At 36.5% G+C, this 72,089-nt stretch overlaps 1 pseudogene; it reads right to left on the bottom strand.

Moving 5' to 3' along the window:
- Positions 1-20,417: 20,417 nt before the first annotated feature.
- On the bottom strand, positions 20,418-60,010 carry LOC144372533 (broad substrate specificity ATP-binding cassette transporter ABCG2-like; annotated as a pseudogene).
- Between the last annotated feature and the right edge of the window lie 12,079 nt (positions 60,011-72,089).

Below are 72,089 nucleotides of genomic sequence, written 5' to 3' on the forward strand. Positions count from 1 at the left end.
ATTTTCTTCTTATGATTTGACTAAGCCTTCATCTCAAAACTTATAATGTAGTTTTCCTGGTTATTATGTTAATGTCAATGTGAATAAATTTTTCCTGTTTTTTATACAGTTCTACCTATGCCTTCCTCATTGTGTACATGCTTTCATATTATGTACACGTACACCTTACGCTCACACTAGGCCAACCAGAATAAGTAAAACAGTCAAAAGTACAATACCTACACTTTTAAAAAATTGATTTTATTTTTTAAATAGATGACAGTGGAATACATTACAATTCTTATTACACATATAGAGCACATCTTTTCATACCTCTGTATATAAAGTATGTTCACACCAATTCATGTCTTTATACATGTACTTTGTGTAATGATGTCCATCACATTCCACCATCCTTGCTAATCTCCTACCCCCTCTCTTCTCCTCCCAAACCTCTGCCCTATCTAGAGTTCCTCTATTCCTCCCATGCTCCTCTTTACTATCCCACTATGAGTCAGTCACCTTATATCAGAGAAAACTTTCAGCATTAGTTTTTTGGGATTGACTAACTTCACTTAGTATTATCTTCTCCTACCCCATCCATTTATCTGCAAATACCATGCTTTTATTCTCTTTTATTGCTGAATAATATTCCATTGTTCATATATGCCACAATTTTATTCATTTCTACTTTTAAAATATGAATTTAATAAGAATATATACTACTGTCTTTATCTCCATTTTATTATACAATTTTCTTTGTAGTTAGATACATATATATATATATATATATATATATATTTTATATTTGGACATTCTTTTTTTTTTTTTATTGGTTGTTCACAACATTACAAAGCTCTTGACATATCATACTTCGAACAATAGTTTCAAGTGAGTTATGAACTCCCATTTTTACCCCAAATACAGATTGCAGAATCACATAGGTTACACATTCACATTTTTACATAATGCCATACTAGTGACTGATGTATTCTGCTACCTTACAGTAGATGGGATAGAAAGAAAAGATGGGGGGGAGGGGGATAGTAGAGGATAGGAAAGGTAGCAGAATATTTGGACATTCTTGAGATTGAATTCAGTGACGCTCTACCAGGGTGCTTTATTTTCAAGACAGCTCTTGCTATTGATCTTTCCATTTTCTTTTTTTTTAATTTTTATTATTGGTTGTTCAAAACATTACATAGTTCTTGACATATCATATTTCACACATTTGATTCAAGTGGGTTATGAACTCCTATTTTTACTCCCTATACAGATTGCAGAATCACATTGGTTACACATCCAATTTTTTACATATTGCCATACTAATATCTGATGTGTTCTGCTGCCTTTCCTATCCTCTACTATCCCTCCTCCCCTCCCCTCCCCTCCCATCTTCTCTCTCTACCCTATCTACTGTAATTCATTTCTCCCCCTTGTTTTTTTCCCTTTCCCCTCACTTCCTCATATGTAATTTTGTATAACAATGAGGGTCTCCTTCCATTTCTATGCAATTTCCCTTCTTTCTCCATTTCCTTCTCACCTCTCCTCCCTGTAGTATAGTTTGAAATTTGGTATCCCTATACCGCCTGATTCACACTTCCTGCTTAGAGTTGCTTTTGCTATTCTGGGTCTTTTATTTTTCCATATGAATTTCATGATTGCTTTATCTATTTCTACAAGAAATACCATTGGGATTTTGACTGGAATTGCATTAAACCTATAGAGAACTTTTGGTAATATCGCCATTTTGATGATGTTAGTTCTGCCTATCCAAGAACAGGGTATATTTTTCCATCTTCTAAGATCTTCTTGTATTTCTCTCTTTAGGATTCTGTAGTTTTCATTGTATAAATATTTCACCTCTTTTGTTAGGTTGATTCCCAAGTATTTTTTTTTTTTTTGAGAATATTGTGAATGGGGTGTTTTTCCTCATTTCCATTTCAGAAGTTTGTTGCTGATATACAGGAATGGCTTTGATTTATGCGTGTTGATTTTATATCCTGCCACTTTGCTGAATTCATTTATTAGTTCTAGTAGTTTCTTTGTAGACCCTTTTGGGTCTTCTAGGTATAGAATCATGGCTTCCAAAAATAGTGATAATTTAAGTTCTTCTTTTCCTATTTTTATGCCTTTAATTTTTTTCATCTGTCTAATTGATCTGGCTAGTATTTCAAGGCCTAAATTTAATAGAATTGGTGATATAGGGCATCCCTGTCTTGTTCCAGATTTTAGAGAGAATGCCTTCAATTTTTCTCCATTTAGAATAATGCTAGTCTGAGGCTTAGCATAGATAGCTTTTACAATGTTGAGGTAATTTCCTGTTATCCCTAGTTTTTCTAGTGTTTTGAACATAAAGGGATACTGTACTTTGGTGAATGCTTTTACTGTGTCTATCAAGATGATCATATGGTTTTTATGTTTAAGTTTATTGATGTGGTGAATAACATTTATTGAATTCCGTATATTGAAGCATCCTTGCATCCCAGGGATGAATCCTACTTGTTCATGGTGCATAATTTTTTTGATGTGTTTTTGTATCCAATTCGCCAGAATTTCATTGAGGATTTTTACATCTAGGTTCATTAGAGATATTGGTCTGTAGTTTTCTTTCTTTGAGGTATCTTTGTCTGGTTTCAGAATCAGGGTGATGTTGGCCTCATAGAATGAATTTGGAAGAGCTCCCTCTTTTTCTATTTCCTGAAATAACTTGAAAAGTATTGGTATTAATTCTTCTTTAAAGGTTTTGTAAAACTCCGCTGTATACCCATCCGGTCCTGGGCTTTTCTTGGTTGGTAGTCTTTTGATGGCTTCTTCAATTTCATCCATTGATATTGGTCTGTTCAAATTGTGTGTATCCTCCTGACTCAGTCTGTTCAAATCATATGACTTAAGAAATTTATCCATGTCTTCACTATCTTCTATTTTATTGGAATATAGGGTTTCAAAATAATTTCTAATTGTCTTCTGTATTTCTGTAGCATCTGTTGTGATATTGACTTTTTCAACCTGTATGTTAGTAATTTGAGTTCTCTCTCTTCTTCTCTTCATTAGCATGGCTAAATGTCTGTCGATCTTATTTATTTTTTCGAAGAACGAACTTTTAGTTTTTTTAATTTTTTCAATAGTTTCTTTTGTTTCCATTTAGTTTATTTCTGCTCTGATTTTAATTATTTCTTGCCTTCTGCTACATTTGCTGTTGTTTTGCTCTTCCTTTTCTAGGGCTTTGAGATGAAGTGTGAGTTCATTTATTTGTTGTTTTTTTCTTTTTTGGAGGAATGACCTCTAGGCGATGATTTTCCGTCTTAAAACTGCTTTCATTGTGTCCCATAGATTCTGATATGTTGTGTCTGTATTTTCATTTATCTCTAAGAATTTTTTTGATTTTCTCATTTGTGTCTTCTGTAATTCATTGATCACTCAGTAACATATTGTTCATTTTCCATGTGATGTAGGATTTTTCCTTCCTTCTTTTATCATTGATTTCCAGTTTCATTCCATTATGATCAGATAAAATGCATGGTATTATCTCCACCCCTTTATATTTACTGAGGGTAACCCTATGGCATAATATATTGTCTATTATTGAGAAGGATCCATGTGCTGCTGTGAAAAATGTATATCCACTTGATGATGGTTGATATATTCTATATATGTCAGTTAAGTCTAGGATATTGATTGTAATATTGAGTTCTATAGTTTCTTTATTCAACTTTTGTTTGGAGGATCTGTCCAATGGTGAGAGAGGTGTGTGGAAGTAACCCATAATTATTGTGTCGTGGTCTGTTTGATTCTTGAACTTGAGGAGAATTTGTTTTATGAAAGTTCCAGCACCATTATTTGGTGCATAAATATTGATAATTGTTATGTCTTGTTGGTGAATGGTTCCTTTTAACAGTATATAATGTCCTTCTTTATCCCTTTTGATTAACTTAGTTTTGAAGTCGATTTTATTTGATATGAGGATGGCCACCCCTGCTTGCTTAAGCGGACCATGTGTGTGGTATATTTTTTCCCAAACTTTCACCTTCAGCTTGTGTATTTCTTTTCCAATAAGATGTGTCTCCTGGAGGCAGCATATTGTTGGATTTGTTTTTTTTTCCATGTTACCAGCCTATGTCGCTTTATTGGAGAGTTTAAGCCATTAAGGTTTAGAGTTACTATTGATGTATGGTTTGTACTTCCAGCCATGTTTGATTATTTATCTTTTTTTAATTTAGTTTGTTTCTCCATTATTAGCTTTCCCCCACCCTCTGTCTTTACTGAGGCACTTCCCACTGATGGTTTTGGTTTTTGTTTTTCATTTCTTCCTCATGTAGTGTTTTGCACAAGATGCTTTGCAATGCTGGTTTTCTGGCTACAAATTCTTTTATCTTTTGTTTATCATGAAAGATTTTTATTTTGTTGTTGTACCTGAAGCTTAATTTTGCTGGATACAGAATTCTTGGTTGGCATCCATTGTCTTTCAGTGTTTGAAATATGTTGTTCCAGGATCTTCTTGCTTTCAGCATCTATGATAAAAAAATCTGTTATTAACCTTATTGGTTTACCCCTGAATGTAGTCTGCCTCCTTTCTCTTGTAGTTTTTAATATTTTTCTCTTTGTTCTGTGTATTGGCTATCTTCATAACAATGTGCCTTGGCATTGGTGTACTGTGATTTTGTATGCTCAGTATCCTTTATGCATCTACAATTTGTACATCCGTTTTTTTTTTATTTCTGGAAAGTTTTCTGTAATTATTTCATTCAGCAGATTACTCATTCCCTTGGTTTGAATCTCTATACATTCTTCTATCCTGATGACTCTTAAGTTTGGTTTTTTTATGTTATCCCATATCTCTTGGATGTTTTTCTTGTGATTTTTTACCAGCCTTTCTGAGTTGGCTAGACTCTTTTCAAGATGATATATTTTGTCTTCATTATCTGACATTCTGGCTTCTACTTTCTCCACTCTGTTAGTGATACTCTCATTAGAGTTTTTAATTTTGTTTATAGTTTCCTTAATTTATAGAATTATGGTTTGATTTTTTTATAATCTCTATCTCCTGATAAAGATGCTTAACTTCTTCTTTTATCTGTTTATGTAATTCATTTTCAATGTGTTCTTTCACTGTTTGAATTTGCTGTCTCATATCCTCTTTAAGGTTCCATTCCATCTGTCTAAGGTATTCCTTGAGTTCTTTATTTGACTATTTTTCTGATGACTCTAGGTCCTCCTGAATATTTAGGCTGTCTTGCATTGTTTGTACTCCTTTTCTTCCTTGCTTTTTCATGCTGCTCATGTTACTTCTTCTTCTGTTTGACTGCTGAGTTACTGTTTACTCCTATAAATTTATTTGGTTTTGTGTATCTCTGGGGTCTCTCTTCTGTGATGGGAGACTATGTCTACAGATAATGCATTTTGTTGCACTTTAAAGCAGATTCTTTGTTTCTTTAATTGTGTACAGATTCTGATGGCATATACCGGTCTGTGGTTTGGTTTTGGAACTTATATTTAGGTCGAATGATGTGATGGTATTGAGGTTGGTATCTTTTGGCAACCTTGAAACGTTGCTCTATTGATGAGGGATATTAACAGGAGAATGTTCTGGCGTATTTGGGGGTAGTTAGGGACTTGGTAGCACTATATAAGGCCTCAGAACATTTACCTATACATATTTAGTAAATTACACATAAACAGTGTCATGATGCTTGGGAGGAAAGGTATTAGATGGGGAGGGAAGGAGTCACCAAAGAGAATGACAGTAAACAGGTAGAATTCAAGGAAAGGGGAATAAGGAAATTGATAAGAAATGAAAAGACAAAAGAAAAAATAGAAAAGAAAAAATGTAAAAATAATTTAAAAAATAAAAATTAAAAATTAAAAATTAAAAAATAAATTAGAAAAATTAAAAAACAAATAATTAAAAAATTAAAAACCAATTAAAATTTTAAAAATGCAATCTTAGAGTTCAATTAACCTCTCTTCCAGCAGGTGGAGCTGTGCCCACTGGGCCAAACTTCTCTCAATATGCAGGAACCAATCACTGTGAAGCAGCTCCTCCTCCCTGACTGGGCGAGTCTCCAATCCTGAGTGCCTAGAACCTTTTCTTGTGTCTAGTCACTTCCCCAATTTTCCTCTAGCCAGGCCCCACTCACTGGTGATGCTCACCACAATACTGGCTACACGTCAGGTCTGCTGCTCGGAGCCCTATTTTCTTGAATGGCTGGGCACACTCTCCCTGCTTGCCATTCCCTCAGACCCTAAGGTTGTGGAGCCTGGGGCTGAAAACCTCCGGTAGCCATGCCCCGGATAGGTGGTGCAAGAGACCTCAGTTGTCAGCACTGGTGGGAGCAGTAGCCAGAGGTCCTGCACTGCCGCGCTGGTCCAGGTTCCCTGGGTCTAACTATCACGCTCATGGGAGAGCTGGGAGGGACCCTGGAGGTTTCCCTGCCTTGTGGAGAGGGAGGGCTAGGGGGTTACCCGCCTGTTTCAATGAAATTATCTCCTCTGCCACATTCTGGTGACATAAGTTCTCTGCCATGGTGGTATCCCATGCGAATGGCAACTGTTCGTTTCCTTTGCTGGGTGTCCGATGCAATGGGTGAGTCCTGACCAGCTCTCCCAAGCCCCATCTCAATCCTGTAGCCACTGCCTATGAAAGTTTGGTTGGTATTAACCTCCGCAGTTTCAGGAGTAACTGACAAGTTGATTCAGAAGGAGCGTTTAGTGCAGAGTCACAGCGGTTTGTCTGCTTGAGTTCAGCCGGTAGGGGCTCGGTGTGTGTTCTGAGAGGCGCAAACCGTTTGTTCCATATCTACATCAACTTTGCATTGCCTAGTGATCCTGAGCAAACAGCATTTAGACGGTTTAAGACTCCCTATGCCCACGCAGCTGAAGAGGTCAGAGACTTGATCTCTCCACGCCCGCCACCATGTTGGATTCTCCCAAAGTGACTTCTTATGTTAGTGACTTTTAATGTCAACTGAAAGCAAAAACCTAAAATAAAGTGAATCCAGATTTCCCTCAGGTTCACAGAAACTTGCATGATCATCATGTTTCTGTACATCCAATATCAACTCTGTTTTTCTTTTCTTTTGGAGTTCCACTTTAACCAACTGGCTCATGCACATTTTAAGACCCAGAATCAGTTAAAACATCATTTCATTTTTTGAAAAAAAACCTTTGTGCATTCTCAAGTTTGTGTTTCTTTTTTTTCAAATTGAATTTTATCAATTTTTTAATTGATTTTTTTTTAGGTACATGACAGCAGAATGCATTACAAATTTTATTACACATATAGAGCACAATTTTTTTATATCTGTGTATATAAAGTGTGTTCATGCCAATTCATGTTTTATCATGTACTTTGTTTTTATTTATTATTTTTTTGCATTACAATTTTTATTACACATATATACCACAATTTTTTATATATCTGTTTGTATATAAAGTGGATTGACACTAATTCGTGTCTTCATACATGTACTTTGGATAATAACATCCATCCACATTCCACCATCCTTCCTAATCCCCTGCCTCCTCCCTACCCCTCCCACTCCTCTGCTCTATCTAGAATTCATCTATTCCTTCCATACTTCCCCTCCCTATTCCACTATGAGTTAGCCTCTTTATATCAGAGAAAATATTTGGCATTTTTGGGGGGGGACTGGTTAACTTCACTTAGTATTATCTTCTCCAGTGCCATCCATTTACCTGCAAATGTCATGGTTTTATTCTTTTTTATTGCTGAGTAATATTCCATTGTGTATTAATGCCACTTTTTTTTTTATCCTTTCATCCACTAAAGAGCATCTAGGTTGGCTCCACAGTTTAGCTATTGTAAATTGTGCTGCTATAAACATTGATGTGGCTGTGTCCCTGTAGTATGCTGTTTTTAAGTCCTTTGGGTATGGTCCAAGGGAGGGGTCGCTGGATCAAATAGTGGTTCCGTTCCCAGATTTCCAAGGAATCTCCATACTGCTTTTCATAGTGGCTGCACCAATCTGCAATCCCACCAGCAATGTGTGAGTGTACCTTTTTCCCCACATCCTCACCAACACTTATTATTCTTTGTCTTTATAATAGCTGCCATTCTGACTGGAGTGAGATGATAGATTAGTTTTGATTTACGTTTCTCTGATTGTTAGAGATGACGAGCATTTTTTTTTTCATATATTTGTTGATTGATTGTGTATCCTCTTCTCAGAGTGTCTGTTCAGGTCCTTGGCTGTTGGGGTTTTTAGCCCCCATCTTCTCTTGATCAGCAGGAGAAGCCAGAAAAGCACTCCCCGACCAGGATGAGCCAAGAAAGGTAAAGGTTGACTGGCTGCCCACCCCAGCCCTCCCTCCCGGGAGGACAATCAGATGTGCCAGGGAGAACAGTCAAAGCAGGATCTTGCTTAATAAGGAAGTACATACAGCTTATAGCACAGAAGCCAATCAGAATAAAGGTCAGAGGGGTGGAGCAAGTTGACGTGTACACCCACCCCATAGTCTGTAAGGGAAGGCACGCTGTTCACGAGGGTGGAAGAATCCTAGACCTATCCTGAGGTGGCCACTGTCACTGCCCACAGAACCACCTCCTGGCTGATAGCCAGGAGCTGTCCCAGCCACGTGTGCAGCCTCAAGACCAGGAAGCAGGCATCCACGCCCTACATTTGGCCCATTTGTTGATTAGGTTATTTATTTTTTTGTTGCTTAGCTTTTTGAGTTCTTTATATACCCTAGAGATTAGTGCTCTATCTGATGTGTGAGAGGTAAAAATTTGCTTCCAGGATGTAAGCTCTCTGTTCACCTCACAAATTATTTCTTTTGCTGAAAAGAAACTTTTTGGTTCACTTCCATCCCATTTATTGATTCTTGGTTTTAATTCTTGCACTGTAGAAGTTTTATTAAGGAAGTCGGAGCCTAATCCCACATGATGAAGATTAGGGCCTACTTTTTTTTCCTGTTAGATGCAGAGTCTCTGGTTTAATTCCAGAAAGAGGTGAAAGATCTATACAATGAAAAATATAGAACCCTAAGGAGAGAAATCAAAGAAGACCTTAGAAGATGGAAATATCTACCTTGCTCTTGGATAGGCAGAATTATTATTATCAAAATGACCATATTACCAAAAGCACTATACAGATTTAATGCAATTCCAATCAAAATCCCAATGGCATTCCTCATAGAAATAAGAAAAGCAATCATGAAATTCATCTGGAAAATTAAGAGACCCAGAATAGCTAAAACAATCCTTAGCAGGAAGAGCAAAGCAGGTGTCATCACTATACCAGACCTTAAACTATTGTACACAGCAATTGTAACAAAACAGCATGGTATTGGCACTAAAACAGATTAGTAGACCAATGGTACAGAATAGAGGACACAGAGACTAACCCATAAAATTACAATTATCTTATATTAGACAAAGGTGCCAAAAAACATGCACTGTAGAAAAAAATAGCATCATCATCAAACAGTGCTGGAAAAACTGGAAATCCATATGCAACAAAATAAAATTAAACCCCTCTCACCATGCACAAAACTTAATTCAAGTTTGTATTTCATACTCACTTTCAAATAAAACTGCCAGAGGTTACAAAGTCATCTCCCAGGTGCAGTGTGCTCTTTTCTAATAAAATGTGCCCTCAGTATACCAAGCTTTCCTGTCACAAATTTACTCACAAGGCTTCCTATCCTTTCAAGTGAACAAAGACTCCTGCCATGGGACACATGTGCTCAGAGGCAACATGTTAACAGTCTGAATAAACGTTGAGAAGAGTCAGCTGGAGCTTGCAAACATGCCCAGAAGCCACAACTTCCCTTGGATAAGGACACCATGAAAATCCTGAAGGGCTTTTCCCAGCTCCCCAGGCTCCTTTCCCTTCTCCTCTTTCCACCCACCATTCCCTCCTCAGTGGAGGACAGAATGCCTCCCCTTTCCTCCTGCTCTTTTGGAATTCGGTCTGCCCAGACCCAGGACATGTTGGCAGCCACAGCAGAGACCTTCCCTAGGACCAAGCACACAACTTGGGCACCCGCCTGTCCAGAAGCTGGGGAGCCAACAGTGAGAAGGTGGCACCAGCGGTACAAATGTGGCTGGGACAAGCAGGGTTTAGCGGCAGTCCTCCTAGTGGTCACTCCAGCACGGCTTGCTCCCCTTGATGTGGGAGAGGTGAGGAAAGGAGAAGACCCAGGCAGCTTGCCAGGCAGCCTTAAGCACCTAAGCCTGGGCACCTGAGACCAATTAAGAAATACCTTCTTTGGTTGTTAAGTTCACAGGTAGCTAAGTCCTGCCAAATAGAGTACAATGGAAAAAATTATTAGGGGCTTGTAACTATTCTGGAGTGTGTCATATAGTACAGTAGAGAATGTAATAACAGTGTTCCCTGAATACTAGGCAGAAAGGTTACAAGGTAAGAGTCCACCACACTGAATTTCAATGCCCATAGCAATCTTTTAAGTCCACTTTTTTCATTGAACTATAATGTAGACTTATAAACGTCCAAGAAATAAAATTAGCTTTTTAAAATTTACAACATGAATACACCTGTACATCTGCCACCCAGATATTTGAAAAGAGCTTTAACAATTTGCCCCAAACTTCTCTCCTGCTTCTTCCTAGTTCTTATCCCATCCAAGTGGTGCCACCATTCTGAAATATATATTAGTTTTTGTGTTTTTAATTAGTTATTTATATAATTACTAACTTATGCATGCTAGGGATCACCATTGAGTTATATCTCCAACCTGTGGGAATTTTAATAAATCTTCTCTTTATTCTGAACTCTATCCTTGGTTTCCCACGAAGCTCTCACCAAGTCCCTGGGGATCTTTTCATTGCCATATTCTCCTTTTTATAAAATCTATGACTGAGCTTCCTGATGAGATATTTTACATACATCTCATCTCTGTCTTAAAACTGCTTCATGATCCCACCTGCCCAAACATGTTTTAGTCATTGTCTTTATCTGGGTGAATATTGCCATCACCTGCAAAAACATCTCACCCAAAGCTTGAGTGGCATCTGAAACACCTTCCCTTCCCTTTGTTACAACATTGTTCTACCTCTTTAGCACCTATCAAAAGTATCATTTTTCATATAGCACTTGTTCTCATTTAAGCCCTCATCATTTTTTCCCATGAATTATACATTGTTTTTATTCATGTGACTCTTCAGTAACTTAACTGAAAACATATTTAGGGCCTAAACTTGTGAGGTAAGTGATGTAAAAGAATGCAATTGGGGAACAGGGTTCCCCTATAGAGAAGACCTCTCAGAAGCCTTAAACAATAAATGGAAATGTTCTGATGAGTGAGAACTGCATAAATGAGCATCCTGAGGCAGGAAAACATTCAGAACATTCCAGAAGTTGAATTATCAGTTACTGGAGACTGCCATCAAATGAGAATGGAAAGGTAGTCATGGGTCAGATCCTAGATCAGATGGGCTTTCTACAGTGATTACAGAGGGAAGTAGAACTTTAAAGTAGGAGAATGACACAACTTTAAATGTTAAGATGACCACTGAATTCCATGTGGACCACATTGGATAGAAGCCCCTCTCCCTATGCCCAGACTTTTAGGATTGCTAGGAATTACCTCTAGGTGCTCCTGATTCTGAAACCAGATGAATTAAGATTTATCTCCCATACCACTTCCAAAATAAACTTTAAAATCTTAAGATAATGGACTAGTATTTCACTACATAGCCTTTGCCTACTTTCTCAAAACTAACACTATTGGGCTGGGGTTGTAGTGTTCGCCTAGCAAGTGTGAGGCCCTGGGTTCAATCCTCAGCACCACATAAAAATTAAATAAATAAATATTGAGTCCAACTACAACTAAAAAATAAATATTAAAAAAATTTTTAAAAAACTGACGCTCTCTAAAATCATCTGGTACTTTAACCATATCAAACCATTTGTATTTTTTTAAAATTTTATTCTTTTTAGATATACATGACAGCAGAGTGAATTTTGACATATTATACATACATGGAGTAATGAAGCATAACTTATTCTAATTAGGATTCATTCTTATAGTTGAACATGATGTGAAGTTACACCATTCATGTATTCATATATGAACATAGGAAAATTATGTCTAATTTATTCAACTCTCTATCCTATTCCCATCCCCCTTCCCCTCCCTGCATTCCCTTTTGCCCAATACAATGAACTTCTAATCTTCCCTCCCCATTCTACTTATTGTATAATAGCATCAAATGTAAGAGAGAAAATTTGGCCTTTGGTCTTTGGGGACTGACTTATTCCACTTACCATGATAGTCTCCAGTTCCATCCATTTACCAGCAAATGCCATCATCTCATTCTTCTTTGTGGCTCAGCAATTTTGCAGTGTGTGTCTGTCTGTGTGTGTGTGTGTGTGTGTGTGTGTGTGTGTGTATTATATTTTCTTTATTCATTCATCTGTTGAACAGCACCTAGGTTGGTTCCATAGCTTAGCTATTGTGATTTGTGTTGCTATAAATATTGATGTGGCTGTATCAGTGTAGTATGCTGGTAATATACTGATTTTAAGTCCTTCGGGTATATGCAGAGGAAAGAGATAACTGGGTCAAATGGTGGGCTCTTTCCAAATTTTCTGAGGAATCTCCATACTGCTTTCTAGAGCAGGTGCAACAATTTGAAGTCACACCAGCACTATATGAGTGTATTTTCCCCCACATGCTCACCAACATTTTTTATTACTCATATTCTTGATAATTGCCATTCTGACTAGAGTGACATATCTCAGTGTAGTTTTAATTTGCATTTGTCTAATTGTTATAGATGTTGAATATATATTTTTATATATTGCTTGACTGGTCATATTTCTTCTTTTGCAAAGTGTCTGTTCAGTTCCTTTGCCCATTTATTGATTGGGTTATTTGTTATTTCGTGTTGCTTTTTGAGTTATTTACAAATCCTGGAGGTTAATTCTCTGAGATTTTTCCCATTCTGTAGTCTCCTCTTCACATTCTTAATTTCTTCCTTTGCTGTGAAAAAGCCTTTTAGTTTGATGCCATCTCATTTATTGATTCTTGATTTTACTTCTGGTACTTTAAGAGTCTTGTTCAGGAATTCTGTTCCTAAGCAGACATGATGAAGAGTTGGGCCCATATTTTCTTCTAGTAGGCACAGGGTCCCTGGTCTAATGTCTAGGTCCTTGATTGAGTTTTGTGTGGGGTGAGACAAAGTGGTTAAATTTCGTTCTGCTACATTTGAATTTCTACATTTCCTGTATGTTTTGTTGAAGAAGCTATGTTTTTCCAATGTATGTTTATGCTGCTTTTGGCTAGTATGAGATAACTGTATCTCTGTGTCTTCTATTCTGTTCCATTAGTCTTCATGTCTGTTTTGGTGCAAATACCATGCCATTTTTGTAATGATGCCTCTTTAAGTTCTGATACTGTGATGCCTCCTGCTTCATTTTTTTCACTGAGGATTGCTTTGGTTATTCTGGGTCTCTTGTTTTTCCAAATGAATTTCATAACCACTTTTTCTATTTCTATGAAGAGTGTGATTGGAATTTTAATAGGAATTGCATTAAGTTTATGCAGCACTTTTGGTAGTATGGTCATTTTGACAATATTAATTCTCTCTATCCAAGAACATGGGAGAAATCTTTGCATCTTCTAAGGGCTTCTTTAGTTTCTTTCTTTAGTGTTTCATAATTTTCATTCTAGAGATATTTCATTTCTTTCTTTTGTTAGATTGATTCTCAAAGATTTTTTGTTTGTTTTTAAGGCTGTTGTGAGGGATAGTTTTCCTAATTTCTCTTTTATTTGATTCATTATTGGTGTATAGACACATGATTGATTTATAGGTGTTAATTTTATATCCTGCTACTTTGCTGAATTTGTTTATGGTGGTGTCTTTTGGGCCTTCTAAATATAGATTTATTTCTTTGGCAAATATGAATAATTTGAGAGCTTTTATTCCTATTTATATCCCTTTAATTTCTTTCTTCTGTATAATTGTTTTTGCTAGAGTTTCTAGGACTATGTTGAATAGAAGTGGTGAAAGAGGGTCTTCCTGTCTTTTTCCAGTTTTTAGAAGATATACTTTCAATTTTTCTCTATTTAGAATGATGTTGGCCTTGGGTTTAACATATATAGCTTTTACAATGTTAAGGAATCTTTCTACAATCCCTAGTTTTTATAGTGTTTTGAATGTGAATGAATTCAATATTTTGTCAAATTCCTTTTCTTAATCAATTAAGATAATCATGAGATTATTTTCCTTAACTCTATTGATGTGGTGAATTATTGATTTCCACATGCCGAAACAACCTTACATTCCTGGGATGAACTCAACTAGATAAAGGTGCACTACCTTTTAAATATGTTTTTGTATGCAATTTCCCATTATTTTATTAAGACTCTTGCATCTATGTTCATCAGGGATATTGTTCTCAAGTTTTCTTTCCTTGATGCATCTTTGTCTGGTTTTGAATCAGGATGATACTGGCTTCATAAAATATGTTTGGAAGGGTTCCCTCCTTTTCTATGGAATAATTTGGGGAACATATGTGTTTGTTTTTCTTTGAAATCTGGTAGAACTTGGCTGAGAATCCTTCTGGTCCTAGGCTTTTCTTCCTTGCTAGGCTTTTGATGGCATCTTCAATTTCATTGCTTGAAATTGATCTGTATAAATTTTCTATGTCCTCCTGATTCAATTTGGACTCATTCATTTCTATGTCCTCCTGATTCAGTTTAGATCATACAATCTAGAAATTTGACAGTCTTCAAAATTTTTTATTTTATTAGACCATAAATTTTCAAAATTGTTTCTGATTATCATCTGTATTTCAGTAGTGTTATGTCTTGTTGATGTAAAATTCCCTGAAGCAGTATGAAATGACCTTCTGTGTCCTTTCTCATTAACTTTGGCTTAAAGTCCATTTTATGTGATATAAGGCTAGAATCTCCTGCTTATTTGTGAGATCCAGATAAATGATATATTTGTCCCATCCTTTTAGCTTCAGTTTGTGGATGTCTTTTCCTATAAGGTGAGTCTCTGGAAGACAGCATATCGTTTTGTCTTGTTTTTAATCCAATCTGTCAGTCTATGTCTTTTGATTGATGAGTTTAGGCCACTTATATTCAATGTTATTATTGAGAAATTATTTTTATTGCTAGTCATTTTGATTTCTTTCTGGTTTTTACTTTGAATTTGTTTTTCTTTGATTGTCTATTCTTCTAGTGTAGTCCCTCCATTTTCTGGTTTTAACTTTTATTTCTCATTTCTTCTTCATGAAATACTTTATTGAGTATGTTTTGTAATGCAGGTTTTCTAGTTTTGAATTCTTTTAACTTTTGTTTATCATGGAAGGATTTTATTTCATCTTCAAATCGGATGAAAGCTTAATTTTTCTGGGTATAGTATTCTTGGCTGGTATCCATTTTCTATCAGAGTTTGATATATATTATTCCAAGACCTCTTAGCTTTGAGGGTTTTGATTGAGAATTCAGCTGAGGTGCATATTGGTTTCCCTGTACATGTAAACTGTTACTTTTATCTGGCAATATTTAAAAGTCTATCCTTATTCTATATGTTAGACATTATCATAATACTGTGACTTAGTGTGGGTCTGCTGGAATTTTGTATATTTGGGGTCCTATAAGCCTCCTGTATTTGATTTTCTATTTAATTTCTAAGGTTTGGAAAATTTTCTGATATTATTTCATTGAATAGATTGTGCATTCCTTTGGTTTGTATCTCCAAGCCTTAATCTATCCTGATAAACCCTATATTTGTTCTTTTCATATTATCCCATATTTCTTGGAAGTTCTATTCATGGTCTTTTAAATATTTTCTCCATGGTCTACTCTATTTTAAAGATCATTATTTTGTCTCCGTTATGTAAAACTTGGTCTTCCAAGTGGTGTAGTCTGTTCATGATGCTTTTCATTGAATTTTCAATTTGGTTTATTGTTTCATTTTGGGGATCTCTGCTTGATTTTTCAGAATCTCTGTTTATTAAAATGTTCTTTCACTTCCTCTGTGTTATTTCACTCCTTATGTCAACCTATACCTTGCAAATTAGTTTAATTATGAACATTCTAAACTATTCTCTGAGATTTCTTCCACCATGGTATTGGAGGACTCTGTTATTGAAGTATCTTGGTTTGTGGAGGGTGATTTTTTCCCTTGCTTTTTCATGTTATTTGTGTGTCTATCCATCTAAAATTATGATTTTAAGGCAGTAGAATTTCTACATTGTGGACTTACAGTGTCCTTGAAGGTTTCCAGTACATCACAGTTTAGTGGGAGAAAAATTAAAACACACAATACAAACAATATGTAGCATTAAATCAAATAGTTCCTATTATGACATCTACCATATTAATTGTCACAATAAATAGAAATCATGTGGTCAGTTATTGCCCAAAGTAATCAGGTTAAGTTTGCAAAAGATTTTATAATTTCAAATGATGGACAAGGAGAAAGCAGACGTGACATAGAATGTGATAATTATGAGGAAGGAAGAGAGAACCTAGAAGTAAAAAATTAAAGGAAGAGTGAAAGAGAGAACAATTAAAATTGGTTGTTAGGAGAAGAAAAGGGAGAAAGAGAATCAAGGGTAACAGATAGTGAGAGAAATAATATATAAAATTTTAAAAATAAAAATAAAAGAATACAAAATAAATCAAAATATATTACTCATCCTAGTCCTGAAAAACAGATTCATGAAAAAATCTGGCTTCAAAAATGCTAGAAATGAGAAAAGAAATATGAATATGTATATGTGTGTCCATGAACCATTCAGGTCACAATTAAACAGAAAAGAAAAAATAATAAGAATTTAAAATTAAGAAAAAAAAATCTTAATGAAAATTTATAGAATTTTTTCCACTGGAGTTTAAAAGATTCTCAGCTTCCCTACTCCGCAGTGTTAGATGGGATGGGCTGCAGTGTGATATCTGCTCCACTCTCAGATTGGGATTGCTGGAGTGTGAGAGGATATCCTGTAGGTAGAGCTTTTAGTGGTGGGGTTTAGGCTTTGGTAGGCTTCAGGTTCTTCATTGAATAGTGATTAGTCTAAAGATTTTAAATCAGCATATGGCAGGGCCCAGCAGTTATCAGTCTGTACTGGAAGACTACACCCCAGAGATCTCCCCTAGGTTCTACTCATGTGGTGGAAGAGCCAATTTTTAGCCCCCTCCATCACCTGTGGACCCTATGTTTCCTTGTCTATCAGGCTCAGTCTTCAATTCTTCCACCCTTATAAATTCCTGGCTATGCACATCTCTCTCAGCAAGTAATGCAAATGGCAGGATTGAAGGGAAATGGAGAAGCTGGGTTGATTTCCACAATCAGTATACCTGTGTGCAAACCTCTCTCCATTTTTTACTTTCTCCTGGTCACTTACATTCACTCTATGTCATGCAGTATGAGTTTGCCAGGAACAAGTTCCCTCAGCTGCCAGCCCCTGCACAATGGCTGCAAAATCGTTCCTTTCTCTGGCCTCCAGAAGCAGCAGGAGAGATTCATCTTCTTCCCCACAGAAGGAAATTATGTAGCATGCCTTTAAATTTAGTTGGGCAATACCTTTGATCTCTGATCTCTCCATATCCAAACATGCCTCAGGCCATCTGAAAATAAAATAGTTCCCTTATCCCTCCAAGTTGCTCTTGGAGGAACATCTCTGGCTATTGCCTCCGATGTCAGTCACTACAACCCCAGCAATGGCACTGGAGATTTATATCTCATTTTATTATATCCAAACTTCTGAGTCCCTAACCTGTTTTGAATGTCCAATATTAAATCTCAGTAAAGCCCTCCCCGCCCCCTTTTTTTTCACTCACCTTGCTGAGAAGCTGCCTATCTGCTTTCTTGATTTCACACCATGGAGCAGCTAGGAAAATGACCTCATGTGTTCTGCCATCCTGAGAAACATGTACATAAGGTTTTGGAGTTTTTCATACCATATGTGTGTGTGTGTGTGTGTGTGTGTGTGTGTGTGTATGTATATATATATATATATATATATATATATATATATATGTGTGTGTGTGTGTGTGTGTGTGTGTATTTTATGAAAAAATATAGATATTTAATGAAAATAAATATATACATATATTTATTTTATGAAATGTTGATTATGGTATTGACTATAGAAAATATTTAATACTATTGGAGAAAAGCTAAACCCAAGACTTAGTTAAAACAATTAACTTTTAATACACAGAGCACTATGAAGAAAATGGCATCTCATTGAAATGATAGTATTAGCCAGTGAATCTTTACTTCACCCACAGTGTGGAAAAATTGACTATACGGCTGCTTTCACTATGAATCTGTCAAATAGAATAACCATTGGGAATTCGGGTCACCCAAGAAAATGGAAGGATCCTTCTAAAAGCTGTCTTGAAAGAATGAGCTCAGTGGTAGACCATCACTTGATTTAATCTCCAGTATAACCAAAAATAAAACAAAACAAAATATAAGTAAAAAGACAAATATAATACAAAAGTGGGATAAACATACTAGTATATATTCTTATTAAATTCATATTTTGAAAGTTGGTATTATAATTTTGATAATTTGCCTTGTTCTGATTAGTCTAGTGTGAGATTAAGTTATAGATGTATGTAATATGAAAGCACGTACACAGTGAGGTAGGAATGGCCAGAACTGTACAAAACACAGTACAAATTTATTCACCTGATATTCACATAATAACCAGGAAAACTGTATAAATTTTGAGATGATGCCTTAGTCAAATCATAAAAAGAAAAAAATTTTCCTTAAAGTTCAAATATAAAAATACAAAACTTTGTCCAGACACATGTTGTAACAACATTGCAGGCAGCTCTGAAGGGCTAAAATGATATACAAGATCACCAGTAACTGGGGATTTTTCTGTTGACTGGCCCCCAAATTGCTTGATTCCTATAAGTATTTTGCTTTTAGGAAGGGTAGATGGATGGACTGTGACCTCCTGAACTGTAGCCCAGAACAGTGAAACAATGATGGTAGAAAAGTGGTGAAATCCGGGCAGAGTGTGCAGTTGAATTAACAGCAATGCATTGATGTAAATTGTTAGCCTCATCACTATACCTTGTTTTATATGAATCATATAAAATATTAATATTAAGTGAATCTGGGTAAAGGGCACATGAGAACTTCCTACACTATCTTTTCAACTTTTCTATAAATCTTAGATTACTTGAAAATTAAAAGTTTACCAAAAAATGTGGGAAGGAGACTTAACTATGTACCGGTGCACACAAAAACAAACCTGAGCTGTAGTGATGTTCTGATAACAGCAACAGAGATAAATACACAAGTGTCATTTCAAAAATAACCATGGAGAAAAGAGGAAGTAGTGGTTGGGAAAAGGGCACATGGGCCTCCTGAGTGCTGGCCATGTTTTACCTTCTTGACCTGAACGGGGGTTGCACACATGTCTTCATTTTTGTTAATTCACCGAACTGTACTTTTTATTACATACCCTTCAATCAAAGAAAGGATTAAAAATATTTCATTATTACTGGCAAATACTTTCCCATTTCTGGTAAAGGTGAGGATGAACACAGAGTATAGAAATAAACGAGGTGTACAAGTGGGGGGGATCCTGTGTGGGCCCAGATACAACAGTCATTAGACTCTAAGTCTAAAGTTTTTAAACCTGGAAGGACCTTGAAAATGACCAAATTTAGCCCTGGCAAATTCTTCATGGAGGCAGGTTTGTAGGTGCTGCTGTGTTGAGACAGGTAGGGCCAGACATGGGTGTCTTAACAGAGCTCTTAGGAGATTCTGAAGCAACCACATATATGCCACCGAGACATCTGGGGAGTGAAGTGATTTCAGAGCCAGAATATCCCAGAAATTCACAAAAACCATATCCTCGGCCTGGCTTTCTGTATAACTAAATCTCAAACCCATAGTAAAGACTACTGAGATTTGAGACCCCCACTAGAAGTATCAGTAAGTTCACCAACCTTAATAAGATTATCATAGACATGTTTTGTTATCATCATAAATTTTTTTACTCTAGAAATATCACTGTTTTTTCAATATAATTTAGATTTCATTCTTCCAATATAGCATTAATATTTTAACATATTTGTTATTTATTAAGTAATGGCAGGTCATAGTTCATAAACTATTAAAATAGAAGGGCTACTAACCTATGTATTGAGGTTGAAAAATGAGAAAACTAATCAGTCAGAGATATTATAACTAGTCAAGAGTTTCTAGAATTCAATTCTCTTTTTTCAGACTGATAAATTCAACTGAATTTCTCCCCATAATTATTGTCTAATAAGAGGAACTTATATATACTAGTTTTGGGCTTGGATTCTTTCATTTATAGTTCTGTTAGTTGTGATTTTTCTGAAAAATTTTTGTATTGAAAACACTTCAACAGTATGTTGGCAATCATGCACAACAAAAAAGTCTTCATTGGATACTTAAAATAAATTAAGGTGCTTCTTATTAATGTAAGAGTAACTCATAGTATATTAAAGGTGATTTTAATTACTTCTTTTAAAAAATAACAATTTTAGGTAGGCAATTGTGAGGAAAATTATCATCATAAAAGCCAAAGCCACATGATTCTTCCATAAACTCCAAGGTGAGAGATTGATGCCCTGGTTTGTCAAGAATTCTTCACCAGTACATCTGAAATTCAACACAAAAATACATGACTAAATTCCTAACATCTTTCAAATTGTACTAAATATACTTGCTATTCCTTTGTTAAAGAAGTCTACAGGTCATCTAAATATTCAGTATCTGTCATTTCATAAGTAATAGCTAACATTCATTCAGTACTTCAAATTTTGCTAGATATATTAAGCAACCTGTGCCTGACAGCTTAGTTAATTCATAAAACAATCTAAAGGAATATAAATATTATGCATATTTCAAAAAGGAGATGATGCAAGCTTAACTTACTTGGCCAAGTTTATAGATTCACACTATGAACCAATTTCCTAGGCTTCTCAGATTCATCTGTTTTCAAATCTATAATACTGCTCTCTTCAAAGGAAATACTGATCAAGTAAATTCATTTTCTCCTCATGGGAAAACCTCAGTTTTGATGATGACAACTCTGTCCCCTGTTTATATGATCAAAGCTCCTTAAATTCTGCTTACATCACAAGATAGTCATTCAAAAAATAGGCTAAGGATTCTAAAACCAGAACCAGAGGGGGAAAGGGCTTGTGAACAGAATTCTGTTCTGTCAGTTCTCACACCAATACTATAATGAGTATTGCAGATAGTCAGCAATGGGAAGATACCAGCAGGTCTAGGATCAGGCTCAAACCTTAAGTAGCAGCTGGAGGAGAGCAGGATGGAGTGCCTCTGTCAGAGGTGAGAAAAGCACCTGGGCAGGGCTTACCAGTAGCCAATCCAGAGGTTCACAGAATATAAGCCCTTAGTAAACCATGAAAATAGTCTATTACAAATTCAAATGTTCTGAAAAAGAACTCATTTTTTTCACATTCGATAATATTTTACTGTTAAGAGAACAAGAGTTACACAACATGTTCACATACATTAGTGCACAACAACTCACTTTACAAGTTAGAAAACTTAGGCTTAGAAAGGCTTATTGACCTTGAAAGTATCCTTACCAGCTCTAAGGCCAGGGACCTTTCCATATCATACTATGATAGTAAGCAAACCCAATGTGACACTGAATGCAAACTTACATTACATAATTGGAACAGCTACTGATTTCTGTTGTACTGAGTTCTGGACAGTAGTTTCATCCCAAAAATTCATTGTGTTGCAAAGCCTAAAACACAAGGGGGAGAAGGGTAAGATAAATAGTTTCAAGAGATTATCACAAGGGGGCAGGGTAAATAGTGTCAAGGGATTATCACAATTATGCCCTCAAGTTTAATGTTTATGATTACTTCTAAAAAATATTCTCTTTCTTGCCATGTCTTTGCCACACCAAAGTACCTAATTTTCCCTGGAAATAAAGTAGACTAGGGTTGAGATGCTGGTTCCCATTGGATAAGAAAGAAGAACTCTGGTTAGATTAGATTGTGGTTACTTCCTTCTCTCCCAATTTTATAGTTTGAACACTATAATTAACATGATATAACAGTGAAATGGTTCTGTGATTGGGTTTGGAATCTCTGATGGCTTCATAACTGTGGCATGCTTGGTGGCTAGGAAGTTTCTGTGCAAAGACACAGAATGCCTGGCTGCTAGGAAAATTTCTGTGCAAAGACATGGGATGCCTATCTGCTGTAGGAATGCTCTGCATAAGGAGGATCTGTGCTAGAGTCTTATCAGCCTCAACCTTGACCTCAGGCTCACAGCTCCTGAGAATAAACAAAACTCTCTTGTTAGACAACCACAATGTTTCACCAAGCTCCGTTGCACCTGAATCTGTCCACATAACAGTAAATTTAAACAATGGACACTTGAGAGCTACACAAACCTCTTAACATTACATATTGCAACTATAGCATGTAAGTGAGGAATAAGCTGCATAATGTTACTTACTCTGTAAGCTGCCTAACGACACAACGAGCAATAATGTACTACTGATGCCAATGATCTAATGAAACTTATTGATATAAATAAATAAAGCTTACAGCTTGGCTATTCTGCTATTCTGCCTCTGTATCTTGTCTCTGTGTCTCTTTTTATTTTCCGTACATAATAGAGCTCAAAGATTAATTCTGATTTATAATATCAATCTTCTCTTATTTATTTTTTCCAATCCATTTTAATTAGGATAGTCAAAAATGTAATCATTCTATATTGACACAGGTTATTTTGGAGTTGAATATCTCATGAAAGACAATATGGTTTTGAGTATTATATGATTTTCGTTCTGTTCTAGTTTTCCTTTTGATATAAACTATAAATTCTAGTCTCTCATCCTCTCATTTACTTCCTTATTTAACTAAAACACTACATGTTTATCATCAACTTTTATCTTCACATTTTACTATGAGATTTATCTATGACTTTCCTCTTCCTCAAACAATGGGGTGACTGGGGAAAACCCCATGTGACTCCAGGAACTTGTGCTAACTGAGGCTAACAGGAGAGTTTCATTCATTGCTCTTGAAAGGAGACTCCAAAATCACAGACATTCACAGCTCATGGCTGGGGAAATGAGCTGGTCAGGCTTTATTTTGCTTTTCTCATAGCTTGGAAACACATGTACTGTTAGAGAAGAAGACAACTTACCAAATAGCCATAATGAGGGATACTGAAGTACTCAAGCCATGATAGCCAAGATGGAAGAGGAGTGAAAGTCAGCAATATACCCAATAAACCCTATAATAAGCAAACACCATGAATCAGAACCCAACTGCTGATTTTATACAGAATTCTAGATAATACCCTTTTCAACTTTCAACTCTACAACTTTCCAAACATTTCCACTAGGATCAACTCTCTTCATATTCCTTCCAGTTACTCTAAAAAAAAATCTTCATCGTTTGAATGTGTATACACCTCTGTGTATCTAAGGTTGTTTATTATTTTAAAGAAAGGACCATTTCCTATAATCTGTATAATATATACTATTTGGATGATCTAAAATTATTAAGACTATGTCCTCAACATTCTCTGTAACTGCACACAATAGAAGTTTAAGAAGTAGTCATTCCTTGGTACCTGAGGGGGATTGGTTCCAGAACCTCAGTTCACAGATACCAAAATCTTCAGGTATTCAAATACCTTATTTTTAAAATGGTGTAGTATTTACATGTAAATCATGTACTTCCTTTTTTTACTTTAATATTACTTCCTATATATTTCAAATCCTTTCCATATTCCTTAATGATACTATAACATAAATGCTATATAAGTAGTTGACAATACATATTTTATGGCATAATGACTAAAAAATGACATTAAAAATAATTTGAGGTTCAGAATGCAGGCTTCAGATTACCCAAAGCCTAGAACTGATAAACACAATAATATGATGAAGTACAGCAGAAAATATGGTCAATACTTCCATTTAAAGCTATCAGAAATCAATATTACAATAGAGATACTAGGAACGACTTCTCAAAACACAAGGAACAGCTACGAGGTTCACATAACACTTGTCCTAAATGGTACAATTTAGGTGGTACTTGGTACCACTAGGATAGCAATATAATGACAACGTTGTATGTCTGCCCACATTTAGATTTGACCTAACCAAGTGCTTCATATAACACATACCATCTCTGAGTAATATGTGGTTTCATGACTATGGTTTTAAGGTTCTACCAAGATCCTTTACACAATATTCAGTCAAAAAATCCAATAAATCAAACAATTCATCTGTATTTATTAAAGGATATTTTATTTATTAGATGAAATATAAACAAGACATCACTTTCTGAATGAGATACATTGTAGTTGACAAATTTAGAAATGAAAGATTTACACTTTGACAAGAACTTATGCTAATTATGTATCACTGATAGACATCTATTGTAGCAGAGATGACAAGTTCATTAATTGGTTAAGCACTCCTATTTAGTCCATGTCATGGAACAAAAATGTGAGAACTATGTTGGGGATATAGCTCAGTGGGTAGGGTGTTTGCCTCATGTGCACAAAGCCTTGGGTTCAATCCCCAGCACCACACACACACACAAAAAAAAAAAAAACAAGGGAACTTGTTCTGTTTATCTGTTAATTCATCTATGTGATTACAAACTTTAGGGCCATGTGAGATTAGAATTAAGTAACTATTATAAAGAAATGATAAGCAGAAATACTTGATATAGAGATTCTTAGGAATACAAAAAGGGAATCACCTAGTACTGTGGACTTTGGAATTTTCCAGTATTCTTAAAACACTCCTTTTCAAAATACAGGACCCAGGTAAGACACCCCTCCCATGCCACACACTATTACACTTCTCAAGGAGCTTCACATTCACCTTGGAGCTCCAATGCATCCAATGAAACTGTCTCCACTGGTTAAACAGCTGGGAGTTCTCTAACTCCAGCATGAAAAGCAGGTAGAGAGTCTACTGATCTCATTACTCTGGTTTCTAAAGTTCAAGGACTTATTCAATACTATCAAGAAGTGTCTTTTAAAAGCTCATCACTAAAGACATGTTCATACTAACGACATTAGAACACTAGCAAAATAAGTTTGGATAAAGTTGAGAAGGAAAGCTGGTAAATTCTCTAGAATATACCTCATCTAGGCCTCCTGGAAGCATCCAAGTCCCATGTATAGAATACTCAAAGTAGGTTTTAAATGACAGGTAAAGGTACAAGGAAGAAAGAAGGGGAAATTTCCTTCTGAGAGAAGTACAGTTCATACTCACAAGCATTAACAGATAATAGGTACTTAAAACTGCTGCTATGAACAAATGTTGATATGAACCTATAGCCAGTAGCAGGGAAGCAGTTGAATAGTACACCATCAAAACAGTATGCATTGTGATTGAGAAAGCTTCTGCCTCCAGTTTCAATCCTTAGAGAGAAAAGAAGGGTTTAGCCCTGCTGCCTAGATCAATATGTATTCAGGATCATTTACCATGCAAATAATGCTAATATTCAGAGCAATTAATACTTGAATGAAGAAAGTTACCCACATCCAACTACCATGGGCCAGCAATTTTAATTTTCACCTATATATAATTGCATGAAGTTACCACACAGATTTCTTTTGTACATTTACTTCCAAAGCACTTTTCCGTATAGCACCTCTGCTTTCCTATGTGGAATTAGGACAAACTTCAGAACTACTTAGATGGAGAGGCACAGGCAATACAACTGGTCAAATTATACTGCCTTCTCCTATACTCAGACATCACCACATTGCTCACTATTTGCTGTCACTGCATTACTGAAGAAACAGACATCAGGTTTCACAACTTCAGTGGTTTTAATGCCTGGGGGAAAGAAAGGAATCTCCATACCTAATTCTCCCAGACAAACCATCACATGGCTCTGTGATAGAGAATGGAATAAGATAAGTATACTTTAAAAAGTGTACCAGAAGATTCCAACATGGCGGCGGGTGCGGAGAGATCAAGTCTCTGACCTCTTCAGCTGTGCAGGCATAGGGAGTCGTAAACAGCCTAATTCTGTTTGCTCAGGATCACTAGGCAATGCTGAGCTGACGTGGATCTGGGACGAGCAGTCTGGGCCTCTCAGAACACACACTGAACCTGGATCGGCTGAATTCAAGCTCCCGTTCGCCTGCTTCCCGCAGACAAACAGCTGTGACTCAGCACTAATCCATCCGGCTGAAACAACTGGTCAGCCATTCTGATCCTACGGAGGTAAATGCCAACCGAGCCTTCATAGGTAGTGGCCACAGGTTTGAAACGGGGCTTGGGAGAGACAGTAAGGACCCACCCGTTGCATTGGTCACCCAGAAAAGGGAAACGAACTGTCACCATTTGCAAGAGATACCACCATGGCAGACAACTGACGTCATCAGACTGCGGCGGAGGAGATAACTTCATTGAAACCTGCGGCTACAGGTGTGTAATTCGCTACCCTTCCCTCTCCACACATCGGGGAAACCTTAAGGGCCAATCCCAGCTCTCCTTTAAGGGCCTCTCCCAGCTCCCCCGTGAGCACCGTAGCCAGACCGAGGGAATTAGAGGTGGCGCGGGACCCGCGGCGCTGGACTACCGCTCCCACCAGTGCTGACAGCTGAGGTCTCATGCACCAGCTACCGGGGGTGTGGCTACCGGAGGGGCAGTAAAATTCGCTGAGGATTCTCAGCCCCAAGCTCTACAAACTTAGGGGCTGAGGGATTGGCAAACTGGAAGAGTGTGCCCAGTCATTCATGACAACAGGGCTCCCGGGAGCAGCAGACCTGGCGTGTACCCAGTATTGTGGTGAGCGGCACCCGTGAGAGGGGCCTGGCTAGAGAAAATGTGGGGAAGTGACTAGACACAGGAGGACGCCCTAGGCACCCAGAATTGGAGACTCGCCCAGTCTGGGAGGAGGAGCTGCTGCACAGTGATTGGTTTCTGCGTATTGATAGGAGAAACTTGGCCTGGTGGTCACAGCACCACCTACTGGAAGAGAAGTTAATCAAACTCTAAGACTGCATTTATTGGTTTTTTTTTTTTTTTAATTTTGATTTCGGGTTTTCTTTCATTTTTATTTTTCTTTCTTGTTTTTTTAAATTTTTTTACAATTTTTTTCTTTCAATTTTAATTTTATTTTTTTTATTAGTTAAAAAAATTTTTTTTCTTTTTTTATTTCCTATTTTTTTTCTTCTTTTGTCTTTTCATTTCTTTTCAATTATCTTACCCCCCTTCCTTGAATTCTACCTGCTTACTCTCATTCTCTTTAGTGACTTTTTCCCTTCCCTTCTAATACCTTTTTTCCCAAGCATCAAATAAATTTATAGGAGTAAACAGTAACTCAGCAGTCAAACAGAACAAGAAGTAACATGAGCAGCTTCAAAAAGCAAGGAAGAAAAGGAGTACAAACAATGCAGGACAGCCTAAATATTCAGGAGGACCTAGAGTCATCAGAAAAATGGTCATATAAAGAACTCAAGGAACACCTTAGACAGATGGAATGGAACCTTAAAGAGGATACGAGACAGCAAATTCAAGCAGCGAAAGAACACATTGAGAATGTATTACACAAACAGATAAAAGAAGAAGTTAAGCACCTTTATCAGGAGATAGAGATTATAAAAAAGAATCAAAACATAATCTTAGAAATGAAGGAAACTATCAACCAAATTAAAAACTCAATTGAGAGTATTACTAACAGAGTGGAGCAAGTAGAAGCCAGAACGTCAGATAATGAAGACAAAATATTTCATCTTGAAAAGAGTCTAGCCAACTCAGAAAGGCTGGTAAAAAATCACGAGAAAAACATCCAAGAGTTATGGGATAACATAAAAAAACCAAACTTACGAGTCATCGGGATAGAAGAAGGTACAGAGATTCAAACCAAGGGAATGAGTAACCTGCTGAATGAAATAATTACAGAAAACTTTCCAGAAATAAAAAAGGTAACAGATATACAAATTGAAGATGCATACAGGACACCGAGCACACAAAATCATAGTAGACCAACGCCAAGACATATTGTTATGAAGATATCCAATATACAGAACAAAGAGAAAATATTAAAAGCTACAAAAGAAAGGAGACAGATTACATTCAGGGGTAAACGAATAAGGTTAACAACGGATTTTTCATCACAGACACTGAAAGCAAGAAGGTCATGGAACAATGTATTTCAAACACTGAAAGACAATGGATGCCAACCAAGAATTCTGTATCCAGCAAAATTAAGCTTCAGGTATGACAACGAAATAAAAATCGTTCATGATAAACAAAAGTTAAAAGAATTTGGAGCCAGAAAACCAGCATTGCAAAGCATTTTGAGCAAAACACTACATGAGGAAGAAATAGAAAACAATAACCAAAACCATCAGAGGGAAGTGCCTCGGTAAAGACAGAGGGAGAGGGGAAAAATAATCATGGAGAAACAAACTAAATTTTTTTTAAAAAAAAAGATAAATAATCAAACATGGATGGAAGCACAAACCATATATCAATAGTAACTCTGAATGTTAATGGCTTAAACTCTCCAATAAAGCGACATAGGCTGATATCATGGATTAAAAAAACAAATCCAACAATATGCTGCATCCAGGAGACACATCTGATTGGAAAAGACATACACAGGCTGAAGGTGAAAGGATGGGAAAAAGTATACCACGCACACGGTCCTCGTAAGCAAGCAGGGGTGGCCATCCTCATATCGAATAAAATCGACTTCAAGACTAAGTTAATCAAAAGGGATAAAGAAGGACATTATATACTGTTGAAAGGAACCATTCACCAACAAGACATAACAATTATCAATATTTATGCACCAAATAATGGCGCTGCGACATTCATAAAACAAATTCTCCTCAAGTTCAAGAATCAAATAGACCACAACACAATAATTATGGGTGACTTCAACACACCTCTCTCACCATTGGACAGATCCTCCAAACAAAAGTTGAATAAGGAAACTATAGAACTCAATACCACAATCAATAACCTAGACTTAACTGACATATATAGAATATATCAACCATCATCAAATGGATATACTTTTTTCTCAGCAGCACATGGATCCTTCTCAAAAATAGACGATATATTATGCCATAGGGCAACCCTCAGTAAATATAAAGGGGTGGAGATAATACCATGCATTTTATCTGATCATAATAGAATGAAACTGGAAATCAATGATAAAAGAAGGAAGGAAAAATCCTACATCACATGGAAAATGAACAATATGTTACTGAAGACATAAAGGAGGAAATCAAAAAATTCTTAGAGATAAATGAAAATACAGAAACAACATATCGGAATCTATGGGACACAATGAAAAGCAGTTTTAAGAGGAAAATTCATCGCCTGGTGGTCACTCCTCAAAAAAAGAAAAAACCAACAAATAAATGAGTTCACACTTCATCTCAAAGCCCTAGAAAAGGAAGAGCAAAACAACAGCAAATGTAGCAGAAGACAAGAAATAATTAAAATCAGAGCCAAAATCAATGAAATTGAAACAAAAGAAACTATTGAAAAAATTGACAAAACTAAAAGTTGGTTCTTTGAAAAAATAAATAAGATCGACAGACCTTTAGCCATGCTAACAAAGAGAAGAAGAGAGAGAACTCAAATTACTAACATACGGGATGAAAAAGGCAATATCACAACAGATGCTACAGAAATACAGAAGACAATTAGAAATTATTTTGAAAACCTATATTCCAATAAAATAGAAGATAGTGAAGACATCGATAAATTTCTTAAGTCATATGATTTGCCCAGACTGAGTCAGGAGGATACACACAATTTGAACAGACCAATATCAATGGATGAAATTGAAGAAGCCATCAAAAGACTACCAACCAAGAAAAGCCCAGGACCGGATGGGTATACAGCGGAGTTTTACAAAACCTTTAAAGAAGAATTAATACCAATACTTTTCAAGTTATTTCAGGAAATAGAAAAAGAGGAAGCTCTTCCAAATTCATTCTATGAGGCCAACATCACCCTGATTCCAAAACCAGACAAAGACACCTCAAAGAAAGAAAACTACAGACCAATATCTCTAATGAACCTAGATGCAAAAATCCTCAATAAAATTCTGGCGAATTGAATACAAAAACACATCAAAAAAATTGTGCACCATGATCAAGTAGGATTCATCCCCGGTATGCAAGGCTGGTTCAATATACGGAAATCAATAAATGTTATTCACCACATCAATAGACTTAAAGATAAGAACCATATGATCATCTCAATAGACGCAGAGAAAGCATTCGACAAAGTATAGCATCCTTTTATGTTCAAAACACTTGAAAAACTAGGGATAACAGGAAAGTACCTTGACATTGTAAAAGCTATCTATGCTAAGCCTCAGGCTAGCATCATTCTGAATGGACAAAAGTTGAAGGCATTCCCTCTACAATCTGGAACAAGACAGGGATGCCCTCTATCACCACTTCTATTCAATATAGTTCTTGAAACACTGGCCAGAGCAATTAGACAGACAAAAGAAATTAAAGGCATAAAAATAGGAAAAGAAGAACTTAAATTATCACTATTTGCAGATGACATGATTCTATACTTAGAAGACCCAAAAGGGTCTACAAAGAAACTACTAGAACTAATAAATGAATTCAGCAAAGTGGCAGGATATAAAATCAACACGCATAAATCAAAGACATTTCTGTATATCAGCGACAAAACTTCTGAAACAGAAATGAGGAAAAACACTCCATTCACAATATCCTCCAAAAAAATAAAATACTTGGGAATCAACCTAACAAAAGAGGTGAAGGATTTATATAATGAAAACTACAGAACCCTAAAAAGAGAAGTACAAGAAGATCTTAGAAGATGGAAAAATATACCCTGTTCATGGATAGGCAGAACTAACATTATCAAAATGGCGATATTACCAAAAGTTCTCTATAGGTTTAATGCAATGCCAATCAAAATCCCAATGGCATTTCTTGTAGAAATAGATAAAGCAATAATGAAATTCATATGGAAAAATAAAAGACCCAGAATAGCAAAAGCAATTTTAAGCAGGAAGTGTGAATCAGGCGGTATAGCGATACCCGATTTCAAACTATATTACAGAGCAATAGTGACAAAAACAGCATGGTACTGGTACCAAAACAGGCGGGTGGACCAATGGTATAGAATAGAGGACACAGAGACTAATCCACAAAGTTACAACTATCTTATATTTGATAAAGGGGCTAAAAGCATGCAATGGAGGAAGGATAGCATCTTCAACAAATGGTGTTGGGAAAACTGGAAATCCATATGCAAAAAAATGAAACTGAATCCCTTCCTCTCGCCATGCACAAAAGTTAACTCTAAATGGATCAAGGAGCTTGATATCAAATCAGAGACTCTGCGTCTGATAGAAGAAAAAGTTGGCTCCGATCTACATATTGTGGGGTCGGGCTCCAAATTCCTTAATAGGACACCCATAGCACAAGAGTTAATAACAAGAATCAACAAATGGGACTTACTTAAACTAAAAAGTTTTTTCTCAGCAAGAGAAACAATAAGAGAGGTAAATAGAAAGCCTACCTCCTGGGAACAAATTTTTACTCCTCACACTTCAGATAGAGCCCTAATATCCAGAGTATACAAAGAACTCAAAAAATTAGACAATAAGATAACAAATAACCCAATCAACAAATGGGCCAAGGATCTGAACAGACACTTCTCAGAGGAGGACATACAATCAATCAACAAGTACATGAAAAAATGCTCACCATCTCTAGCGGTCAGAGAAATGCAAATCAAAACCACCCTAAGATACCATCTCACTCCAGTAAGATTGGCAGCCACTATGAAGTCAAACAACAACAAGTGCTGGCGAGGATGTGGAGAAAAGGGTACTCTTGTACATTGCTGGTGGGACTGCAAATTGGTGCGGCCAATTTGGAAAGCAGTTTGGAGATTCCTGGGAAAGCTGGGAATGGAACCACCATTTGACCCTACTATTGCCCTTCTTGGACTATTCCCTGAAGACCTTAAAAGAGCATGCTACAGGGATGCTGCCACATCGATGTTCATAGCAGCACAATTCACAATAGCTAGACTGTGGAACCAACCCAGATGCCCTTCAATTGATGAATGGATAAAAAAAATGTGGCATCTATACACAATGGAGTACTATGCAGCAATAAAAATTGACAAAATCATAGAATTTGCAGGGAAATGGATGGCACTAGAGCAGATTATGCTTAGTGAAGCTAGTCAATCCCTAAAAAACAAATACCAAATGTCTTCTTTGATATAGTGAGAGCAACTATGAACAGAGCAAGGAGGAAGAGCAGGAAGAAAAGACTAACATTAAACAGAGTCATGAGATGGGAGGGAAAGGAAGAGTAAAGGGAAATTGCATGGAAATGAAGGGAGACCCTCATTGCTATACAAAATTACATATAAGGAGAGTAATGAATTACAGTAGATGGGGTAGAGAGAGAAGATGGAAGGGGAGGGGAGGGGTGATAGTAGGGGATAGGAAAGGTAGCAGAATACAACAATTACTAATTGGGCATTATGTAAAATTATGGATGTGTAACCGACGTGATTCTGCAATCTGCATTTGGGGTAAAATTGGGAGTTCATAACCCACTTCAATCTAATGTATGAAATATGATATGTCAAGAGCTTTGTAATGTTGTGAACAACCAATAAAAAAATAAAAAATAAAAAAAAAATAAATAAAATAAAACTTAAAAAAAAAGTGTACCAAGCAAACATTCATTATATAGTTTAAAGATTTGGAACAGTTATAAGAACACTGATCAGGAGTCTGGGGCCTAGATACCATGACCAATTCCTTATAATACACCTCTTATTTGTAAACTGGAAGTTTTTGGTTCTTATACTATAGTGTGTTATCATAAATAGATATTTCCAGTGTATGTGAGAAAGAGAGAAACATATAGAAATTCAGAAGCAATGACCCTGGGGTAAAGTCTGAGAACAATGCAAGAATGATCTATTAAATCAATAAACCCCAATGTAACCATCTTTCTCTCATTATTAAGGGTATAAGGAAAGAAGACATGTATACACAGATTCTTTACTTTTCTATATATCTCTGTAGACCTTATCAATAATACATACCAATCTAAATTTTATCTGTATATAGTCACATGTTGAGAGACAAAGAGAAACAATATAGATAGATAGGCAATAACTATCACAGCTCCTCAGCATAGTGTTGAGTTTTTTTATAAATTATTTCTATGTTTCTTCATGATACATGGCATCTTGGTAAAATGAAGTTTTGTAAATATTGAAAGTTCTGTTAAGTAGAGCATGAGGCATGTGTGCAATCCCAGTTCTTCAGTGGACTGAAGCAAGATGATCTAAATTTTCAGACCAGTCTGAGAAGCTTAGAAAGACCCTGATCAAGACAAAAATTTTTAAAACAGCTGGGGATGTATCTCAGAGATAGAGCGTTTGTCTATCATCCATGAAGCCATTGGATTGATACCCAGCATGGCACCAAAATCAAAAAGAAGAAGCTTCACTTGGGAAAGACTTGACAACAATACTCAACTGAATGGCTATTGTTGAGCATGGACAATGGATACACACTTCCCTAGTGGTGGGAAGTGTGTACTTCTAGTTGTAGGAACCATAAACATGCTTGCAAAAGAAATTGGTTTTAACACATAAGCAAAACTAAAGACACATTCTCTTTGTATTGTTACTTACCTATCAAGAAGTATGCTACACAAGTACATATAATTGGCAGCAAACTCCTGGGTAGTATTTCAGATACCAGTTTTCCAAAGAAGTAAGATGACACTTCATACCATCCACTAATAAGCTCTTGTCTACAAAACAAAAACACACCACACATTCCAGATTAGTCCAAGGCACAGCTCAGTGGAGACGCTGCTGTCCAGTTTCCTGCTGCCACCAGGTCTGCCACGAGCTGCCCATGGGCTCCAGGCTGACCCTCCCATCCTGCCCCCATCCCTTCTCCATTGCAGGTATAGCCTCCCTGGAGGTGGGACACAGAGTCTGCATCTCCTTACTCTTCTCAGATACCTTGCTTCTCCTCTCAGGCTGACTCCCTCTTAGTAGTACCAAAAGGGCTAATCTTAGCAAAAACAGAAGATTTTCTTCACTCTAATTCTGACCCTGTAAAAGATGACACTGTTATTCTCCAAGGCCTCAAAGCAACTTATGATCCCTAAACTTTTTATACTTCTGCTACTCTCATGTTAGAAAAAGAAAATGACTTCTCCCTCCAACGATCACCAAGCAATACACCCATCAGCTACCAAACCCTCATCTTTCTTCTTCCTGATGTCTTTCTCCTGAAATTCCAAACTCTTCCACCAGTATCTTCATTCCTTCCCTTTCTGATAATTCCAGTCCTTGGCATATAAATAGGGTAAAATATCTTCCATCTTTGAAAGCAGAAGAAACAACCCAGTCTGCTTTTTAGTGTAAGACTGCCCTCTTGATCTTTCCATTCCTTCATCCACTAAGGCCAACTGTACTCCCACCTCCAATTGCTAATCCTACAACTTAACTCTCTACCAAGGACTTCAAACTTTTCTTGCAAGGGTAATGGTGGCCTGTTATTTCCAAAAAACCTAAAGATACTTTTCAGCTCTTTATTGCTGGCTTTGTCTGCAGCACTGCAAACTGATGACCACACCTAATTCTGAAACTTCGTTTTCCTTTGGTGACAGGCCCCACAAGCTCTTGATTTTCTATTTCACTCTGGACTGCTTGTTTTCAATTAATTGTGATTACCTGCATACATATTTCAAAAGCTCATGTTACACAATGATAAATACATACAGTTTATATTTGTCAACTAAACAAACCAAGAAATAAAAGAAAAATACTGGTAATCCTTTGGGTCACACCTTTGACCCAATTATAGATCCACTCCCAAAATACAAACCTACTCACCTAAAGAGCTTCTCCAGTTCAACACTCTTTCCTCCTAACAGGCTGGCCAAACTCTGGAAGATAGTCAGTGTACAGAGTGCCCGGGCTCTGCCAGGACAGAAAAACAAACAAACAAAAAATCCTCAGTCAATTCAAAGCTATTAGACCAGCTTTCAACTCACAGGATCTCCTTCCACAAATTATATAACATTTTTCTTTAAAATAGAGTCTTTAGTATTTTGTTATGGCAGCCTGAGCTATCTGGTCAAAGAAATACCATCACCTTGAATTCAGTGTTTCTCTGTTTATATTTTAGGAATGAATGCTTGGCACCATTCCTAAATTATAAACAGAGAAACAGCAAATTTAATAAACTCCTCAGATGGTTAAAAATTTAATTAGCCAGTTTGATTTTAAAGTTGAGTCAAGAAAATGTTGAGACATGTGGAAGAAAAATGCCAGATGTTAGAAGGAACCCGCACTCTGTTCCTTCAGACACACAGACAGTAGACATGTCAGCAAAGCCCGACAGTCATCCTTGACCAGGACAGCCACTTTCCTAAAAGGTCTTCAAAAATAAATCAAAGAGATATAATTTAAGAAGAAAAAAAAATCTGTGTACCTTCTCAGTAAAAGAATTGTGTTTTTTAAAAAATATATATAATTTTTATGATTATATACCAACCTCCTGGAAATAAGAACAAGATTCTCTTCAAACCAACTTAACTGATATGAATGATTTTTAATTGAAACATTTTGAAAAAAAAAGAAAATGTAGGACATCAATTAAGTGACATAAAAAACAAGAGAAAAAATATTTTAAATATAAATTCAAGTGAACAATTACAGCTATATTAAAGGAAAAACAGGAGTCCAGAGACACTCCATATATTTTCTTAATGCCTAAAGAATGATGAAATAATAGTACCTGTAAATGTGTAAACATGTAAATGTTAATATGATAATTAAAATAAATAGGAAACAGCCATGCCTAGTAGATAATCAACTACATAACTTTGAGTCCAAAAATTTACCTTATGTAAACTTATAAGCTAATTTGAGATGCATGGTATATAGCAAAGATTCAGTTCAATATAGCTAATGATATTATAGTGTTCATAACTCTGAGATAAAAGACAATGAAATTCATTCAGATACATAATATGATTTATTTTATATTACTTTTTATTATTACAGAACCAATTCATTCTAATTCTTTATAAGATAGTAACTCACATTTGTCATATCTGATTGATTTTAATTTTTAATTTTAAATAAATCAAAATATACATGTGTATATATGGTACAAAGTAATGATACTATTCATAAATATGTTAAGTAATGAAGTCAAGGTAATTCAGGTGATCTCTACCACCTCAAATATTTATCATTTTTTATGGTGAAAACATTTGAAATTTAATCCAAGCAATTTTGAAAGGTATATTATTATTTAGCATCTTCACAGCAATGAGCAATGTATCTCAAAAAAATAAAAAAAAAATATGTGTCTCTTCAATCTGAGACTTTGTACCCTTTGATCATAATCTCCTCATTCTGCCCATCCCTCAGATTCTGGCAACCACCGTTTACTATTCTATTCTATGCTTCTAAGAATTATTTAATTGTTCTGGAATGTATGTATAAGTGAGAATATGTATTATTTGTCTTTCTGAGCCTGGATTAGTTTACTTTCCATAATATTCTCCACTTCCATCCATGTTGTCACAAATGACAAAATTTCAATTTTCAGGGCTGAACAGTATTCCATTATGTATACATACTACATTTTTTTTCCCATTCATCTGCTGACAGGCACTTTGATTCCTTAACTTGACTATTGTGAATAGTGCTGCAATGAACATAGGACTGATGACACCTTTTTCAAAAAAATGATTTCAAATAATTTTCATAAATATCTAGAATTGGGATTAGTGGAATCATTTTAAAATACATTTTCCAAATTTGCTTAGCCATAACTACAACCTTGTAAAGCTATTAAATCAAAGGTGCTCACACTCTACATAGGATTCAAAGCCAGTTCTTAGTTATACAGGTTAGAGAAAGTGCAAGGATAGTACTTGATCCCAAAGAAGAACAAAACCTTTGGCCTCCCTAGCAATTTCAAATGATAAAGGACTGATAGTCACTGCTGGAGAGTGCTTTAAGAACATAGTTTCCAAAAAATGAAAAACTACTGTTTTCTAATCAAAAGAATAAATCACTGATCACCCCAGGAGGGATTAGGTAAGCCACACACATAGGCTACTTTCACATAGCCAAATGCCCACAGAAAATGTGAACAAAGGTTAGCCAAAAGAACAAATTAAAATAAGGTTGATGTCTAAATTCTTCAAAAATAATCTCAAGAAATTGACCAAGATGCTTAGCATAAACAATGTTTTTTGGAACCGGGGGTTGAACCCAAGGGCACTTTACCACTCAGCTCCAGCCCCAGTCCTTATTTTTTGTCTTGAGACAGGATCTTGCTAAGCTGCTGAGGCTGTTCTGACTCCACCTCCCAAGTAGGTGGGATTACAGGCAGTACCTGGCTCTGACATAAACAATTTACAGGGAAAAAAAATTTACACTGATATACAGTTTCAGAGGTTTCAGTCCACCCTTGGCTGACTCCTTTGGTTGGGGTTAAAGCAGAATATTATGGCAGAAGTGATGCTGGAGGAAAGCTGCTCAGCTCATTGCAGCCAGGAAGCAGGGAGAAAGAGAGAGGAGGAGGGGCCAGAGAAAAGATCAACCTTCCACCAGGGCAAGCCCCCAGTGACCTGCTACCTCCAACTAGGTCCCACACCCATGAGTCTTTCTAACTATCAATTGATGAATCCACTGGGGAGAAATGTGCCTTCATGATTCTATCACTACCCGAAAGCCCCACCTCTGAACACTCCTGCATTGGGGAACCCTTCAACACATGAGAGTTTGGGGGATAGTGTAAATCTAAACAATGCTCATTCTTAGTTTAGAAAATAGCCAGCCTTCTCCATGTATCAAAACAGACTCGACACAAGCTTTTACAATCACCCTCTATAATAAAATGGGGATAAGACCATACAGCCCCTTTGGCTGTTTAGAGGTAACCTTAGGCTCTGGATGACAAGCAGCCATCCCATCAGGTAGCCACGTATGGTTCTCCATACGTGAATTATGAGGAGGACCCTGGGTCTGGGATGTTGCTGAGCATCTATTTTCAGGACATGACACAGCCAGTTAAATCTCTCATCATGAGGAGAGATTAAAGGACACATTACAGTTGAAACTAGGCAACAATCACAACAAGTAATATGAGTGCTCCACACAACAGGAAAAGCTGAGTCCTGTCCTCTTATCTGGCACTCCTATGTTAAAAAAAAAATTTAAAGAAATTGACTCACTAGTAACAACAACAACAGACAATCTTGATTACATCAAAAATAGAAACATTTATGTGTCAAACACACTACCAACAGAGTGAATAGATAACCCAAAAGATAGGAGAAACTATTCACAAATTAAGTAACTGATAAAGGATCAGAAATTCATTAATGTAAAGAACTCCAAGTCAACAATAATGAAAAAATAAAACAATTAAATTTTTGAAAAGGCAGAAGACTTCACAAGATATTCACCAAAAATCCAATAGATCTCTATTATTTACAAAAATAAAAATGAACAAGTTCTGGTGGGGATGTGGAGAAACTGGGCCCCCTGCCTGCTGCTGGAACAATGGAAAATGGTGCAGCTGCAGTGGAGGACAGCATGGCAGGTCTTGGAAAACTTAACAGAAAGTCCTTATGACCCAGCCATTCAATATACCCCATTGAGGTGAAAGCAGAGACTCACAGAGATAATTCTACTAATCGCAGTATTACTCACAATAGCCAAAAAGGGGTCAATGACACAGACTTTCATGAATGGATGCCTAAACAATATAGTGGACAATTAGTTGGCCTTAAAAAACAAATTCCAACATATACTACAGTATGGATGAACCTTGAGATTATGCTAAGGGAAATAAGCCAGTCAAATGCAAAAAATATTATATTACTGCAACAGAGAAAGTCAAAGATGGTTGCCAAGGGTTGGGAGAGGTGGGTATGGAGACTTACTATTCAATGGTATGAAGATTGCATTTCAGAATATGAAAGAAAGGTCTAGAGGTGGATAGCAGTGATGGATGCTCAGTATAAATGTATGTGATGCCACTGAACTGTACATATAAAATGGCTGAAAGGGTAAACTTCAGCTTGCATATAATTTACCACACATATGTATACATGTGTATAAAAGAATATTGACTCTTTCCTAAGTTTTGCATCATACTTATCATAAATCCAAATTCTTGAATGGATGTCTACAAGCTTGAATAATGTAATGGAATTTTATCAAAATCAAGATCCAAATTTACCTACCTATGGTAGATGTCAGTACAATCATGTGTTAGTGCCAGGAAAAATGCACCTATGACCACTCCCAGAATGACTGCCACAGTTATATTTTCAAAAAGAAAAATGAACATAAAAAGGGTAAGAATTTCAATTAAAGATTTTTCATGTCATTTATTATTATATGATATATATATAATCACATCTCTCCATTTAAATGAACACTTTAATGGTGTGGCCAGAGTCATTAGGAGAATATAAAGCAGTATATGTTATGAAAATGCTATCTAAATTAGATGGCAAATTAAGGTATCTTTTCTTCAGGGAATTGGCAGGACAACAAGTAGACTACTGGACAAGCTAAAATTACTCTCAGTGTCCACCAGCACTGTCAGTTAAGGGTCCAGTTCAATTCAGGTACTGAACCCACAAAAGCTACTAAAGTTAACAGACATGCAGGGATCTGGGGAAGTCATTTGGGAACAAATGAAACTCAATACTATAATAGTATTAAAATGTGAAATAATCAGTGAAGGACATTTATGGCATAAAGGAAAATAAAGTTTAAAAAAAATGAAGCATGATCTGTAAAGAATAGTTTGTGAGGACCCTAATCTGGAAAGACTTCCAAATAAATGCTGAAGACATCCAAATAAAACCTGAGACAAGGACTATATGGACCTGAAAAGCCTAAAATATTAACTATTTGGCGCTTTCCACAAAAGAGTTTGCCTCTTCCTACACAAACATTCCAGCATTTACAAAATTGTTGAGATTTGTCCCACTAAACTCAGGGATCTCTAAGAGTTCTCCCTTTATTCTAGAGACTACTATTCTCTGAATATTGCTGGACTTCCTTTTGCAGAACTGAGTTCACTGATGAGACCATAAGGCTGAACACCAAGCCTGGAGGCACTGGGCATCTGTTTGCATCTTAAGGACACCTAGGACCAAATGTACAATCCTGGTGTATTTGCAAGTAGCTATGTCCTAATCATACTCCGTCCAGAACTACTACTTTGAGAAGCAAGTAAGAAACATAATACATAAATCATATGAAAGAATGAATGGATTACATCACATTGTTCAAAAATATATAATGCAGGTTGATAGATCTAAGTCATCTGACATGCTTCCAAATGACATCAAATTTGCTCTGAAACATTAAAACTTTACTTTGATTGGTAGGACATAAAACTGTCCATGGTCTGAGAGAAATGACAGATCAAAAGCACAACAAATATTTTCAGAAATTGACAATCTGACTCAAATACAGATGCAGGCAATAATTAAATATGAACATTATGATGGTTAACGTTAAATAGTCAGTAGTACTTCATTAGAGCCAACAAAGGCCATCTTTCAATACTCAACTGAAACTCAATGATTGATAATGTGCATTTGGTCCTAGGCCTCCTTAAGATGCAGACAGAGGCCTAGTGTCTCCAGGCTTGGTGTTCAACCCCAAACAATCAGCTAAACTGATTTCCTTACAAATGACAGAAAATGAACTGGAAGTTAGAAAAGCTTTGCATGACACAGGGGATAAAAACAACAGAAAAACCTTGAGAAGTGATAATGAACAATGACCACAGAGCTAGCCAAAGAAGAAAATTACATTATATCATCCTAGTTAAGAGGGTTAACCTGACAGTGAATAGCCTTGTTAAGTCTGGTTACCATCTGTGCATAAAATGCAAACCCTTTGAGGTATCTAGTGCTTTCTAAAGTTTAAAATATCTCAATAAGGAAGGTGAATTTTAAGGAACAGCACTTTGCATACAGGATCCTCCACCAGACAGTGGGCAGCCCAGACAATGGTCAGCCTAGACAACCCTCAACTGTATTCATTAACATCATGTTCTCTCACTGCCACATTTCAAGGGCAAAACAATCCTCTTGCCCCTACTGCCTTTTGTCTCCCGTCCCTCTTCTCCCTCCGTTGGTGATTAAATTTTCTGTATAGACCTTTCTGCAATCTGATATATTAATTATCATGTCTCTACCCTCATAACAAATGAATTGCGTGAGACCAGAAATGTTTATTTTTACTCATTTTGTGTACTGCTTTGTGAGTTCCCAAAATGCAACACATGATCCTGTGAATGACTCTGCAAATGAAAGTGGACAGCTATGCAATACCCATACATATCTGAGACACATTGTCTTTTTTTTTTTTGAGGAAAATTTTTTTCTACTCAATATTACCCATTATAATTTGTCTAAATCAACAAAAATTCTGGGTGAGGTAATTCAAGAATCACTAAGAAACTTTCCCATAAGTAAAACTTGTGATTTTTTTTTTGTTGTTGTTCTATTGGCCATGATTACATACCAAATGAGGCAAGAATAATAAGTGAATGGAAGAGAATAAACCAATTCCTGAAGTAGATCATATCAAAACCATGTTAATTCTACAGGGTAATTCTACAGCATAATTAAAAGAGTCTCAGGTCACCTGAAATATGTTTTCTTCAGGATCACTCAGCAAGTTCTTGAAAAAACGCCAGACAATCCATCTGAGCTGATGATAGAAGGAGGTGATATAGGTGGTCTCCTTGAAGGCTGAGCTCCTCTTCTTCTGACCACCTGAGAGTTGGTCTAACTCAGCTTTCGTTTCTCTGTAGATGGAGGAGTTGAGATAAAACTCAACTAATGTTTCTATGACTGGTATTTTCCCCTTGGAGAGCTCTTCAGTCTCGCTGACTTTCAGAGAAAAAATTAATAAAGAACAAAAACACTACTATCAGACAACAAGTTATTTAATCCATTTTTCTATGACTACTTTCTTCAATAACAATTTGATTTTAGAGCTTGAATATAAAAATTACTAGCTTTATTGCCACATTTCACATTAGGAATACACAGGTGAATGAGCTGGCTACTACTATGATTGTAATTACAGATACAGGAAACTCACTGACCTTTTCCTCCCAACTTGGAACATAACTACTAAAATAAATATCTTCATACAGAGTTATAATGTTAATATAAAAATCTGGTCCTTTAATTCTACATGTTAATGCATAAAAAACTGTTTCTCATTTATAAGTACTATAACAATAAGCATATTTATTTTTAAATGGAAACCCCCTCATAAAATCAAAAGTAGCATATAAATGCTCACTCATAAATAAAACAAACAAACAAACAAAAAGCCAGAGCACTCACAGGTAACAAAGCCTATCTGCTGACTGGTATCAGAACACAACATTAATGCAAATTCACAAAGCCCTGTTAGAATATCTTTCCATATCACAAAACCTCAGCCAAATTGATTAGGCAAAAACTGTAAATCTGAGACTGATGTACCTTCACGCCCTTCTTCCTCTCTGTTTAATACCATAGTAGAAAATTCTCCATTAATGATCTCCAGAAAGAAGACTGCAGGGCTGTTGTACAGCTCACAGAGATAACCTGCAAAAGAAGGCACTCCAACAACTCAACCCAATGGTCTTCGAAAGTAAAGAGGACTCACACAGTGTGAGACGGGTGAGACTAGGGAAGGCAGAATTATCATCTGTCCCTCATTTTCATGCATAAATACATATCCAACCAAATCTGGACTCTTTAGAACATATTACATTAGTTATTATCTACAATAAGTAGTAAAATTCAATAAGCTATCTAAATTTCCTGGAGTTTATCAATACTCCTTCATAAGACTAAGGCTAAGTACAGGAAGGAAGTTTTGAAGGCCCCAATGCATTGTATTCTCTGAGTTGATCCAGGAAATACTGGAATGGCAGTACTAATGACAACAAGATAGCTTTTCCACCTAGTAAATTCATATTTCAAATTTATCATCTATCAATCTGTCATAATTCAAAAGAGGAACAAATCCTTCAGAGTAGCATTCTGGAAAGAAAATGACCAGTACAGTACACGTGAACTCTTTCCTTCACTTGCAGTGGCATAAATCATTTAAACTTTGCCTGTGGTCTGATTCTTATCTCCTCTGGACTACCCAGACCCATACATGCTTGGGTACTTTTTTAAAATTTTTTTGAGAGAGAGAGAGAGAGAGAGAGAGAGAGAGAATGAATTTTTTAAATATTTTATTTTATTTTTTTAGTTTTTGGCAGACACAACATCTTTGTATGTGGTGCTGAGGATCGAACCCGGGCCGCATGCACGCCAGTGGAGCACACTACTCCTTGAGCCACATCCCCAACCCCCATGCTTGATTATTTTTAAAGGAGAGATATTAAACAAAAACAAATTTAAAAATACAACTGCTTGGGGTCATAGAGAAGCATCTATGATCATACCCAAATATCTCTGAAGCAGATTGTATGAGCTGTTAAAAAAATCACATAATTTAATAAAAAATTCAAAGAATTAGACATCCCTTAAATATTGGTCTAATCAGATTTGGGATTAGCCATTTCATTGACGAATAGATCACTCAAACCCACTTAAGTCCTAAATCTTGAGTCTAATGTTTCTAGAAAGTTAAGTAGCATCTCCACGAGCTCTTGTGAAGGCAGAGCAAGATTACATGTCACGGTAAAAACTAAAAAAGCAATATGTTATAGGTCTCAAAATAATAATATTGGGCCATTCCATAAATATTTAACTGACAGAATAACTGGATATAAATCCAAGTAGTTAAATTTTGAACTTTCAGGGAAAGATCACTGTTACCGTTTGGATATGAATTTCCCCAAATATTCATGTTGTTTTAATCAACTGTGACCAAAAGACCTGAAAATAAAAACATAGAGGAGGAAAAGATAATTTTGGCTAATGATTTCAGAGGTTCAGTCCACCATCAGTCAACTCTGTAGTGGTGGGCCCAGGTGAGATAGAACATCATGGTAGAAGGGCATGGGTAGGAAAGCATCTCAGGAGATAATAATTAGGAATTAGGGAGAGAGGTTCACTCACCAGGAACAAAATATAAGCCCAAAATGTATGTCCTCAGTGACCTACTTCCTCTAGCCACCCCTATTTGCCTATAGTTATGATCCAGTTAATATATACCAGTGGATTAATCCATTGATCAGGTTATACCTCTCATAGTCTGATCAATTTACCTCTGAACATTCTTATGCCATCTCACACATGACCTCTTGGGGAAAACCTCATATCTAAACCACAACACATGTGTTTAAGGCATGGTACACAATATAGCAATCTCATAAATTAATAACTTGAATGGACTACTGTGTGGTGGAAGGAATTAAGTCACTGGAAGTATGCCCTGGAAGAATTTATCATGCTCCTGATCTCCTCTCCCCTCCCTCCCTCTCTCTCTCTGTCTCTGTCTCTCTGTCTCTCTCTCTCCCTCCATCTCTCCCTCCCTCCCTCCTCCCTGGCAAGAGTTGAACAGTTTCCACCATTACACCTTTCTGCCATGATGTTTCTCACCAAAGGCCCAAAGAAATGAAGCTTAGTCCTCACCTAAGGCCAAAAGCAATGCATATAGCTGTATTGGAGTGAAACCTCCAAAACCATGAGCCAAAATAAATCTTTCCTCCTCTAAGTTACTGTTCTCAACTATTGATCACAACAATGAAGAGTTGATTAACAAGAAGTGTGGTCATTTCTGTGACTATACCTGACCATGTGCTTCAGAAGCCTTTGAAAATGATTTGTGGGAGGAATTTGGAAAAATGTGGAGATACAAGATAAAGAAGCTTTGGAATGTTGTAAGCAGAGGTTAATTGACAATTATGGTGTGATCCCAGGAGACCAGAATGTCAACAAGAATGTGGACAGTAAAGATTGTGTTCATGAGATTTCAGATAGTAATGAGGACTGTTTTGGGAACTGGACTAAAGTCCATAAGTGGTATATTCTGACAAGGAAGTTGTTTCCATTTTGTTCATGTCTCGACACTCTCTGAAGCTGAATTTAAAGATAATGAACTAATTAATCTACTGGAGGAAATTTCAAGGCAACAAATCATTGGGACTGTGGCATAGTTATTGCTAGTAGCTTTTAGCCATATTTTTAGTGAGAAATGGCAACAGAGAAGAAACATTTAAAATTTGTCTGTTTGGCCAGAAAAATACTTGTAAAACTGCAAATAAGGAAGGTGTGGTTGCTGAAGAAATCAGAGCCTTTAAAGAGAAACCAATGTTTCATGGAGAAAAAAGGAAAGATGTTTAAAGGAGTAAAAATAATAACTAGTTTGAAAGACTCTGCTTTGAGAAGAGAGTCCTGGGTTACATTGCAGGCACAGGGCCACCTAGAAACTTGTCCTGCCAGGACTCATTTCACTGTCCAAGCACTCAGTAGCTGCTACAGCTATTGTTTGAGCAGACCCAGCTACTGTTCCTACAGGCAGTGGGCCTTCGTGTCATCTGTGTTGTGCCAGTTTTAAATAATGCAGAATTCTGAAGTAGGGGGTTCATGAAAGTTTTTTACCCAGATTTCAAAGGAAGGCCTGGGAGATAGGAATTTGGGTCAAGGTCGCAGTCTCTGCAGGCATCCCCTGAGAGGGTGATGTGAGATTCTGTGAGAGGAAGCTAAATCAGTAATGGAATTGCCAGGACTAAGAGATGCCATGAACCATGGAATGTCTGCTGAGGAAGGATATATGCAAAGAACAAGGCTTTTTTGGAGACTGTTTATTCCCTTTTGGAATGGAAATGTCTACTCTGTTCCATTGTATATTAGAAACATGTAACTTACCTATTATTATCTATATGGGGACACAGCTAAGGTGTTACCTTGAGTCTCACAGAATACTTTGGATTTAGAGTTTTGAGAAATGTTGGAATTGTTAAAGACTAGAGGAACTTGTAGGACTGAATGCATTTTACATTATGAGATGAACATGAGCCTTTTGGGGTTGGGGCAGAATATTATGGTTTGGATATAAAGTATACACTTTAAATACTTAAATACTAAAGAATTTAAGACTCGGTCTCCAATGTACAGAGATGGAAATTTAAGAAATTATTTGATTATGAGGGCTCTAACTTCCTCAGGAAACTAATTCATTTCATGGGATAATAATGAGAATAGATTACTTAGAGTGGGACCTAATTTGAAAAAGTAGGTCACTGGGTTCATGCCCTGGAAGGATTTATTTTGTCCTCAACCCATTTCCTCTCCTTTCCTCTCCCCTCCCCACCTTTCCTTCTCATTCTCTCCCTCCTCTTTCTCCTCTTCTTCTTTTTCTTCTCTCTCTCTCCCCCCTCCTTCCCTCCTTCCTTCTCTCTCTCTCTCTCTCTCTCTCTCTCTCTCTCTCTCTCTCTCTCTCTCTCTCACACACACACACCTCTCTTTCTCTTTCCTGGTTGCCATGAGCCGAACAGCTCTCCTCCACCCTTTTTCTGCCTCACCTCAGGCCCAAAGCAATGAAGCCAGTAGACTGTGGACTGAAACATCTGAAACTTGAAGCCAAAAACCGTCATACTTTTTGTAATTAGTTTTTCTCAGATATGTGTTATAGGAATGAAGAGCTAACCCACACAGTCACTGGGAAGCAGAACAGCCACAGGACCAGTACAAACACTCTCACACACATATGCTGCCATATGAAGAAAATGTTTGGCAACAAAGTGACCAAGGATCTTTTAGAGTGGTAGAACCTGAGGTAAATTTATACAAAGATAAACAGCACTCCCATCAACACCTCTGTTCTCTCCCAGAATTCCAAGAATGAAGGATCTAGTGCATGAAAAAGTCAACCAAACCTGCTGATGCAAAGTATTCCAAAGCCTTCTGTGGAGGACCGTGGTACAATAGTTTTCCTGAGGCCAATAAGGTGAGGCTGTCAAACAGCTTGAAGATGGAATACCGAGGGTGATTAATGGTAAAGATGATTGTTGGTCCCTGCTCAGAAATTCTAAGTCAAAAGAGGGAAGATAATGAATAATTACACATCTGAACCTTGCCCTTCCTAATAAAACAGTTTATTCTTACTACTAAAACAAGAGTTCAAAGTTCAACTTCATTTTCTCTTATAGTCTTATCACCTAATCTTATGTTACCTACATGACACCTGGGAAATCTAAATTCAACATTTTTTAAAATATTTTTCTACTTGTAGTTAGACACCATACCTTTATTTATGTATCTTTTGGGTTTTTTTTTTTTTTTTAGTTGTTGATAGACCTTTATTTCTTAATACATGAGACCTTTATTTCTTAATACATGGTGCTGATGATTTAACCCAGTGTCTCATTTATGCCAGGCAAATGTGCTATTGCTGAGCCACTGCCACTCTCTTAATTCAATGTTTTTATTAGTACTAAATTGTTAGAAATTCACTTTAATATGCAATTTAAAAATTACACATGGTATCATTCTTTATTATTTCAACAACACTGCAACTCAAAAAAAATTCCTGATGGGCTGGAAATATAGCTCATCAAAAGTGCTTTCCTAGTATATGTAAGACCCTGGGTTTCATACCCAGATATGCAAAAAAAAAATCAAGATTTTTGTGCACCTTAGTAATTATTATGAAAAAGTAGTAATTATTATGGGCTTTGTCTCTTTAATAATAACAACTAAGGGAATTTTTTATTTGCTTGTTTTGAAAGAATTTTTCATATACATCATTAATATTCTTTGTGTTCTAAACAGGATTTAACTTGGCAGCATTTAGAGTCAGTTTTTTCCTTGGAAGAATTTTGCAGTGTTTATAAGTACCATAAGAGCAATTAAAATACATAATCAAGATAAATAAAAAAGATGATTCTTACCAAGAAAAATAAAAAATAAAAACATTAGGCTTCTGAAAAGATGGTACATCGACTGTCTAGAATCTACTATAGGGCTTGTTAAAAATACAGATGCCTGGACAGTGCTCCTAGACACTGAATTAGAATTTCTGAGCATGATACAGGGAGTCCATATTATTAACAAGCTGTCCAGGCAACCTACAAGTATAATCAAGTTTGAGAAGTAGTAATAGAGTAAATAGTAAGACAACAGTCTGGGCTGGAGATGTGGCTCAAGCAGTAGGTAACATGCTTGCCTGGCATGCGCGGGGCTCTGGGTTCGATCCTCAGCACCATATAAAAACAAAATAAAGATGTTGTGTTCACCAAAAACTGAAAAATAAATACTAAAAATTTCTCTCTTTCTCTTCTCTCTCTCTTTAAAAAAAAGACAATTGTCATACAAATAATTCTCATTGATGATTTGTCTTCTATCACTTTAGGATTAGTTTTCCTTTTTTCTACCTTGATAAAACAATGAGCATTCTGAAGTATGTACTATGAGATTGCTAAACACTTTAGAAATTACTTCATTTTAATTTTCACACTATTGTAATAAGGTAGTTTCAATATTATAATTTCATAACTTTTAACAGGAAAAGCTTAAAAGTTAAGCGAATACCCACTAAGTCACAATTATGAAGAAGTAAGGCTATGATTCTATCTCTGATTTAATTTGTGGTAGAAATAGTGTTAAAAGGCCATTTCACATGAGTTATTACTATGGATGCAAAAAAATTAAGGTAAAAATGTTCTAAGTACATATTTAAAATGTTTATGAGCCAGGTGTGGTGGTATGTGACTGTAATATCAGCTAGGCAGGAGGTTGAGGCAGGAAGATTTCAAGTCTGAAGTTAGCCTAAGCCACTTTGTGTACCTCTGTTTCAAAATAAGAAGTAAGAAGGTCACAGGATCAGTGGTAGAGCACACTGAGGTTCAATCCTGAGAGCAAAAAAAAAAAAAAAAAAAAAAACTTTAGAAGACCCACTTCAATCTACAAATTTGATTAGTTCCTAGTATAGTTTAGTGCCCAAGGGTGCTCTGCCCCAAAGAGATTTGGGCAAGAAGACCAAACATTTCAATAGAATGTGGAATAGATATAGCTAAGGGTTCCTTGTAAAGGCTAACAACCAAGGCTAAAGATGATACAAGTGGAACATCAAAATGACCAACAGGACTCAGCTAAGAAAAGGATACTCCTGGTCAAAGAAACTCAGTGTTACAAAGCAAGAGGTGTGTTTATATGTGTCTGAGAGGCAGTGACTTGGTATTAAATGAATAAGGTAACTAAAGAGACTACAAAAAGAGAATGACAAGCCTAAGATTGGCCCTTCTCTCAGAAACTGGAACTGTATTCAGGAGACATCATTGAGCTGGTAGACAACTAGAAGCAGGAAGCAGAATTGTAGGAGAGCCCTGCTACCCAAAGTGTGATTGGATGAGCAGTGGCATTAGTATCAGTATTTCCTCTTAAAGTCCTCTAGGGGAAATCCTGGGCTCCACCTCAGACTTAAAGAAACAGAATCTACAATTTAATCAGACTCCAAGTGATGACTGTGCATAGCAGGGCTTGATCTCTGCAAGAGGCAGGATGCTTGAATGCTGCTCAGTAAGAAACATAAAGGAAATAGTTACAATATTCTGTATCAATTCATCATTATCTAATGAACACTGTCAGCAGAGCTGTACATAATAAAAAATTTCCTGGGTATGTTCTATAAAGGTACCCGAACTCCAGGCCTATAACCTGGCATCTTCATTTATATGTATGTTGACATCTAGAGCATAAGATATTTAAACAAACAGCCATCTTTGCATTGTCTTGTTTTTTCTCTCCTATCAGAAACTTTCTCATGGGTGCATGGCCATCAGAGAAAGCAAGGTAAGTACTAGGGGAAGCCATGAAGGTGGTGTGTCAGGCACCTTACAGTATGAAGTAGAGGGGTTTCCAGAGGTAGGAGACAAAGATATAGCCCAGAGCAAGTTGCAGACTGGTTGCATTAAACAATTAAATCATAGACAGATGAAGTAAGTGAATATATTAAAATAAAAGGAGTCACATCTCTCATGGTCTGAAGTGACTTGCAAAGGGTGAAAGGGAAAGAACTAAAAATGACACAGAGGTATTAGATTGGAAATAAAAATAAAAATATGAACTCATGGGTATCTAAATATATACTCTTATTTAAACAGCAATTATTACAGAAATATGTTTACACATTTTTATAATATACATACATATATACACAGAGAGAGAGACAGAGAGAGAGAGAGAGAAAGAAAGACTGAAAATATTGCTCAGTTGTAGAGTAAGTGCTTAGTAAATATGAGGCCATGGGTAGGAACCCTGCCACACACACAATAAAAACCCTACTACACACACACACACACACACACACACATACACACACACACACACACATCTGTATACACACATATAAAATTCATGCAGGGCCAATGTTTCCAAATAAAATAGAATATATTTTCATATTTTATATAAACACATACAGTAGGCCTAGGTATGCCTACTGAAGATCTAAAAGCAATGCCACCCCAATAGCAGTGAGCACAATAGCAACCATATTTTGGTTTCTTAATATTAATTCAACCAGAACAAACCACATCCATCCACAAATAGCTAACTCAGAAAAAGTGCAACATAAACATGGAACATCACAGTGACTACAAAGTAATGATGGAAGAATGATCAGGGAGAGGTCAAAAGAACACACAGACCATTGAAAAGCCATCCCCTAGTCAAATAAGGATCAATTTAATCATTAAAACAGTGAAGAAAAGCAGATTCCAACCTATTGCATCACACAGAAAATTAACAGGGGAAAAACTCTTCCTTAGATAAAATGTCAACAATTACCTGTTAGGCAACTACCACAAGAACAGGAGTTATTAGCTTACGCTAAAATTGGCAGGTGAGACTTGAGGAGGAACACAATCTTGGTATAATAGGAAATTATCTTCCCAGAAAAAAAATACTAATCTACTCTAAAGAAGAAAAGTACTTTCCCCGCAGAGAAGCCCAGCAGACCCCAACATGATCAAATGACGGAAGTTCACACCACCCATGAGACCGGAATCTGCTCATGGAACATAGGGATGGACCCAGTAGAGGGTCACCCCATGAAATCCACCAAAACTTGCAAGGGCGTGACAGACAGGAAAGGACTGTGGAACTCACACAGATTATCAAAACAACCAAAACAGGAAAGCCAGAAAAGACATGTTTCAGTGAAGAATCCCAAGGCACTGCAGGAAACAGACATTGCAGGGGAAGCTGGTGACATGTGACTAGAGTCTAAGCACTGGATGGTTGAGAAGCCACCACTGTCAACTTCCTTACCTGAAGGCTGGTGTAGTGGAATGTCCTTGCCTCTTGGAATTTACACTGGGAAGAATTTACCAGAGATGGAGCATGAGGTCAGAAAAAAACTTACACAGGTGGAACATAGATGGAGGAAGAGGGGAGCAAATGCAGTAAAATAGAAGTTAGGGAATCCAGGTGAGGGAACTGGGAATTTTTTTTTCTTTAAACTTTTCTTGGAACTTTCCTGTCAGTTTGAAATAATGTTTTATAATTTTAAAGAAGATGTTAAAAAATTAATCTTAAAAATTTCTCCTATTACATTCCTGCCCGTCTCCTTTCTTGATAGAAATGAATGACTTTTTTTTCCCATTGTTCTACTTTTCCAGGCCCCACTTAGGATTCATAACAGGCCAAGTCCATTTCCTAAGCTGATCCAGTTGGTTCCACCTTCAAATAAGACCCAGAACCCATGCTTTTCTTACCACCTGACCACCAGCATCCTAGTAGGACAGGGCCTATTTCTGCAGCTATTTCTTGGTGTCCTTCATTCACCTTGGCCTCATTGTGCAGTCAATGCTGACACTCTCAAAATGTCCCTGGACCTTAGCAGCAGAAAATATGTCTCACAGGGGCCAATGAGGTCTATGTATTCTGTCCCAAGCCCAACTTTACTTTACATAATTTCTAATTGCCTGAATTGTGGCCTCTCCAAAACTGATATGTTAAAGTCCTAACACCCAGCACCTCAGAGTGTGGCTAAATCTGGAGAGTCTTTAAAGAAGTCACTAAGATTAAAGAAGGTCATTAAGTGGTGACTCATCTGACTGTGTCTATTGAAGGATCCAAGAAGAAACAAGTTGTAGACACCTCGATCTCAAATTCCAGCTTTTAGAGCTGGAAGAAAAGTAGTATCTGTTATTCAGCCCCCCAGCCTGTGGTCTTGTTATAAGAGTCTAGCAGCCAACCTGCACTGGGTTCTGTCCCTCTGGCCTCTCTAATGCTCCACACACATCAAGCATCAAGCATGCTGTGCCTCAGGGGCACCGGCTGCTCCTTCCAACCAGAACTCTCTGCTGACAGAAAGAGCAGGACTCACTCTGTCACAGGTCTCTTGTCACATACTTGTGGTCCTCCTTGACTATCCTGTTTTTTAAAACAATTCCTCACTCCCTTCATGGCCTTTCTTCCCCAAGTTGTTCATTAATTTTTCTTAATAACACTTCTTTGCTCCTTGACTATTTCTCTTTAAAAAGAAAGGAAAGAATTTTGCTTTTCACTTCTGAAACCCTGGCACCCTGAACCCCTGGTACATAGAAGTGATCCAACTGTAAATAAATAAAAGAACAATGTTCCTACAGTATTTACCTTTTCAGGAGCAAAAGTACAGTATTTGCTGTGCTTATATGTAAACCAGTTGTTGGTCGATCCAAGAATAAGATGGGAAGATCAGCAATCAGCTCCATTGCTATACTGGTCCTTTTTTTCTCTCCTCTAGATAAAACCTAAAACACAGATTATTACATTATCAACAAGAACCACTATGGTCACCACCATAGTGAATTAACTTCATTTGGTGGATTAACTTTATTCCTACAAGATACTTTTTCTCTATTACCCTCATTATTCTGAACAAGAAATAAATGGACACCTGAAAGAAGAGTTATAATAATTATGAGAGATGTTAACAATTGAGAAATCAAGGTGAAGAGTACTAGTAATTATATTAATTTCCATATAATTAACATAATAATAGATACATACTAAACATAATGTATAATATATAAATAATACAATGTACATATAATATATAACTATTATATTAATTACCTCAAATCACATCATTATAGTAATCAGACCATCTTGTCTAGATTTCTGTTATGTTCAAAATATCATAAAAACTAAAACTATATAAAATTATTTGATACTATTAGATTATGTTAATTATAAGAAATCAAAAACAGCCTTTACATATATTCCCCAGAAATCCAAGAAAGTAACTAAGGACAATGAAGAAAATGGTAAAGAACAGAGTTAAAAAAAAAAAGTACCAAACTGGAATGAGAAGATCAAATAAATAAAGAGAGCCAAAGAAAAGAAAATCAATACTCAGTAATAAAAAATAAGTAGCATCACAGGACTATTTTTCTAAATAAAACACTTCACATAAAGCCTATCAGCAAGTATAATAGGAAGCAGCAGCCAATAGGAGGCTCCACCCACATTCTTCATTTATTTAGGAGGGAAGATCGGTGGCTTCATTCAAAGACACTACATTCTAAAAAACTCATCATCACATACAGTTCCAAATATCTGCTCAGCAAACCCTCCACATGGAGTGGTAAACTGTAAAGTTCATTCATTCTCTCCATGATCCTGCAAACCCACAAAAGGTTGAGTTACTTAGTCCATTCTATTACTCTTGCCCACAAACATATTTCTCAAACCTAAGAGCCTGGTAGATGAGTCTGGAAATAAATATTGGCAGAAAAAATGGGAATGAGGAGAGGATGAGAAAAAAAACTGCCAAAGATAAGCTATAGAAAAAATTAGTAGCAATGCAAATTAGAAGTCAGTCCTACTGTGATCAAATATAATTCTGGAAGTCAAATTACAGACAAGTTATATATACAAAGAAATAATACCTGGAACTTGTCATTTATCAATTCCAGAAATATGCCTCAAAAAAGCCATGAAACAAAGGTCCCAGGGAGAAAGAAAAGAGCAGTGAAAGTCAGGAAGAGAAAAACAGGAAGAAGAAAAATTAGTGCAAAGACATCAAATGAGCCCTGACTACAGCAATGAGACCACACTCCACTCCAGGGATTCCACCATCTTTAAGATTGTTTCTCCAGCTTCATTTCCACCTTCACAATAGTTATGTAGTCATTTTTCTCATCATTACAGAAAACAGCCACTCATGTCATAAGAAACTTCTGATTAAGGTCACACTGTCCACACAGGGAGGCCTGCTTTCCTGGCTACAATTCTACCAGTTTTTTTCACTTTACCTTGGAATCAGCCACTCCACTTAGATCTAAATCCTCAATGACCTTGTTGATCCTCTAAATTTTTTCATGATTTGTCATAGTTATTGGAAGCCGAAGAGCTGCTGAGAACTGCAAATTTTCTCTCACTGTCATGGTGTTGATCAGGACATTATTCTGAAGGAAAATACAATTTTCATGAGACATACTGAATCTTTTTTAGACTATTCCTCTAGTATATGTAACTCAATAGATGAAAATAACAAACCCAAGAAAATGCTGTAGTTAATGCTGTGTTTTCAACTCTGCTAACTACAGAGACTCCATATACAGACAGCTGCAGAGCCCAGGGAGGAATTTCAACACCCATCTGAACATCCAAGTGGAGAACAGGGAAGTATGATATGACTACTGGCAGACACATTCAGTATGTTTTCAGGAAGGAAAAGAGGCACGGAGCACAAAAACATATCAGCAGACCCTTCTGAAAATGATACAAGTAGAATTGATATCCATGCCCTACATAGTTCATATTCCAGGTCCTCTCTGCCTTTCCATTTAACTCCACCCTCTTTCTAATAGGAAATTATGAGAAGCAGATGTAAGAAAAGTTGATTTTATGAGTATGTCACAAAATCAACTAGAAGCACAATAAACTGCAAACCAAGGCACTTCCCTATATAGAAACATATGAAACCTAAAAGTAAACCAACTAATACTTACTTGAACCACAAAACCTGAATAATATTTGAAATTGTCAGGTCGAGGTCCTCCATTGATCAAGAAATCTCTGGATAATCCACTTAGATCTTTCCTTGCAGCTAAAATGTTTAACAACCTACAAAAGGACAAACATGGTACAGCTTTTTTTTTCCCTTCAATACAGGCCATCTCTCTCAGCTACTGTTAGTTCAAATTCTGTTCAAGCTATGAAATTAACTAATTAAGAGATATATGACTTAACTAAAAGTTTGTACATATGTGTGTTTGTGTGTTTCTGTGTGTTTGTGTATGTGTATGTGTGTTTACATTCAAATCCTCACCTTCCTTTTCATTTGTACCATAAAAAAGCACAGAAATATAAAAGCAAGGCAAATTTGGCTTATCCTGCATAGACCTCCCAAAGGACCTTCCTGTCCATCTGACATTGGTGGATCCAACCCAGGAAATGTGCTCTTTTATCTAAATGTGTCTTGAATTATTCCTATGTTCCATCTCCCCACATTTAATATTATTCCCTTCTTATTCTTCCTCATTAGCTCATAATAGGTTCGACAGGTGTACCTCAACCACTTTATGATGCTGTATTAGTGAGACTGATAAAAGTTATTTCTAAAAGCCCACTGAAACTACAAAAAGAAAGCTGACTTATAATTTCTGTTATACTCACAAAGACTTGTTTTGACCTTTGGGTACCATAATGGCATTGAGACCAGGTTTCATGATTCCACTGAAACACAAAAGCAAAAATTAGTAATGATTCAATTTTAAACAAAGTTATATTAAATTAGGATCTATGTGAAATACACTTAAGGAAATTTCATGAAATTGCTTCAGATTCTCATTAACATCTCTTAATTATTTTTTTAAAAAAGAAGCAGGAAATTACTTACTGAAAATAGGTATATTCTGACTGAACAGAAGTTAGTTACATTCCTACCTGTGACTTTATGCTCACATAGTGTCAGTCATTTATATTAGACTTGCCCTTCCCCTTCCTTTCTTAATAGGAATATGATGGATGTCCTGGGAGTAGGGCAACAGACACCAGAATCTGGGAATACAGGATGGGAAGCAGTGAGAGAGTAGAGGGGAAAAGTTGTAGGCTGTGAAGAAGCTTATATGAGAAAATAAAAGAACTCAACAAATCAGTAATTATATTAAGACTATGAAGAGGCATTTTTTCACTGTTTTTAAATAGACTTTAAAAAAATACATTTTTAAACATGGAAAATGTGTGAAGAATCTACAGTGCTAGATTGGAATTGGTGCATTAATTAGAAGAAATAGGTTTTAATCTACACAATAGTTATAGAAGAGTATAGATGGAAGGGTGCTGAGGAACCAGCTGCTATCCACCACTCCACTTACCCCTCCTGGACAGAACCACAACCTCATGCACTTGCATAAGGGATTCAGTTTTATTTTTTTAAACAAAGTTTTATATATATATATATATATATATATATATATATATATACATATATATATATGTACATATATATATACACACAAACACACACACACACACACACACGTGTGTGTGTGTGTACCCATGTTCATGTATATATATATTCTTTAGGCATGTCCACTGAGGTGGTTTAATTCTAATGACACATGAATAGCAATGAGCATTCTAAACACTCAGATGATGGTTTATAAATACCATTCTCCACAATTCCACAGAATAAACATCAGCTGATTCTGGCCTAGGGTCAGTGCACAGTTTGGAAATTTTTTTTTGTAATAGGATTAAACCTAGGGACTCATACATGATAAACAAGCACTCTATATTTGAGCTACAGCTTCAGCCTTTTTAAAATTTTACTTTGATACAGGGTCTTTCTAAATTGTCCAGTCTGGACTTGAATTGTGATTCTCCTGTTTTGGTGTCCTGAATAACTAGGATTACAGGTATATGCCTCAACATTAAAAGTGTATGGAACTTCTAGCTATAACAAGAAAATACTCAAAGAATGAAAGAATAAGTCAAAACAGTGAAGGAGGAAGGGAACTCAAATAGAATGGTCTCCCACTGACTAAGTTCAGACCAACAGAAGTATCAAGATAAATAACAATAATAATACATTACAACTAAGTGTTATTGAAAGAGGAATCCTTGACTATTGTCAATAGAGTAAATTAAAGAGGAAATGGTAAAGTGAAGCTTTTTCCTCTTAGTTTCATGCAAATTATGAGATAATGGAAATAAATCACCCTTTGGTAACTATCATATTTTCTGATCCAGACAGGAGTCATGAATGGGAGCTGAAGCTGGTGAGTTGGGATATAATAAAAAGCAAGATTCTGGATTAATGTCAGAGCACCACCCTTCACAATAGTAATGAAGTGCAAAGAGGAAAATGGTGACACTGTGGTGAAATTTGGCAGACAAATGCATGACCAGGTGATCAATTTTAACATCACCTGAAGTGGGATGGAATTAGAAGGTACCAGTCTGGATGAGCCTGAAGAAACATGATGTGGTGAGGAGCACAGTGATGGGCAGCCCTCAGAACCACTCCTACCTTCATTCTGAGGATACCTGTCTCCTCATCTGCTGCCAGACAACAAATGAGTGATGACACAGGAGAGGGTCCTTCTTTCTAGAAAGTAAGGCTGAAAGAGCTAGGGATAGAAAATGATCATGTGAATGGTCTGCTCTCAAATGATTCCCAAAATACACTAGTAAAGATGGATGAAAAAGGAGACACAGTAGGGCCAGGCTCAGTGGCATGCGCCTGTTATCCCAGTGGCTTGGGAGGTGGAGGCTGGAGGATGTCAAGTTCAAAGCCAGTTTCAGCAATTTACTGAGGCACTAAGCAATTCAGTGAGACTCTGTCGCTAACAAAATACAACATAAGGCTAGGGATGTGGCTCAATGGTCAAGTGCCCCTGAGTTCATTCCCCAGTACCCCGCCCCCCAAGAAAGAGACACAATGATGGGAGTAAACAGTGGAATGTAAACAGGTAAGGAGTCTAGTGAAAGGATTATGTTCATGCAGGTTTATGTTTGAAATCATTTAAAAAATAATCATTAATCTGAAAATTTCCCAAAGAGAAGAATGAATTTTCCTCACCATTATAGAATATTCATAAATCTTCAGGAATGGATAATTTTTTCCCATAGTTATTAAACATTGGTAAGGAAAAGTTCAAAGGCTGTGTATGAAGACAAACTAAGCTTAAGGGAAAGTTTTTCATGAGGTATGAAAATCTTTTCAATTCTCAAAGTCAAATTTGGTTTAACTTCTTCTTACAAAAGGAAAGCAAGAAAGTATCCAAAGGAAAATCGAGATTCTCACCACATTTCTTGGAATATACTTACTGTTTTGAACGGTGACTTGTGCTATCAAATACAAATAAAAAATAATATGAGTAACTCTTCCTCCATCCAATAGCCTACTAACCTGAAGTGAGCAGACAGGAGAAAGATCTGAAACACAACAACCAAAAATGGGTGTCCTTTCCCACAGATACTTACACCAGAAACACGAGAAATAACAGTCCCCAAAATTGTAAAAATTGAAAGAATTTCAAGATTTGACTGCACTGTTATTAGCCTAAGAGCACAAAACCATTACCCCTGTCCTTTGCTGAGAGGCACAACACTGAGCCTTAAGCACAACAAGAAGTCTTGAGCAGAGGTGACACTTAGGGTATCCCATCACTAGTCTACTTGGAGGAAAAGATAATCTAGAGGTGTTTGGGAGTGTGGCTCAGTGGTAGCAAGAAGGCTCACTGTGCACAAGGCCAAGGGCTTGATTCCAAAGACCAAAGTGGGCAGGGGCAGGTAAATGTACCCTCACATGAAGAATGCACTTTATATGTATTTAGCCTACACATATTCAAATCAAATTACCTTTTACCTCTTTCAACAAAATCTGAAAGTACAAATATTTTCTTGATTATCTCACAAAACTCTTGTCAGCTTTTCATAAGTCAATTCTATCCAATCATTAACAAAGGATAAAAACTTTAGATCCACTATTCCTATTCTTATTCACCTGGTCAGGATTTCTTAACCAACACTAGAGAGACAAGAAGCAGGCATGACAGCAGGTATTGCCAGAGAAGAGCTACAATCCTGCACAGAGCCCCTGAGCTCAGCCCATGAACCCTCAGATCCTCACCATTTTTCTCTCAGGCACACCCCAATACTGTCTACCCAACCCTGTCACTTCCTTGTCTTCTGAAAGATATTAGGCACTAATGACAGTAAAGACCACAGATGCATACAAAATGTCAAGAAAACAGGTCAAAAACTGATTTTATATAGAGCTACAACCATACCAGGACTCTTATAACCACTTTCCCAGCCTTGAAGAGTCAGAAAAAGTTGCTTGCTTACACTAGGAGTAGTTATTTCCTCTAGTGAAAAACAAAACAAAACAAAACAAAAAAAAAAAAAAAAAAAAAAAACCAAGAAACAAGTGTTGCCAGGGCAAATCAAAATTCATTTCCCCTCATGATTATCTCACAAAACTCTTGTCAGCTTTTTATTAGTCAATTCTATCTAATCATTAGAGGGAAGCGCAGTTCTCTAGCAATCAGACAAACATTAACAACCCTAATGGCCAGCATCTGTGAGCTCATATAGATACAAGTAGCCAGAGGTTCCAAACTCACTGCCACATTATGACACATTAATTGCACAGTCATAAAAACAAACAAAACACGATGCAGTTCATAAATTCTCTTCAAAGTTTAAACTACCTGATAACTGATTCAATCATATCAGTCCTTGTTTAGCCTAAAGGAAAGAAAGCATGCATCTATGTCTCTACAAAACTTGTACTCAAATGCTCACAGCAGTCTATTGGTAGTAAGCAAAGCCTATAGGTCAATAAAGTGAACTTTTAAAAAATTCATGCACATACCTGATATTTGATAGTATTTCTTTCTCAACCATTCTTCGTTGGAGCAGAGAGCCACTCTTCACTTATACTCGATAGCAGATATTATGAAAACTCAACATTGCTCCTTGGGTAATTGTCTCCTGGTCACCAGCGATCATCTCAGGGAGGTCATTGGTGTGTCTTTGTAGCATTGGGATAACAACCTGGTCATTACTGGAAGACATCTTCAGAGGTTTTGCCTTTCTGTGGGGGGAAAAGTAATAGTAAGTTGATATTCCATATAAATGAGATTGTAAACTCTAGATACCAATTCATTGAAAACAAGATGGTTTTAAACTGTGCTGCAGTGAGTAAATTCTTTTCCAATGGACCACCTGCATCACTATGATAAGAATAACCTTAGAACCTAAAATGAGAGACAGATGAAACTTTAAATGCTTGTACTCAAATTAGATGTCAGATAAATTCCAATAAGCAAATAGTTGAGTATGAAAATTACCTACAACTCATAAAGGAGAAAAAAGACAAGTGAGCCAGGTACATTGGCACATACACATCTGTAAGCCCAGTGAATCTGAAGGCTGAGGCAGGAGGATTGCAATCTCAGAGGTCAACCTGGGCAACTTAGCAAGACCCTGTCTCAAAAGAAATATAAATGTATCTCAGTGGTACAGAACCCTTGGGTTCAATTCCCAGTACTTAAAAAAAAAAAAAAAAGGTAAGGACTGCTCCTGACTTCAAAAAGCATATTATGATACAGCTTCAGTTCTGGGACAGCCTACATGAGCATCATAATATCCCCTGTACTTTTTTTAATGTTGGAAGTGTTCATAGTGTTGTTACCAAAAAGGGCTTAGACAAGCAGACAGAGACAGGAGAATTCTCTGTATTTAGAGTCTAGACTTCACATATCTGGTTATTATGTACTTTCAGTCAAGTAAGAAGGTAATCTACAATATTGTTTACAATGCAACAGATTTCATTACTAGGAAAACATTTAAATTCTAGGAAGATATCAAATTAAGTATAAAAATGATTAAGTTAATTAAACCAATAGTTAAGCAGATCAAGACTTGAAAACAAAAACTGAAAAAATAAGTCAAAATTAAGAATTCAAGCCATAAGTGGTTGTCCATACCTACAGTCCTAGCTATATGATTAGGCTGAGGCATGATCATCATGAATTCCAGGTAGCACTGGTAGTACAGTGAGACTGTCTCTTATAAGGAAAATAAGGGACTGTGGAAGTGTTGCATGGTGGTAGAGTGCATGTTTGAGACCATGAGTTTGACCCCAGTACAGGGGAAAAAACATTAAGCATTCAATAGTTGAGTTTAGCTACAGTTTAAATAATGACAGTGGAAGAGAATTAGTAGAGTTTACTGAATTGAAGAGAATTAATAAACTTTAGTTTTCTGAATTGAAGAGAATTACATAAAAGAGGATAAGGAACACAGGACATAATAGGAAGAGCCTGATCTACATGTAACTAGAGATGTGGGAGAGGAGGGGAAAATGAAGCAGCATCAGCCATTAAAAAAGTACTGGCCATAGTCTGGAGGTTGAAGCAGGCAGACTGCATGTAAGGGCAAGACCACAATTTTAAAGTTTAATATGTTGGAGGCAACAGCAACTTCAGAATCCATATGAAAGATCTTTGTCATTTCCATTCCTTGACTTTCTCTCCTTTAATGATCTTGTCCTCCCTACTCTGCTTCACTATGCCTATTTCTGGTCCCCCTTGTTTAAACAATATCACATCAGTACCACAAAACAAAGAACTGGTAACTCTGGTCCCCTTTGTTTTCCAGTATAGTTATATTGATTAAAATTCCTTTACTGCTTTTTGACATTACTTTTTCTGCCAGTTTTTACAGACTAGTGGCTGGACCTAAGTTTCTGGGACTCCACCACATTGGACCTCTGGCCTAGGACTTCAGAAACAATACTTAAAGCAAGCAAAATTACAACTATGATATTTACAACTACGACAAGCCATTTCAAGAAGTACACTTAGAACGTACACTGTTGCATGCATTATGGAAACACTGAGAGGGCTCTTCCATTGCCAATCCTCAGTCTCCTCTGCATCATTGTGTGACACACATGAAAGACACAGCCCTCAAAAGTAAACGCCAGATAAAGCTTCTCTGAAGAGACACAGTGTTATCCCCTTTATTGTCACTAAACTGTGTGACAGACCATTCTGTATTCATTATGGCCTCCTTGGTGTAACATAATTATTAAGTGCAGAGGGACCTTGGGTCAGCCCATGTCCATTGTAACGTGCTCCCTCATGGCAGCTTTCTACTCTAGGTTGTGTATGATTTTGTAAACATCATATTTATGCTCACTTCAAATGCTTCAAGGATGCTTAATGACAATAAATGCAGAAACAGATTTTGCACGCTTGTGTAATTTAATACACCTTGTTTCAAAAAGAATGTGTTTCCTAAGAGAATTCCTGTATAATACCCAGGACCTGGAATAAAGATGCCCAATATACATTTGTTACTATGAATCTCTATACATTTCTGAAAAAATAATCAGCAATTACATTTCCATTATTAGGTAAGAAAATAAAACAAGGTACTATTATAGATACACAACAAGCTGATATATTTACAACTTAATTTTTTGGTCATATATTTGAACATTTTTAGCATTATTTTTATATGTATTGTAAAAGGCTGGTTAATTTTTAAAGTTAATTATTAAAACTTAACCACTCACAGAATAATTACAAAAGGAAATTCAATAATTCTTTAACAAACCACCCAAACTTGGAGTTAAACTTCATTTCCTGTGAATTAAAAAAGACCCAATATATTAGTCAATGCCTTTAAAATATGTATGTGAACAAAATTCTCCTACGCCTTTAGGAACTCCTAAGCTCAGTAAATTTATGTCCATTCAATATCAATTCCATTCATCTTCACACACTTGGAGACACATAAGGATTTTACCTTAACCAACCTGCAAAAACTCACTATAATCAACTGCTCCACCACATCATTTTCTGAAAATCCATTCTGAATCGTCAGTTTGTATTTCATAGCCATTTTCAAATGAAACTGCCAGGTTCTGCACATATAATAAGGACTTAAGACTCTCCACTTGAGCCTACGAATATCCAGTTGACAAGTAAAAGAAGGATTAAAATCTTGGAATCTCTGGATCCATGTTACATCTGTCTCCTTTACTCTCAGTCACCTTGGATTCTGGAAATGACAGACCTGACCAATAAACCCCCTTGTGATGAGTGGAAACTACCCCTGCACACACCATGCAAAACACACATACACATACAACTAGGAAATGCCAGCTTTCTTATCTCCACCAGTTTCCTAACCACACCAACTGTGAGAATGATCACTCATGCCATAGTTTGACAAAAGCTGCCTAACTATGGATACTTCTATGTAGTTCCCCTTGTCTTAATAATCTAGAAGTTCATATCAATGCCCCCAAATACAGGGTCTGGAAACACTGGTCTACTTCCCAATATACCTATACTGATTAAACCTCATTTCCGCTTTTCACCATTACTCTTTCATTTGATTTTGAGACAAGGGACAGAACTGATTGCTAACTCCTCCCCTCCCCACCCCCATTTCATCATGCCTCTGGACTATGACTCTGGTTAACAAAAACTCCCATCATCTCACTTGAGCAGCATGCTTGCTATTTTTTAAAAAATCACAATATAAACCAACTTTCCTGCCAAACAAATTTGCCCAAGTTGTGTGTGCTCAGAGGCAGGGCAGTTAACACGTCTTGACTCAAACATTGAGAGGAGTCAGCTGGATTTTTCAAACAGGTCCAAAGAAACAGCTTCCTCTTAATATGATGCCAATCATTTTCTGCTGTGCTGTTGAATTCCTGAAGAGCTTTCCCCAAATACCCCTGGCTCCTTTCCAGGCTGCCTCCTTCCTGCAGTCTGGGACCACCATGAAAAATATGACCCCTTAAAATTAAGAGCATAGAAATTCTGAGTGGGGAAATGAGACTGGCCCACCTCCCCTTAAAAGAGGGTCAAATGCTCCTCAGCAACAGGTACAAGTGAATAAACACAAAGACCCTTACTTTTTTTCAAGGAATCAGCCTAACACTTCGTCAGAGCCATGTCTCCCTCTGACTCCCCAGACAGCCTCCCAACGTATTCGCTTGGGGTTTTACCCACAAGCCAAGTCCAGTGGGGGGTTTCGAGGCTCCCCATCCCCCAGAGTTCTGGGGACGTGGTCTGTGCAGATCCTGGACCACGCCCACAGCCACCACAGAGACCTTCACAGGACCCAGAGGTCCCCAGTGAATCTGCTGTCTTGGGGTCAGCCACTCACCATAGGAGGCGCCTGGGAAGGTGCGGGCCGCCCAGCTCAGTGCTGCGGGTGGGGAGGAAGTGGTGTGGAAGAGGCTTCGCCATACCGGGATCCGGCTTCAGGGCTGGGGCGCCGGCGGCTGCCTCCCAAGAGCTGGCTCCCCAAAGCCCAGACAGTAAAACGAAAGAGGAAGGGGTGATGCTGCTACCAGGAAGCAGTAAGTAAGCATCAGGGGGCCCGAGAGCCCAGGTTCTGGGAGAGTGTCCCAAGATAAGGAGAGGAAGCCCTGCTGGTTGAAATAAGCCCTCACAGGGAGGGAGGAAGGGGTGCTGTCATGCAAGCTGCAGGGCTGACACTTGCTGTTGGCAACATGGAACACCTCCCTCTTCTTCACCAGTACTTCTCATTGACTAATGTACAGAACTTTTCCTGCAAGTTGGTGAGGAATACATCCAATTATTAGTTTAAACCTACTAATCCTTTGATTTATGTGTGGAACTTCAGTTTTACAGAATTCCTGCTAATATTTGTCCTAATTTCTTTATTTTTTTCCTTTGAGGCAATGAGGATCGAACTCGGGGCTTTGAGAATCCTAGGCAAGCTGTCTATCTGTGAGCAACATTTTCAGCCCTCTTTAAGTTTTATTTTGAGATAGGAACTTGCTAAGTTGCCTACACTGGCCTAGAATTGCAATCCTACCTCAGCCTCCTGGATAGTTATGATCATTGGTGAGGGCCATGGTGGCCAGCTCAGTGTGTCCTTATTTTATGTCCACCATAGACTTGTTAGAATACATTCCAGCATGGAGCAAGCAAGGAATTTATGTTTCCTGTGCAAAGTGACAGCTTCATTAAGGCCTGATACTTGAGCCAAAGACATCTTGGTTCTACTATCTACATCTAGTATAGTGACATGTTATAGCAATTTCATATCCTTATTGGCCCATGGGTAATCATGGGAAAAAAGTTGATTTCTAATGGCTTAAGTTTATATGTTATGCTTGTTTATCCTTTTGTTAATTAATTTTCAGAATTTATGGTTTTAAAATGCTTCTTGGTTATGTTATTTGTGGTTTGTTTTCTATTTGGGGGGATATGCTCATTTTTTTTTTCTTTTTCTTTCATTCTTATTTTTGTTTGTTTTAAATTTAGAGCAACAGAAATTCATTGTCTTGAACTTCTGGAACTAGAAGTCCAAATAAAGTGAAGGTAGGGTTATGTTCCCTCTAAAACTGTAGGGATCCTTCCTTGCCTCCATGTCACTCCCAGTGATTGCTAGCAACTCTTGGTCTCTTTGGCATGGAACTGTATCACTCAAATTCTCTGTCTTCATGTAGAACTCTTCCTGTCTCTGTCTTCACTAGGTGCTCTCCCTGCCTCTGTCTTTAAGTGGACAACCTATTATAAGCACACCTGTCCAGCTAAGTTTTAATTTTATGGATATACTGTATTTCTCTTCTTGGCTTAGCATAGTACCAAGTTTTGTAAATATTCCAGAGATACCTAAAGAAGAAACTAAGTGATCTCTTTTGATAGTAGAGACTGAATATCCCTTATTAGAAATACCTGAGACTAGAAGTGTTTCAGACTTTCGACTTTTTTAGATGTTGGTCTGTTTGCATACATATACTGTGATATTTGGGGGATGTGATACAAGTTCATATAATCTTTGCATGAATGTAATTTATACAATATCAATGTACAACATCTTAATAATTTCATGGATAAAACAAAATTATATTGCGTGGAAATTTCCATTTGTAGTATTATACCTGCCCCTCAAAGAGTTTCAGATTTTGGAACAATTTCAGATTTAGGGACATGCATCTTGTATGAAGTTAGATGTGTATATAGTATGTCACATATTCATTTTAAACCCTTCATATGTATAGGTCATTTTTGTCTACTTTCTCTGTCAAAGATTGAGATATGTAGGGTTAAGTTTCCAACTACAATGTAATTTTCCTATTGCTCTTCATATACAATCTGGTATTGTTTTATATATATTAAAGCTCTGTTATTCCATATATAAAATTCATGATAATTAAATTATGTGTGTGAACCATTTATCCATATTAAATAACTTTTGTTAGATTCCATAGTCAACCTATTGAGTATAAGACTCCTTTACCCCTTTTAAGAAGCATTTCCTTCTCATATATTTTCTCAAAATTCCATTTGTCTTTAATTTTACTTTGAGGGGTCTTATACAAATTCTAAGGTGATTTTTTTTAATTTTTAACCAATATTTGGAAACTCTGTCATCAGTAAAATTTTAAATCATTTTTATTTATACTTTAGCCAGATTTCTATCACCTTAGTTCTTTTTTTATACTTTTACATAATTTTTATTAATTTCTTTTCTTAATTTTAATTCTTTTATTAATTTCTTTTCTTTGTTCTTTCATTCATGCCATGCAATTTACACAGAGATATGAATTTATTTGTTTTTAATATTTGTATCACCATTTCCCCAACAATATTAAGAATACAATGGTATCTATTAACTATTTTGAAATAATACACCATGTTTTAAAGGCAGCTTTTGGTAGTTTACATACTGATAGTTTGATGCTCTGTGTCTTATGTTTTGTTCTGGCTTAGTTTTTGGAAAATTAGGGGTTGGTACAGGATTGCAATAAAAGAAGAAAATATGTGCACATGGATACATATGTGTCCTTTAGCTGATGTATTGTAATATTCACTTTTCCTTTCTGGTCCTCACTTCAGGTTCTCTGTTCCATGTGGCAGCTGTGTCCTTCACAATTCATTTCATTTAGTGAGAGTGAGTGCCACCTTCCAAGTCTTTTGAATATGCTGATTTCTCCATTGGTAATGAAAGGAGAAGTGATGCAACTGTCACATCCCAGTTGCATTTTAAAGTGTACAAATGCTTTCATATACATTTCTTTAGCTGGGCTTCACAAAACCTCTAGATAATATTATGCTCACTTTCTTGAAAATAGAAATCAAACTCAGGATAGTTAATAGCTGTCCAAAATCCCAAGACACGAAGCCTCAGAATCATGAATCTCAGAGTCAGACAGGATGGAGCAAAGATGAAACACTGACTCAAATTGTCTGACACTAAATCCAGGGGTCATTTACATTCCAGTTACATAGAATTATGATGTAGCTGACTTCTGAAGTGTGTAGAATTGGCACTCAAATACAGCTGAGACAGCCCAGGATTTAGGGAAGGTGAGAAACTAAGTTTATGTTTGCTCATTAAAGATGTTTCAATAATCATTGAAAGCTGAAAGGCTTTGTTTCTCTGGCTGTCCAGCAGGGGGTGCTTTACAACCAAGGAGATCTGTTGCTTATCTCTTACTGTACAAAACCAATATAAAGTTTCCAAGAATTTCAAAAGTGAAAGTCAATATTGGGTTTGGAACTCAACAGGAAAATAAAGGAGGTACATTTTTTAAATTAGTAGCTAAGATACCTATATTTACTTATTATGCATAACTATACCATTATTTAGAATTCAAATATTTTAAGTAATTTTTCAAAATTCCTAAAGATAAACTGCAAACCCACAAGTGAGAAAATAGCAGAATGCTCTATATTAATCTATCCAAAGCACCTTCTACTTTTATATTAGTTGAAAGAAATTAACTTGTTTAGGTGTTTTAGGAAACTTCACTCCCTATACTTTCATGTCAGCTTTGTCCCATCAATTGGCTCAGAATCCACAGAAGGCCTCTGCAGACTGTATCATATCTGTGTCCATCTCTATATTGGAAATGCTCAGACAGCTTGTTCCCTGGGGAAATTATGAGCTCCTTTTCTGGAAGGATAAATAGGCTCTTGTTAATCTTCATGTTCAATACCTGTTCCATGAATATGAATGTTAGAATTCTACACCCTTAACTAGGGCCCAATACAGTTCTAGGTATGGCAGGTCATGTAGCTCTAGAAGATGACTGTTCTTGTCCTACCAACTTTGATTTATAGCATAACGGGTGAGGGCATCTTACTAGGGTATCTGAAAATTATTCCTAATCCTTCTGATATATTACACAAGTGGCATATAAGATAGATAGATAGATAGATATTTATTGCTATTAACAAATGTGGGTTTTTAATGTCTTGGTCACGAAGAAAAGGATCTATGTGACCTGACATCATAATTTCAGCAAAGCTTAGAAGGTGATTCTCTCTTCCGTGCCCTACCAGAGTCAACAATATCAGGAGGACCACCTTGAGACTTATCGAGAGCTTGTTTAACTATACTTATATATCATGTTTTCACCCTCCATGAATCAGTTGATGCACTGTGGTTGATACTATATTTTGGCTATTTTGAATAGTGCTGCAATAATGGGAGTGCAGAGATCTTTTGAATATACTGATTTCATTTCCTTATACATTTTAGTGATGTTGCTAGCACATATGGTATTTCCACTTTTAGTTTGTTAGGGAATCTCCAAATAAAGTATAGTTATATAAAGTTTGAATTGGAGAGGCAAAATTTTTCTGGTTTAAAATCTCTATTTCTCAAATGTATATTTGTGATTTTAAATTTATATTGACACATATGCGTATTTGAAGGATTTCTCTGTTTTTTTTTTTTTTGTGTGTGTGTGTGTGCTCTTTGGTAAATATACTTCCAATGTCTAGTATATTAAGAAAGAATTATTATCCAAAGTACATGTATGAAGACACAAATTGGTGTGAATATATTTGTATACAACCAGAGATGTGAAAAATTGTGCTCTATATGTGCAATAAAAATTGTAATTCATTCTGCTGTCGCATATAAATTTTTAAAATCAATAAAACAAAATAAAGAATGCTTGTTCCTTTTTAGATTGTGACAGTAGCACCAGGTCACTGAAGCAGGGAAGGATAACACAAATGGAGCAAGAGAGAAACACAGTGGACCAATTGGCATGGGAACACCTGTAGAACAGAAAGGCAGTCTGAGCTTAGATGATTTAGAGGTGGCACAGTGAGCAGTATGTGAAATGTTGTCCATGTTTCTCAACTTGTGAGCAGAAAGCTGAAGCAGGGAGCAGTCTTGTGGGGCTCATGCTGGATCATGCTGTGGGAAACCTGGGAGATCATAGCAAATATTGTCTCATTGTGCCAGCTAGCACATACTATGTGGCCTGAATGTGATTAAAACAGAGATGATTGCATACAGGGGAATTCAGGTCAGGGATTCAGAGGGGAGTGAAACTCTCTTTCCCTTTATGGCTGGTGCTCGCACGACCATCTGGAGAGTGTTGGGAACTGAACAGGTGGATTTGACTACATTCAGGGAGACTTGGATATTTATGGGTGGTAAAATGTACAAGACCTGCCTTTCCTCTTTCAATCAAGGCAATTGGTTAGCCCACAGTATGTGTTGAAATTTTGGGAAGCCCCTGAGGTTCAGATAACCAGCAGAAATCAACCTGTGCCCACCCCTAGAGATGTGTTGATCTAATCTCTATGCAGTAGAAAACAGCCAACAATTTCCACAGATCCTAGATGTCAGTCATTGGAACTTCCTGCATCAACCCTGCCCTACAATTGTAATCAATCTAATATGTCCAGACAGAACTCCAATAGAGAGTACTTCCCATTGTATCCTACCTCATGCTGGTAAACAATGAAGCTGACAGCCATTTCAGTCAATTTCTGTTCCCAACACTCCTGCCAGCCACTTGGTAAGCAATACAAAAGAAGGAAGGGTTTAATATCCCAAGCACTTGCCAACTCTAAGGGGTGAATAGCCCAAGAAGAAATAGATCATATCAGAATCTCTGGAACACTATGAAGACAATTCTAATAGGAAAGTTTATAGCCATGTGTGTCCACATAAAATAATCATAAATGTCCCAAATAAACAACCTAATAATGCATCACAAGATATAGAAAACCAAGAATAAACAAATTATAAAATGAGTAGAATTGATAACATAATTAACATCAGAGTCAAAATTAATACAATACAGAATAAAGAAGATACAAAGAATCAATGAAACGAATGGTTAGTTTTCTGAAAAGATAATCCAGACTAATAAATGCTTAATCAAACTAACCAAAAGAAAGACAAGACCCAAATTTATAAAATGAAAGAAAAGGGATATCACTTAGACATCTTGGAAATCCAGAAGATTATTAAGCAATATTTTGAAAATCTTTAAATCAATAAATTGGAAAATGTAGGAAAAAATAGATATATTTGTAGATGTATGCCTCCCTCCCCCCAAAAAAACTGCACTTAGAGGATATAAAAAATGCAGACAGAACAAAAGCAAGTAATGTAATTGAATTAAGGACAGTAACATAAAGACTTCCAACACAGAGAAGGCCATGATGACAGGAATTCTCTGAAAATTCTACCAGTATTTTAAGTTAAGTACTACTGCCAATACTCCTCAAACTATTACATGAAATAGAAGGGGTACAACACTTCCAAATTCATTCTAGTATCACCCTGATTTATAAACCACAGGACATATTCAGGAAGGAAATCTACAAACCAATGTCCTTGTAGAAAAAAAACTGATATAAAATCTAATCAAATAATATAAATTGCATTCAACAGCACATTAAAAAGGTTTTACATCAAGACAAAGTTGATTTTATTCCAATGATTCAAAGATGGTTTAACTTATGCAAATCAATAAATTTAATTCATCACAAAAACTTAATTAAGCAGCTGGAATTGTGCTTCAGTGGTAGAACGCTTGCCTGGCTGATGTGAGGCTCTGGGTTTGATCCTCAGCACTGCATATAAATAAATAGATAGAAAAAAAGCATTTATAAAGAAAAATATTTTTAAATATGTATATAATTAAGGACAAAATCACATAATCATCTCAATATGTGCTTTGGGTTTCTCATACACAAGTTTTATAATGTTGAGCTAAGTTATTTCTATCCCTAGTTTCTTCAGATTTCTTAACATAAATGCATAACTACATTTAGTTAGTCTTTTTATACATTTATTGAGATTATCATATTACTTTTGTCCTTAATTCTATTTATTTGATAAATTGTATTTATTGATTTTCGCATGTTGAACAATACTTGCATCCCTACAGTGAAACCCACTTGATTATGGTGTAGTATCTTCTGAATATGTTTCTGAAAACAGTTTGCTAATATTGTATTAAATTAGGTTTTTGGTATCAATGTTCAATAGGGATATTAATCTGTACTTTCCTTGTAACATCTTTTCCTATTTTTGGCATCAGGTGATATGGCTTCAAAGAGTGAATTTGGGGGTCTTCTTTATCTTTCTATTTTATGGAATCATTCAAGAAGAATTGACATGAGTTCTTTAAAACACTGGTACAATTCAGCTCAGAATTCATCTGGTCCTGGGCTTTTCTATTACTACTTCAATAGTTTTGCTTGAGATTGGTCTGTTTAGGTTTTTTTATATCCTCCTAGTAGGATACAAAAATTATGGTAGGTCCTATGTGTCTAGTAATTTATCAATATTTTCTAGATTCTCCAATTTAGTGGAGTATGTGTTTCCAAAATACTACTTAATAATCCTCTGAATTTCAGAGATATCTGTGGTAATATCTCAGTTTTCTTGTCTCATTTTATTAATTTGGATATTCTCTTTCCTTGTTTTGATTAATTTGGCTAATCAAAACAAGGAAACAGATAACCAGGTTGCCAACTAGAGCAGCCTGGAACTGAAGCCATTTGAAATAGTTCTTAGCTTCCCTTCTCTGCAGTATAAATCAGAATAGAATGTGAAGTACTGTCCACAGGGGTTTAGTCCAGACAGACTAGATTGATGTACACCTAGGGTGGAGCTGAGCAAATTTCTAAGTGGGAATTTCCAATTTTCAGAGTTAAGCTCTGATCAGACCTTTGAAATTTTGTCAGGTGCTATCTCCTAGGACCAAGCAGATTTCTATCTCTGCTGAGTGTCTCAATCTCAGAGGCCTCTTGAGAACTCCACTCACAGGATGAGATAACCAAATTTCTACAACTCTTACAGACTTCACCACCCATGAACATGGCCTTCC

The sequence above is a fragment of the Ictidomys tridecemlineatus genome, unplaced genomic scaffold (genome assembly GCF_052094955.1).
Source record: "Ictidomys tridecemlineatus isolate mIctTri1 unplaced genomic scaffold, mIctTri1.hap1 Scaffold_1191, whole genome shotgun sequence".
Taxonomy (NCBI): domain Eukaryota; kingdom Metazoa; phylum Chordata; class Mammalia; order Rodentia; family Sciuridae; genus Ictidomys; species Ictidomys tridecemlineatus.